Genomic DNA, 51,480 nt, shown 5'->3' with positions numbered 1-51,480 from the left:
GGTTCTCTTTCCTCCATATCTTCTCCAACACTTGTTGTTTGTGGATTTATTGGTGATAGCCATTCTGAAAGGTGTGATGTGATATCTCGTTGTGGTTTTAATTTGCATTTCTCTAATGATTAGTGACATTGAGCATCTTTTCATATTTCTGTTGGCCATCTGCATGTACTCTTTGGAAAAGTGTCTATTTAGATCCTCTTGCTCATTTTTCAATTGGATTGTTTTTTGGTGCTACGTTGTATGAGTTTTTTATAAATTTTGGATACTAACTCCTTATTGGATGCATCATTGGTGAATATCTTCTTCCATTCAATACACTGTCTTTTCGTTTTGTTGATGGTTTTCTTTGTTGTAAAAAAAACTTTGTTTGATGTAGTCCCATTTGTTTATTTTTTCTTCAGTTTCCCTTGCCCAGAGGAGATATATCAGAAAAAATACTACTAAGAGCAATGTTTTCTTCTAGGAATTTTATAGTTTTGGGTATTACATTTAGGTCTACTGGTATAATCCATTTTGAGGTGTGTTTTTTTTTTTTAACATGGTGTAAGAAGGTGGTCTAATTTCATTTGTTGCATGTATGTTCAATTTTCTCATTTATTGAATATACTGTCTTTACCCTATTGTATGTTCTTACCTCCTTTGTCATATATTAATTGGCCATATAGGCAGGGGTTTATTTCTGAGATCTCTGTTGTTTCATTTATTTATGTGTCTGTGTTTTATGCCAGTACCATGCTGTTTTGATTACTATAGTTTGTAGTATAGTTTCAAATCAGGTAGCATGATACCTCCAACTTTGTTCTTCTTTCTCAAGATTGCTGTGGCTATTTGGGATCTTTTGTGGTTTCATATAAATTACTGGATTATTTGTTCTAGTTCTGTGAAAAATGCCATTGGTATTTTGATGGGGATTGCGTTGGATTTATAGATTTGGAGAGATGTAAAGGACTTGGTAGAGCTTTGTGGGTAAAGGGAATAATGTGGCAGTGAGGACAGCAGATTCATGAGGCAGCTGGCCTGATGAAGTAAGTAAAGGAGAGTGATGTGAAGAAAGTGGTGTTTGGGCCCTGGCCATAGATTCAGAAAAAAAATCAAACTCAATTGATTAGCTTTGAAACCTATCCATATATTAGCCAAAACCCACTTACAAAGTTTTATTCCAATATTCCCCACTTTCAATCCTTAACTTACTTCCTCAGGCCAGCTGCCTCATCACTACCTCATAAATCTGCTGTCCTCACTCCCACATTATTCCCTTTTCCTGGGAAGCTCTACCAAGTCCTTTCCATCTCTCTAAATCCTTTCCATCATTTAAGGTGTGGATCACAAACCACTTTTCTCAAAAAGCTTCTCTTATATTTCAGTTAATCAATTGAATGAATACAAAACACATTGCTGTCTGGTCATCTAGTCTTTCCTTGACCTAAATACTTTCTGTTTGTGCTGATTACTAAGATGCTCTATGAAGCATACTTTGGTATTTATACATTACATATGTACATTTCCCACTGCCTCTTCAATCAAATTGTAAGTTCTTTGAAGGGGACATCATTCTTTGTAAGACATAGACCTATACTTCTTTTTTTAAAAATATATTTTATTGATTTTTCACAGAGAGGAAGGGAGAGGGACAGAGAGCCAGAAACATCAGTCAGCTGCCTCCTGCACATCCCCCACGGGGGATGTGCCCGCAACCAAGGTACTGCCCTTGACTGGAATCAAACCTGGGACCTTTCAGTCCACAGGCCGACGCTCTATCCACTGAGCCAAACCGGTTTCGGCAGACCTACACTTCTTATCCTTCCACAGGTTTCTGTTTCATTTGTGTGTGTGAGGGGGGGTGGGGGAGAGAGGGGGGGTTTGCTCTTAGTAGGAACCCAAAAAATATTTGTTGAATGAAGTATTTTAGTTCTTAAAATTGTGCAATAAGATCTTTCTCTGGATTCAAATGTGAAGAGGCTAAGTCGTTAATAGATCCCTGAAAGAATATACTTAAATATTGAACCGAGAATAAAATATTGCTTGACCAGGTTGTGAAGAAAACATGTAACAAAATCCAGAATATAAATGTAGATTGATATAATAAATGTGAATTAGCAAGTTTTCCATTTTGGACTAATTATAAAATCTTATGTGGCAAATAGTAGTTTAATTGTCAATATTTTTTACTAGTTGTTTAGATATATAAAAAGACAAACTAATATTTTACTAAGTGATGTCTTCCATAAATGGGAGTTTCTAAGAATTTCTGTGTTGGGAAATATCTATGTTAGTATTTTGTTTCCATATGAACCGTCATCACACAGACATCATCAGTCTGTATGGCATAAACAAGTAGGATAGATTTAGCTTTGGGCCTGGAATATATTTATAAACCTTTATAAAGCATATCAAAACATCTGTCTACAACAGAACTATCACACTGTCTACCTAAAAAAGAAACCCAACAAAGTACACAAGATGACAGTATTAGGTAAAACAATTTAGTCAATTCCCTACAACTGGTCTCATCTGAAGATGTGCTGTGGGGTTATTAGGTCAGTAAAGGACTCCTCCTCTCATATCTGATAATAGGAAGAGTGAAGTGGCTATAAATTCCAGTCCCGCTCACACTATTAATAGAGCTACTCTATCCTGTATGGTGCCTGCCTGCAGTTGCCCCATTGCTATATCAGCCATCTCTTGAAGCTATTTATGAGACCATAAAGGAAAATTTACTCTAACACGCCTTTATAGCTAGTATAAACCAGGAGCTAAAAAATTCAAATGTTGTAAAAGTAAATAAGGGCTGAAACCGGTTTGGCTCAGTGGATAGAGCATCAGCCTACGGACTGAAAGGTCCCAGGTTCAATTCTGGTCAAGGGCATGTGCATTGGTTGCAGGCACATCCCTGGTGGGGGGTGTGCGGGAGGCGGCTGGTGGATGTTTCTCTCTCGTCGATGTTTCTAGCTCTCTATCCCTCTCCCTTCCTCTCTGTAAAAGGACAATAAAATATATTTTAAAAAATAAATAAAAGTAAATAAGGATGTGGGCATATCAGATAACATTTTTAAAAAGTAGAATAAAGATATAATTATAACTTGTACTACAAAAGATTGTACTTCCACTACTACAAAAGCAGATTTAATCTAAAGGATGTGTGCCACAATCATATAACACCTGGGTGGAAAAGAAGCCTAATATGTATCTAACATAGGAAGGATGTGATTAAGTTAGGCATCAAAAATATTAAACAATAAGATGGTGATTGCTGTACTGTGACAAGGCTGTGGACTTGGTGATAAGGAATTTTTTTAAATATATTTTATTGATTTTTTACAGAGAGGAAGGGAGAGGGATACAGAGTTAGAAACATCCATGAGAGAGAAACATCGATCAGCTGCCTCCTGCACACCCCCCACTGGGGGATGTGCCCGCAACCAAGGTACATGCCCTTGACCGGAATCGAACCTGGGACCTCTCAGTCCGCAGGCCAACGCTCTATCCACTGAGCCAAACCAGATAGGGCAGGAATTTTTTATATGGGGAAAAATATTTTGGATCTATGGCTTTAAGAGTAGCAGTATTTAGTATGTACAATTGCTATATCTTCATTGTCCCACATTTTCACTGTGCTCTGGGCCTTACAAATTATGTAATCAGCCCTGTCTCAGCTGCTCAGCTCTGGACCATCACTGGCAGATGCTTGTGGGCTATCCTCTATCTCTCAGGAAGTTTGCTTTATTTCTTTAAATTTGTTTTTCTTCTTAAACAAGTACAGTCATATCATAAAAATTAGAAAATAGGTTAGCAAAAAAATTAAATCATCCTCAAAACTCTGTAAGGCAGAGACATTTTATCTAGCATCTCTTCATACATCATGTTTGGTGTCTAGTCAGAGAATAAAAAATGATTCATTACTTTATAGTATAGTATAAATTGTCAAGCATCTATCTATCTATCTATCTATCTATCTATCTATCTATATCTATCTATCTATAAAGCCAGCGACCAGAACGCCATAATAACCCAACCAGAACAACCAGTGGCTATGACAACCACTGCGACCAGCGAACAGGCTGATCAGGGGGTGGGGCCAGCCAGCCAACTTCCCGAAGCCTTTCCCCCTGGCTGGCCCCACCCACAATGGGCCCCCACCACCCCGAGTGGCCCACGGCTCCTTCCCCCTGACAGCTCCACCCCTGATTGGCCCACAGACACACCAATTGGGGGCGAGGCTAATCGCCCTTGGTCCCTCCCCCAACTGGCCCAGCCCTCATTGGTCCCAATAGGGGCAGGCTGGCCGGCCAACCTCCCTCGGGATCCTCCTCCCGACAGGCCCAGCCCTGATCAGCTCCAATTGGGGCCGGGCCAGCCGGACCCCACCTGTTTTTGAATTCGTGCACTGGGCCTCTAGTGTAAGTTATAAAAAAGATGTGCATGTGAAAAGTAGACTATTCCCTGAGAGATGGTATTAGCTATTGTATTAACTTTCCATTGCTATATAACAAATTACCACAAATATAGCAGTTTAAAACAACACAAATATATTATCTCACAGTTTCTGCAGGTCAGAAATCTGAACATAGTGTGACTGGGTTCTCTGCTCAGGGTCTCACAGGCTGGAATCAAGCTGTCAGCCTGAGCTGTGTTTTTCATCTTAGGTCCTCTTTCAAGCTCACATGGCTATTGGTAGAATTCATTTCCTTGAAGAATTATAGGATTCAAGTCCCTGTTTCTTTGCTGGCTGTCAAGCCGGGGCTGTTTTTGGCTCCTCGAGGCTGTCCACATTACTTTACTTACTACATGCCTCCCTCCATCTTTAAACCCACAATGGCATGTAGAGTCTTCATGTGCTGTGAATCACTGACTTCCTCTTCTGCTACCAGGTAGAACAACTCTCTGCTTTTAAAGGGCTCATGTGCTTAGGTCAGGTCTACCCCCATAATCTCCCTGCTATAAAACAACCTAATCACAGTAGTAAAATACATCAAGTTCACAGTACTGGGGATTACCCATGGCATGTATACCAGGGAGTGGGAAATCTCTGGGGCCATTTTAAATTCTGCCCACCAAGATAGGAGGTTCCTCCTCCTCTATCCAATCCTCTTATGACTTTAATATTTAAGTCTTCTTCAATTCACAATTAACTCTAATATACCTATTTTATAAGCTCACATTTCAGTATAGTAAAAAATATCCATAAGGAAGTTGCTTGTCATTGGGGGAAACGTTAGGATTCTTTTGTTTATAAAGGACATATTTTAGAGAACAAGAATCTTACATTTTAATAAGCCTAGTTAGTGTGTATCAATATATTTGTTTCATAAAACCTAATGAATAATAACCCACATGTTCAATTTAGATTTTTATATTTAAAAATAAAGATTAAGCCCGGCTGGTGTAGCTCTGTGATTGAGCTCATGAACCAGGAGGTCGTGGTTCAATTCTGCGGGGCGGGGGGGAAGGGGAGGACATGCAGGAGGCTGCCAATCAATGATTCTCTCTCATCACTGATGTTTCTCTCTCTTTCTCTCCCTTCCTCTCTGAAATAAAAATAAATATATAAATAAATAAATAAATAAATAAATAAATAAAATAAAGATTAAGACCAGATTATCTAGAAATAATCAAAATAAGATTTAGGCCCTAGCTGGTTTGGCTCAGTGGATAGAGCGTAGGCCTGCGGATGGAAGGATCCTGGGTTTAATTCCGGTCAGGGGCACATGCCTGGGTTTCGGCCTTGATCCCTAGTAGGGGGCATGCAGGAGGCAGCCGATCAATGATTCCCTCTCATCATTGATGTTTCTATCTCTCTATTTTTCTCCCTTCCTCTCTGAAGTCAATAAAAATGTATTTAAAAAATAAGATTTAGCAAATATTAACACAATGATGCAAACAATATTTTTACAAATATGACAATATCAATATCCTCCATATATGAAGTACTCAGAAAAAGAGGTAAGAAGATAAGATCCTACAGATAAATGAGACAAGGACATACCAAACATTAAAAAAACAACAACAAGGAAATAGAAGTGACTTAGTTTATTGATTTTTAGAGAGGGAGAAGAAACATCCCACTCGCACCCCACCAGGGATTGAGCCCACAACCCGGGGGAGTGCCCTGACCAGGAATCGAAGCAGCAAACTTTTGGTGGATGGGACGATGCCCAACCAACTGAGCAACACCAGCCAGGGTTTATTATATCTACACATCCGCTGACTCCCTCTTCAAAAAGGAAGTCTAATTTCCCTCTCTTTGAGCATGGGCTTGACTTAGTGCTCTCTTTTAACAAATAGAACATGGCAGAAGTAATGGTATGCGACTTCTACGAGGAGGTCACAAAAGGCATAGTAGTTTTCTCTTTGCACTCTCTCTTGGATAGCAGCTCACTTGGCAGGAGACCATGGCTTTAGGACACTCGAGCAGCTCTTTGGAGAGGCCCACGTGGCTGGAAATTGAGGCCTCCTGCCAACAACCAACAATAAAATGAGACTTTGTGATAACAACCAATGAGTAGCTGAGGCCTCCTGCCAAAAGGCAGGCGAGTGAGCCATTTTGCAAGCAGAGCCTAAGCCCTAGTCAAGCTTTCATATGAATACTGCCTAGCACATATCTTGACTCATTTCAGATCCTGAGCCAGAACCCAGTTAAGTGCTCTGAAATTCCTGACCCATAGAACCTGTGAGATAATTAACACTTAGTTTTAAGCTGTTAAATTTTTTTAAGCTGTTAAATTTTGAGGTGATTTACTCTGCATCAAAGTAATAGTCAACTACCAAAGCTTACTCAAGAAAAACTACACAACCTGAATAGCCCTATATCTATGAAAGATATTGAATTAGTAGTTAAAACCCTTCCAAGAAAAAATCCAGGCCTAGATGGCTTTATTATTGAATTCTTCCCAATATTTAAGAAATAGTACCAGCAATTAGTTTAATGGTTGCTCCTTTCAATGTCTTTTTGGGGTTTTTTTCTGGCAGCTTTAGGCTTTTTCCATCTTTGGTTAGCAGCAGTTTTACAATGATGTGATTTCATGTGGTTTTCTTTTGATCCTGTTTAGGGTTCATAACGAATCTTGAATCTGTGGTTTAATGTTTTTCATTGATTTTGTGAAATTTTCAGTCATTATCTCTTAATATGCTGCTTTTTTCCTTTGTCCTTTCTTTCTGGATACTGATTTACTATGTTAGATCTCACTGTATATTCTATGTCACAGATATTTTGGTAACTTCTGTATTTTCATTATTTTGTCTCTCTCTGCATCATTCTGGATATTTTCTTCTAACTTATGTTCATTCACTAATTCTCTCTTCTACTATGCCTGTTCTGTTGTCAAATCCATCCATCGATTCTAATTTCAGCCACGGTAATTTTCAGCTCTAGTATTTCCATATATTTTTTTTAAATATAGCTTTCAATTCTTTGCCCAAGCTCTCCTCAGTTTGTGTCTGAAAACTGCAATATCTGGATATCCCACAGATCTGTTTTTTTGTTTTGTTTTGTTTTTTTTATTGATTTTTTACAGAGAGGAAGAGAGAGGGATAGAGAGTTAGAAACCTTGATCAGCTGCCTCTTGCACACCCCCTACTGGGGATATGCCCGCAACCAAGGTACTTGCCCTTGACCGGAATCGAACCTGGGACCTTTCAGTCCGCAGGCCGACGCTCTATCCACTGAGCCAAACCGGTTTCGGCCCCGCAGATCTGTTTAAATGGAAGCTTCTGTTGGTATTCATTGTTTCGTGGTGTGGCTTTTTATTGTGTCCTACTGTGTACTTGCAAAACTTTATAGACTTATTTTGAGGCTTACTGCATCAATTTTCTATTGCTGCCTAACAGTATCACCACAAACTAAGTGTCTTAAAACAATACATTTATTAGCTTAGGTCCTATGGGTGAGGAGTCCAAGCACAGCTCAGCTGGGGACTCCGTTTCAGGGTTTCACATATCTGCAAAGTGTCAGCTGTGGTCTCTGCTGAGGTTCCACTGGGAAAGGATCCACTTTCAAGCTCACATGGTGGCAGCATATAGTTCCTTGCAGACTGCTGGACCAAGGACCTACTTCTTGCTAACTGTTGGCCAGAGGCCATCCTCAGTTGTTTTTCATGTGGCCCCCTCCAAAGGCCAGTTCATCACATGGCAGCTTGCTTCAAAGTCAACAAGGGAGAGTTCAATAAGATGGGCATTTGAATATGATATAATCACATATACATAATCACATAGACCTCATTATCTTTGTGGTATCCTATTGATTAGAAGGAGGTCAAAAAAAAAAAAAGAAGGAGGTCATATTTCCCCCCTCTCCACACACAAACAAGGCATACCAGTTACAGGGATTGTGGGGGTCCACTTTGGAGTCTGTCCACATACCTAGGATGTTAACATCCTTTTGAGAGAATTTAAATTTGTTTCTGCCAAGCACCTGGGAGCTCTAAAAAAAAAAAATCTTAGATAATCTCAATCCAATTTCAGGGACTAAGAATATTCAAAGCTAAGCTGCCATCCCTGGGTAGGTATGCTTATTTCTAGATCATTCTTACTCCAAATGGGCAATTCTTACTTGTTTTGGAATTGTTACTCAAAGGGGAAAGGTTTATCACTGCAAGCCTCTTCCCCCTGGTAGCATAATATTGTCAAAATAACCACTCAGCATCTCAGACAATAATTACAGAATTAGCCAAACACTTCTAGGAAAAAGCAGCTCACCTACTTGGGTTTCTGTGCTTTGGTAGCAATTGTTCATTGTTATCAGCTCTCTCAAAGCTTTAAGCAGATGTTTTAAAATTTTTGTTTAGCTATCAGCTTTTCTAGATGTGTTCTTTAGAAAATCTGGTCCAAATTACTTGATCTACCATTATAATAAATAAAAGTCTTTCTTTTTTTAAATACCATAATTTATAATTTGTTACTGGCCTAGACGTATCCTATATAATAAAGAGGCAATATGCAAATTGACCCTCATGCCATCACACAAGATGGCCACCACAAGATGGCCAGCAGGGGAGGGTAGTTGTGGGTGATCAGGCCAGTAGGGGAGGGCAGTTGGAGGGACCAGGCCTGCAGGGAGGGCAGTTAGGGGCAACCAGGCTGGCAGGGGAGGGCAGTTAGGGGCAACCAGGTCAGCAAGAGAGGGCAGTTAGGGGCGACCAGGCCGGCAGGGGAAGGCTGTTGAGGAGGACCAGGCCTGCAGGGCAGGGCAGTTGGGGGGGACTGGGTTGGCAGGGGAGGGCAGTTGTGGGGGACCGAGTTGGCAGGGGAGGGCAGTTGGAAGCAACCGGGCCTGCTGGGGAGGGCAGTTGGGGGTGACTGGGCCTGCTGGGGAGGGCAGTTGGGGGTGACCGGGCCTACAGGGGAGGGCAGTTAGGGGCAACCAGGCCAGCAGGGGAGGGCAGTTAGGCGTTGATCAGGCTGGCAGGGGAGTGGTTAGGGGGTGACCAGGCTGGCAGGCAGAAGCAGTTAGGGGCAATCAGGCAGGCAGGCAGGCAGGCGAGCAGTTGGGAGCCAGCAGTCCTGGATGTCTGACTGCCGGTTTAGGCCTGATCCCTGTGGGCCGGCAGTCGGACATCTCCCGAGGGGTCCCAGATTGGAGAGGGTGCAGGCTGGGCTGAGGGACACCCTCCCCTCCCCCAGTGCATGTATTTCGTGCACCAGGCCTCTAGTAGAGAAATAATAATCTGTAAGAGTAAATGTGTTTAAATGTAATCTAAACTGTTAAAGATCTATTTTTTCAAACTGAAAGAATGAATTACAACCTACCCATTTACCCCCATTAAATTATATTGAGCTTTTCTATCTCTGGAGCTTTCCATGGTGGAAAAGCAAAATTCCCTAATATTTTACACAATGGATATATATGCCTAAAACACAAGAGCCTGGAAATTAGCATGAAATTGTAAACCTTTTTACATTACTTGCTATTTTGCTAACATTCTACATGAATCAGTATCTTAAATATTGAGTATTTCTACAAATTACATATTATATCACTCAAGACTAGACAGTAGAAATAATACATTGATTAAACCAGTATACTGGAGTTACAGTTGTGATACTGATATGTTTAAAATATTTGAGAAACATTCATTTGTATTTAATTTTAAAAGGAAAGTCTGGAATTGATGAAAACTTGGGTAATAGATACTGCATCCCTACCTTTAAAATACACTAATTTGGGTGCTAGCTAGTTTGGCTCAGTGGAGAGAGTATCAGCCTGCAGACTGAAGGGTCCGGGGTTTGATTCCCACCAAGGGTACATGTCCAGGTTGCAGGCACATGTCCAGGTTGCAGACACATTCCAGGTTGCAGGCTCGACCCCCAGTAGGGGGTGTGCAGGAGGCAGCCAATCAATGATTTCCTCTGATCATTGATGTTTCTATCTTTCTCTTCCTCTCCCTTCCTCTCTAAAATCAATAAAAATATATTTAAAAAAAATAAAATACACTGATTTGGGAATAGAACACTATATATATTTGGGCTATGTGAATAAAACAACAGGTTTAAATATCTAAGAAAGTAAAATATATGACTATTCTCTCTGAAGAGAATAATCTATCAACCACCTTTGGTAGTGACCACTAGTTGCACTTACCTTAATTCTATACTCCTCTTTTTTCCACTGTTTTCCAGGAATATGGCCATCTGGAATAAAAGCTATATTTTTCATCCTTCCTTGCAATTAGGTGGGGGCATTGTGACTGAGTTTTGGCCAATGCAATTTAAATGAGTATGCAACTCACTGCCTTCCTTCTTGCTGGCCATAGAATGTTGATATGAGGGTTGGAGCTTGAATAACAATCTTGTATCATGAGTTGGTAGCCACGTGCTGAAATTGGTAGAGCAAAATAGCAGCCTTAAGAGATACTTACCTCTGTAATTCTTTAAGTGAGAGGGAAAAAATCTGTTTTTTTTAAACCACTGGCATTTGGGATTTTAGTTTTATGCTGCTGTACCCCATCTTAACTGGTACACATTTCAATTGTTGGCATATTACTCCTTTATTAGAACTTGCAAATGAGAAATTATTTCAACACCCGAAGACCAAACTACAACACAAGATTCCATAGGCTCAAGATTTTGAGACATTCTGGAAAGAGTTTTCTGTAAAGTATATCCTTTCCGTGGCATGGCAACATCATTTTTCTTTAAAAAGGTTATTGGGCAAAGATCATTTCCACCATCACCTATATAAACAATCTGTGTATAATTCACTCCTTGTTGTAACTGTTTATCTACAAATTCTACCAAAACTACATTTTTGCAAAGGTTTTTGGGGCACCTATTGCAAGAATGAGCGTGATAATTTTCCACAGTGAGATGACCACTGCCATCAAAAGCTGCTGGATTTGTAAACACTTTATCAAACACATCATGAAAGTTGGTAGCTTCTAAGACCCAATCAATGAAGACAGAATTTGAATCTGAAATAATGATGCAATCAAATTTGTCCTTGTTCTTTCTTATGAAGTTTAAAAGCTCCACCATTCCTGGAGTGAAAGGCATTGATGTCATTGTTCTTTTCATTTCATCTTCTCTTACACCTTCCTCTCCCAAATACTTAAAGACTCTGCCCATAAATTCTGTCCAAAATCCTTTTTTATAAGAATCCTGTAGTTCATTAGGAAGCTTTTTCTCTGGGGCACATTGCACAATCCAGGTGTCACTATTGTCATCTATGATTGTATTGTCAAAGTCAAAAACCAGCAAAATTTTCATGGTTCCAAAACAGATTTAGGTTACCCTGAAAAAGAAGAAATATTATTCCCTAAATACTCTGTTTTACATATATAGCTATTATTTAACAAACATTACTGAGCATTAAACATAGGGTGAAAATAAACAAATTAAAATAATTAAGCATTTTAGGACCACCATTTAAGCATATTTGCCTAAGAAGCAAAGATCATATTTGAGTATTTTAAGTGAATGGAAAACAGAATATCTAAAAAGGATATCCACGGTATTATTATGATCCTGTGGGGATTATTTCTTGAGCATTTAGAATTAAGCTTTTGAGAGAAGTAATGAAACAATTATTCTCTTACAGTCTTATTTAGAAATGTTTAAAAATAATACAGAAAAATGTATGCTAATTAGTCATTTTTACCATCACAGCCAAACTTATTAGTTTAAAATATCTCTATATATAAAAGGCTAATATGCAAACTGTCCCCTAGGGAGTTCGAGCGGGAGTTCAATCACTCGCTATGATGGGCGCTGACCACCAGGGGGCAGCACGGAATGAAGGAGAGCCCTGGGGCCGGCAGCTGGGGAAGGCCCTGGCCGGCAGCCTGAAGGCCTGGATTGGCCCTGATTGCTGGTCAGGCCTAGGGACCCTACCCATGCGTGAATTACATGCACCGGGCCTCTAATTTACAATAATCTTCATATTAAACAATAGGTCTCTGTGTACTAACCAAAATTCAGACAAAACTTATCATAACATTAAATCTTTCAAACTTTAAATACTTTTTAAAAAAAGTGTTTAGAGTGACTGTACATTCTACCCCACATGGACATGAAGTGTTTTTGCTTTGAGCTCTGGTCACAGTTGTACAAAACAAATGACTAGTTTTAGATTTTCCAATAAGACATTACTTAGTGCCTATCATGTTTAGCATAAAAAGCATTAACAGTCCTGGCTGGTGTGGCTTGGTTGGTTGGGCACTGTCCCCTGCACCGAAAGGTTGCTGGTTCAATTCCCGATTAGGGCATATGCTTGGGTTGCTGGCTCGATCCCTCATAGGGGACGTGCAGGAGGCAGCCAATCTATGTTTCACTCACATTAATGTTTCTTTAAAAAAAAAAAAAAGCATTAACAAAGAAATATGACACATGGTCCTAGCCTCAGAGTCTACAATCTAGTTGAGAATACACAGCACATCTAAAACAATTAGAGATTAGCACAAAACAGTATATCATTAAGTATTAAATTGCACAGCACAGAAATATTTCTACCGTACGGGAAAGAGAGCAAGATCATTGAGTTTGTAATGGGTAGAGATAAGAGAGAAAGATAAAGGGTTGCATAGTGAGCAAACCAGTAGGACAGGAGAAAAGGGTTCACATCACTAATTGGTAGGAAATTTGCTTAAAAATAGTTCTTATTTCTGATTAATAGCTTCTAGTTGGCGGTGAGTTCTCTTGTAATGTTGGGGAATGATAAAAGCACACTGCTTTCATTGAAGTTGTCTGGCCTATAATCTTGTAGCATTTTCAATGCACAGTCTACTTTCATTCACTTCAACTTGATATAAGAAGATTGGATTTCCAAGGGCCAATCAGCTATTTCTCCTACTCGATGAAGTATACCTCAAGTTGGTTATTGTATGTTGGCCTGTGTAATGGTGATTAATAGCGAACAAAAAGAAAAGTGTTTAGCTTGAAATCAATTTCTAATATCAATGCCAATGTTAAAACTAAATGGTTACAGGATGCTGTACTTGAAATTCTAACCAAATTACTTGGAGTGGAGGTTAGTTTAGTTCTTCTGAACTAGTAGTAACTTTTGTTAACAATTTTTACGTTTATTTATTTACTTATTTATTTCAGAGAGAAGGGAAAGGGGTAAAGAGAGAGAGACAGTGAAAGCCAGGGAGAGGAAGAGAGACATCAATGTGAGAGAGAAACATCAATTGGTTGCCTCCTGTATGCGCCCTGACCAGGGATCAAACCCACAACCTAGGTATATGCCCTGACCAGAGTGCCAAATAATCTGGACACACTTGAGTAATCACATTACTTATGATATGACAATTACTTAAATCTTTTACTTTAAAAGATAATATAGGTCAACTCTACATCTCAAGAGAAAAGAATAAATTGGTTAACAGATGGTATGAATGTATATTATCATGTAAAAATAATAATTATACAGATTACCCAAGTAAAAACTATAATTAGTATGTACAGACCATTTAAAAAAAAGAGTAATATTTTTAGTGAGATCACCATACACCACTTAACTAAGAACTTTATAATTATCTCATTTAACTATCATAACCCTATTAAATAGGAATTATCCTCACCTTAAAGATATGTAAACTAGTGCTTAAGTATTAGATAGGTTGGTTAAGTATTAGTTAAATGGCAGAGCTAGAATTTTTACTCAGGTCTGCTTGACTTCAAAGTTCATGCTTTTAAGAACCACACTAGTGTCTAAGAAATAGAATACAGTATTTAAAGATTATTGATCAGTTTAAAAATAAAATACTAAGGTAATTTTAACAAAAAGAGGTTTAATTACATGAAAACACTCGTTAAAGTACACACTACCTATAATAATACCTCTGTGATCTACTTCATAACCATTCTGAGGTTTTAGCAAGAAATTCTACAAAGAAAAGTGAAGAACCCCACAAATAAAAAAGAGACAAATAAAAATGGAAAACATGTTATTAACCAATGTTATCCCAATAAATTTAATTTAAAAAAAAAGGAAAACATGGCATTTAACCACATGTATTCTCTGGTTTATTACAATAGATAGCCAGCAGCCCAGGCTGGCGTGGCTCAGTGGTTCAGCATCAACCTATGAACCAGGAGGTCCTGGTTCAATTCCTTGTCTGGGCACATGCCCAGGTTGGGGGCTCGAGTCCCCAGTAGGGGGCATGCAGGAGTGCAGGAAGCAGCCAATCAATTATTCTCTCTCATCATTGATGCTTCTCTCTCTCTCCCACTTTCTCTCTGAAATCAATAAAAAATATATATATTAAAAAAAAAAATAGATAGCCAGCAGGTGAAACAGAGTAGAGGTCATTAGAGTAAGTATTCAATATCTCTCAATTTTGAATATCTGGAGAATAATTAATCTTGATGGTATCTCCTGTTGTGTGAATTTAGATATATACAGGGTGAGGCAAAAGTAGGTTTACAGTTGTTTGTATGAAAAATAACACAATAATTAATCAATAATACTACAAGAATGAACACTGTGTAGACCTACTTCTGCCCTACCCTGTGATATCCTGAGACTCTGTATCCTTGAATCTCCAAATGCCTAATTTAGCTGCCTCTGACTGGCTCCCAGAGATTTAAGTGCAGAATTAACTTTCGAAGAGAAACAATGTAATAAATAGCATTAAGGCATAGTTGACAATTACATTAGGACTGTACCTAGGCATATTTTAAATTAAATATGATTTTTAAGCATTCTAAATTTAATTAAAATTTTTTTCAAGTATAACTCATTGTTGGTTAAACATTTCCTCAAGCCTAGATTTAATTAGCTACAAGTTTCTAAAATTCCTGAACTATTGACCTAAAAATACTAAGATATGTCATGAGCCTGAAGTTAATATAGTGCCACCACTATTAATTTCTATCTAAAAGTGAGCTTTTCTTAATTTCATATATTTTTGTATTCATTTTTTTCACCACTCAACATAAACCTTTATTAAAAATACTTACCCAACTAAGTATTTCTAAGACAATTAATCTTATTTCAGCATAGAGTCATAGTCATGACAATCTTCAGTTTCCAACACCAGCCCGTTTCTAACCAACATTACTCTACTCTATATGCAGGTAACAAAGTCTTCTGGTTTGGAGCAAAGGAACAAAGACTTCTTAACTCCTAAAAGTAAAAAATGCTTATTTAAGATATTTTAAAATTTGTTTTCTAATGATGCTATTTTTTCTTACATCAGAAAAGCACCTATTGGCAACAGGAAAAACAAAATCTTGTTTAAACACAAACCTTAAATGCAAAACGAAATGTTATGTAAATATAAGTTTTTACCTGGTGGATACAATCACAAGTATTACTCTGATTATGTTGAGAATTACAAATTCCACTTTTTCTTTTTATTTGTTAAATAACAGACAAATACTACATTCTGTTGTCAATAAACATTCAAAGATTCAGCATATTTGAAATAATAGTCTCAAAAATTAAGGATATGCACAAAGATTCAATTTTAAGAATGTGAATCTATGCCCTAACTGGTTTGGCTCAGTGGGTAGAGTATCGGCCTGCGGACTGAAAGGTCCCAGGTTCGATTCTGGTCAAGGGCATGTACCTTGGTTGCAGGCACATCCCCAGTAGGGGGTGTGCAGGAGGCAGCTCATCTATGTTTCTCTCTCATCGATGTTTCTAACTCTCTATCCCTCTCCCATCCTCTCTGTAAAAAATCAATAAAATATATATTTTTTAAAAAAGAATGTGAATCTATTTTGAAACCAATTTGTTAAAATTCCCAACATAGTTATTAACTATTCTCCCCCAAAGCTGGAGCAGTATACATATTTTGTATATCTGCAATGTTTCCATAGTCTAACAATAACCTATGTGCTTTTAACTAATGGAAACTAGAAACCACATAGACATCCAAGAATTGAGGACTGGTTAAATAAGACATGTAGCCTGGAACTGCTTATTGTTCATTATAATAAAGATTTGGGTTCCTCCGCCTAACTCCATGTGCAGGTGACTTCTGACCCTGGGACTGGGGTAAAATTGTTGATATTCTGACTACGGCTCCTGCTGTAATTCATGACTGACCTAGGGTCCCGCAGCTTCTACAAAACTGTGGCAGGCTAAGTTGTTAGCGTGCAAGTAGGGTAGAATCTCTTTCCCCGTTCTTGACATTTTAAAAACTGTGCTTCAAAAAAACCAACAAACAACAAAACCAAGTATTTTATTAATCCCTTTCATCCTTACCAGCATTCTTATGGTGGGACATCTGATAGAAAACCTGAAGAAAAACAGTACAACTATGTCAGAACTTTAGTGATTAAATACGTTACTCCTTCCACTTTGAACAACTCCGACTTGGTGCCTAAAAAGCACGCGTTGTCGCCAACAAGCTTGTCAGGAAATCGTTCGTTCCTCGACGTGTTAGAAAAGTATCTTTTGAAACCAAGCCCGCATCCACTCTTAACAGATTCTGGTGTCCTTCGAGGTCTGGTTGATCCTCCAAATACATTCAATTAACTGTCTTCACCAAGCAACTTAAATACACTAAAGGTCCTAATATGGATGTTCTGAGACAACATCCAAGTTTTAAGATTATTTTTTAAAAATATATTTTATTGATTTTTTTACAGAGAGGAAGAGAGAGGGATATAGAGAGAAACATCGATGAGAGAGAAACATGGATCAGCTGCCTCCTGCACACCCCCTACTGGGGATGTGCCCGCAACCAAGCTACATGCCCTTGACCGGAATCGAACCTGGGACCCTGGAGTCCGCAGGCCGATGCTCTATCCACTGAGCCAAACCGGTTTCGGCCCAAGTTTTAAGATTCTTATGTTTAAAAAACTAAGCCCCATCTGGCCCGAATTACGCCTTAGAAACCAAAGTATTTAAACATCGATTTTCTGTCACTGAGCCCCGGGGTTTCTATAGCTCCGGGAGAGCTCTGCCCTTCCCCGCCCGCGCGCGAGGAGCCCCGCGGGCCGCACACCCCCAGCCTGGGCCCCGCTCCCCACCCACCTGCCGGGGCCGCCGGGAAGGCAGGGCAGGGACCTAGGAGGGGTCGTCCCGCGGAGGCACGTGATGGATGAGGATGCGGCAGCAGCCGGGGCCCCCAGAATCTCCTCGCGGGCCCAGCACAGGAGTCGGCAGCTGTGCTGGCCTCCGCCCTGCTCCCGCGGAGCGTCCCCGCGCCTGTCCGTGGGGACGCCCCACTCGAGCACCGGCCTTTGCTTCACGCGCAGGCGCAGCCTGTGCTCTCCGGCCCCACAGCCGCAGGCGGCAGGTTCCCGGCTCTTCAGCGGCAGCTGCCGTCACTTCCGGCGGCGTTGCTAAGCAACTGCGCGGCATTTCCAAACACTAGAGACTGCAGCGCCCCGCCGCGCAGTCGCCTTTCCGAGTCTGAGAGCACCATGGGCACCTCGGCGGAGATGCTGGTGCGGTTCGGAAGGCGCTCTGGACAGGCGAAGGGGTGCACGGGTGAGCTAAACTGGCCCACGCTGGCACGGGGATTGTTTCCGACCCCCCAGACACGGGGGGAGAGGCGAGGGTGACCGGCGAGGGGGCCTAGTCCAGGTGAAGTGGACTCCCAAGTCAAAAGCAGCGTGGGGTTCTATGTAAATTAGACAGTTTTGCCCTCAGATGAACTGGTAGGTGGGAAATTTTACATAAATAGCCCGACCGGTGTGGCTCAGTGGTTGAGCGTGGACCCATGTACCAGGACGTCCAGGTCAGGGCACATGCCGGTTTCCGCCTGGATCCCCAGTAGGGGGCGTGCAGGAGGCAGCAGATCAATGATTCTCATCCTTGATGTTTCTATCCCTCTTCCTCTCCCTGCATCTCTCTGAAATCAATGAAAACATTTGAAAAGAAAAAGTTTACATAAATAGAGGTGGAGAAAAAAGAAGTAGGCTGACCCCATTGATCTGTGTGGTTGCAGTTCCAAGAGTCTGGAGTTTACCTTACTCAGAGCTCACCAGGTATGTTTGCTAAAGAAATCAGTGCCACCCTAGCCGGTTTGGCTCAATGGATAGAGCATTGGACTGCGGACTAAAGGACCCGGTTGATTCCAGTCATTGGCACATGCCCAGATTGCAGGCTCAATCCCCATAAGGGGGGGGTGGGGTGCAGGAGGCAGCTGATCAATGATTCTTCTCATCATTGATGTTTCTGTCTCTCCCTCTCCCTTCCTTTCTGAAATATATATATATTTATATTTATTTATTTTTTATTTTTTTTTAAATCAGTGCCATTTTTTAAACTTCACAGCTGGCTGAGATAGTGATGATAGTTGAGTACAAATAAGATGACCAAGAAACTTATGCTCTGGAATTAGTGGTGATGTTTGCACAGCTTTGTGAATAGACTAAAAATCACTGAATGTTACCCTTTACAATGGTGAGTTTTATGATATGTGAAGTATATCTCAATTAAAAAAGATTTTGTAAACCACGGAAAGTGTGTCAACGATGACAGGCTCATGGACTGATTTTAGATACCCGTAGGTCACTTGCCACTGCTTTTGTCCCCTCTCTACTCCATGAGTCTGTCTATTCATATTCTTCCTATGTCCATCTCTTTTGTCTTGTTCCTTCTTTCAACTGTGGCCTGTTTAATTTCTGGAACAGCCACTACTAGCATTGTGTGAGAGCCACTGTGAGGAAGGAATCTTGGAAATAAGAGTGCCCTTAGAGGAGTGAACTGTACATCAATCCAGTGAATTAGAGCATGGATGTGTGAGATCATCTGTAGCTCTGATATCAATCAGAGCTCCTTATCCTCAGAGAGATGGGGGAACTGTCCCAACCTCAGTGGCCTGAAAGTCAAAAAACTTTCCCAGATTTTCTGTGGGTTCTCTTATTGCTTTATGCTTGCCCATTTCTACTGCTTTTGTTCTCTTGGTTCTCTTCTTGAGTCAGAGTCCATGAAAAGATCTTGAATAAGCCCTAGCTGGTTGTTCAGTGGTTAGAGTGTTGGACCGCCGACTGAAGAAGGGTCGTGGGTTTGACATTCCGGTCAAGGGCACGTACCTTGGTTGTGGATTCAATCCCTGGCCACCAATTGATGTGTCTCTTTCACTCGATGTTTCTCTCTCTGTGTCTCTCCCCCTCTCTTCTCTCTCTCTAAAATCAATGGGGAAAAAATATCCTTAGGTGAGGATTAACAACAACAACAACAAAAGATCTTGAATAAAACATCTCATGAGTGCGGTTACTCTACTGAAGATTTGGGATGTCACAGAGGAGGGATCACATTGTGCACCACACAGCTTCTGACATGCAGCTCTCCTTCCAGTGCTTCCAGAGCCTGTTCACCACTGACTCCAGGAACTCCAGGCTTCAGGTCTGATTGATCTGATTGATCTAGAGGCATAATGAGATCCTCATTGTCCCAGGTGCTTCCTTTGTCTCCACTTTGTGGTTCACAGTAACAGCTTCCTATAAGGCTGCTTCCCTGTGTGGTCCTCGGATGGGTGCCTATCTGGCCTTCATGCTTCCTCATTCATATCTAGCTTGAGAGTCACTCTCAGATGTCTTTACCAGAAGAACAAGAACGAACTTTACTAAAAGTCTCAAATAAACCTCTTCTTCTATTTTTTTATTTATTATAGAAATAATTATTGGCAAGTGAGATGCAAGTATTCTTAAACTAATGAGGCCCATCCTGGGGACTGTAGCCAGTTCTCCAAATTACATTGCTGGTACTCAATTAGGAAGGGGTTGGATAGAGTCAATTATAATGTCTACAACTCCAATAGTGAACATTCCCAAAGTTATCCATTTATAAACTCCTACATGGTTAAATTGAAAAATGCTTTTATAACAACCTGTTGGGTAGGTATTATTGATCTCAACTTTAAAGATGGTGATACCAAGACTCCAAGAAGTTAAATGACTTGCCCAGGTTTACACACCAAGGAAATGACTAAACAAGGACTCAAATCTGTGTCGTTTGATTTCAAGGTGTTGTATCTTTCCATTTAATCCCAATTGCTCTTAAGATAACAAGAATACAATTATTATTTCAAACAATTTCTAGATATACCAATATAGAAATGTCTGAGAGAAAAATACCACACTCTTCTTGAAAGTTTTTAATATTCATTTTTAACACTTTACTAGAAATAAAGAACTCTAACGAAGATCAAGTTCTCTATCCGCCTCTTCTACCTAGCAAAGTAGATCTCCGGCAGGTCACCATAATTCCACACAATGATTGGGAAAGGATTCGAGATAGCATTGACGGTTTAACAAGAAAAGCAGCATGCCTTCGAGCAGAAAGAAAGGCAAAGAAAGAAATGCATCTCCGATCCCAAGAAGTGGTAAAACATTGGGCTCGTACATATGCAGTAAGTATTAACCACCCAGGAGTACACAAGCACTGAAGGCTTACATTTTTTTCTTAGCATTCTTATAAATATTTTTACATATAGCCCTAGCCAGTTTTGCTCAGTGGATAGAGTGTTGGCCTGTGGACTGAAGGGTCCTGGGTTTGATTCTGGTCAAGGGCACATGCCCGGGGTTGTGGGCTGGATCCCCAGTAGGGGTTGTGCAGGAGGCAGCCAATCAATGATTCTCTGTCATCATTGATGATTCTCTCTCTCTCTCCCTCTCCCTTCCTCTCTGAAATCAATAAACATATATTTAAAAAATATATATTTTTACCTATAAAATATAAAAATGCATTGAGACACATTTTCAACACCTTTATTAGGTGTAAGTGACATACAATAAATTGGACATATTTAAAGTTTACAATTTGGTAAGTTTTGGCATATAGACCCCTGACACCATCATTATAATTAAGACAATGAACATATTCATCACCCCAGAAAAGTTTATTCATAGCCCATTTTACTCCCTCTCACTCTTTCCCCCCACTTTGTCTCCTGTCTCTAGGCAACTACTGACCTGCTTTCTATTATAAATTTCACTCAACATGAAATATTTTCATGTTGTGTGTATCAATTATTCATTCACTGTTATTGCTAAGTGGTGTTCCCATGTATGGATATATACCACAGTTTGTTTATCTGTTCAATTGTTGATATTTGAGTTGTTTCCAGGCTCCTATAAATAATGCTGCTGCCCTAGCTGGTTTGGCTCAGTGGGTAGAGCTTCGGCCTGCAGACTGAAGGGTCCCTGGTTCAATTCCAGTCAAGGGCACATGCCTGGGTTACGGGCTAGATCCCCAGTAGGGGGCGTGCAGCAGGCAGCCGATCAATGATTCTCTCTCATCATTGATGTTTCTCCTCTCCCTTCTTCTCTGAAATCAATAAAAATATATTTTAAAAAGTAAAGCTGCTTATGAACATTCATGTGTAAGTGTATGGATATATGCTTTCATTTCTCTTGGGTAAATATCTTGGTGTAGAATAGCTGAATCATATGATAGATGTATGCTTATATATTATTATGTAAATATATGAAGGAACTTTGAAGTAAACACAAAATACTAATATTAGTGGTTGTCTTAGAGATTGCAGATGTAAATTAGGATTGGAGGGAGAGTTTCACTGTATACAATTATATTATTTTGGGGTTTTCAACCATATAACTGTGTTACCTACCTAAAAAATTTCAATTAAAAATTAGCTCATGAGTGTAACTTCATGTTTTATTTATTAATGATAAATGCAAATACAATAAAGACTAATAATGAAAGTTCAAATGATCACATTACAATGTTCAATTTTGTAAAATTTAATTGAAAAATGAAAACAGATGACTGCTTTGATCTTTTTTGAAGGGGATAAAAGAACAAAAACTTAAAGCCAAAAAGAAGCGTGAGGAAGAACTAGAGGCAGAAAGACAAATTCTTGATCTGGAAGAAGCAATATACAAACAAGGAGAAAGAAAAAAAGCCATTGAACATGCAAAGCAATATCAATTTTACCAGACAGAAAGAGTGAAAAACTTTCATGTACTACTTGGATTTTCTTGTATTTTTGTAATACATACTTAACATATTTATACACAATTAGACTTTATTTTCTTAAAATACTGTAATTTTTTTTTGTAGTCAGGACTTCTTCTTAGTAGAGCGATGAAAGAACGTGATGCCCAGATTGAATCCCAAAAGAGTAGAATAAAATCTGATAAAAAATGGGAGGAACAACTGAAACTCAACATTGAAAAAGCTGTTAAGGAAGAACAAGAAAAAGCACAAAAACAACGCAGAGATAGAATAGCTCTTGCCAATGATCATTTAAAACAGTATGTATATATAAATTATCTTGTTTGTACCTTCCTCTTTTTCTTATGATGGATATAGCTTTTTTTCCTGATTATAAAAGTAATACATGCTAAAATACCTACTAGGTAGAAAAAAAATACAGGGAAAGAGGGTAAAAATCATTACTACTCCCTTACCCAGAGATAATATATCGTCACTATAATGCTGCAGAACAAACAACCACACCGTCTAGTAGCATTCACCAATAAACATTTATTTCTCATGTATCTGGGGGTTGGTTGGGCATGGCTGGAAGCTTTTGTTCAAACTGCAGGACTGGCTGGGTTTACTTGTTGTGGGCAAGGCTCTGATCTGCTCCATGTGTATTCATTCTGAAGTCCTCGATGAAGGGCCAGCAGTCACCTGCGGGAAGCTTTTCTTACCGCATTGACAGAGATGCAAAAGAATGAGCACAAGCTTGCCAGAACATGGCTAAACCCAAAGTCAAAGGTCAAGGAAACACATGGCCTAACAACATTGGAAGAGAGAAATAGACTCCATGGGAGTGGGGAGTGAGAGAGAGAGGCCTTTTTGAATAATCTAACCCACCACAATAAGCTGGTTTTGTTTGGGTATATAGCCATAGAGACCTTTTTTGATGGTGGTGGTGGAGGTGGGTGGATTCATTGAGGTGTAATTTACATTTAATAATAATTGACTTTTTAAAAGCATACCAGAGCTGTATACCTCACCCAAATCTGGACACAGAATACTTCCATCTCTTCAAATGGCTTTCTTCATGCCCCTTTGCACTGAATTCTATCCCCCACCCTCCACCCCTGGAAGTCATTGATCTAGTGATGCAACCATTTTTTCTGATCATATATATCCACATTTTATAAAATAAAATTGGATCAACTACCATTTTATTAAATGTGGTGTGTTTTTTTCATTTACCAATATGTAATGAGCTCTTGCTATGTCAGTAAATTGAAATCAAACCTGATCTCTTTTTTGAAAGTATATATATGGGCAGGGGTGCAATTTGTATATAGTTTTACTTACTTTTCTAAATAGCTGATACACATAAATAGGAAAAGGCACAAAGGGGATTCAGAAAAAATCTCTCTGTGTCCACCAGCCACTTTGTTTCTCCAATGTGAGACTTACCAGTTTCTTTATACTGTAGTTTAAATGTGTATAAATTGTATAAATACATAAAAAACTTTAAACAATACTGTATTGGTAGACTTTATAGAATTATAAAACACAGTTAAACAAAATTAAAAATAAAAATCACTAGAAACTTGATGATCCAGAGTAGGCACTATTAACATTTGGGTGTATGTTTGTCTATTCTTAAAAATTATTTTTGCAAATAATAAATGCATATATGCTTATTTAAATGCAAGCTATACAGCGAAATTTGGAGTAAAATTTGAAAGCTCATCTTCATATCCATCCTATTGAATGTCTGTCTCTTTAAGTCTCATTTTCCTCTTCCTAAATAGCCATTATAAAAAGTTTTATACCTATCCCTTCAGAATGTTTTATTGAAGTTACTAATACTTATTATATATAGCACATATTTAAGTGTGAATATATTTTTTAACTTGGATGTTATACAATATATTTTTCTGTGACTTCATTTTTTCACTCAACAATATACCTTGAATAGCTTTATGCAAGAATATATGGATCATCTTTTAAAATAATCATATTATATACTAAGCATGTACCATTATTTATCCTATATAATAAAAGCCCAGCAACCAAATGGCGAAACAACCAGACCAACCAATTGACCAGTCGCTATGACACACACTGACCACCAGGGGGCAGATGCTCAAACACAGAGGGCAGGTCCACAGCCGCTCAGCTGACTGAGATGAGCAGAGCTCCCACAGTGGGCCCATCCCCGCAGGCCACACCCCCCACCAGTGCACGAATCCCGTGCACTGGGCCTCTAGTTTAACTATAATTATTATTGAGGGAAATTTGGGTGTCCCCTATTTCTAACAATGTTACAGATCATCCTTAGCATACATCTTTTATAACTTTTGTGCAAAGATATATTTATGTAGGGTAGATATCTTGAAATGGACTTGGATTTTACATCTGGAGAGTGACTGCCAAATTGCCCTTTGAGAGGCTTTCAGTGCATTCATCAATGATGTCTGACACCCTTTATACTATAATCAATATGGGTACTGTTTTTGGCAAAAAGTTGTATCTTTTAATTTACATTTCTAGTAATTTTAGTGAGACAGAACATTTTTTCATGTGTAAATGTCCATTTGTTTGGGTTTTTATTATCATGAATTGGTTATCCCATTGTTCTCTTGTGTAGGTTGTTTCATATTGGTATGTATGTTTGTCATTGATTAAAAACTGATTAATAAGGAGTTTTATATATATTGATATTCTAATTTATTAGTCATTGCAGATTTTGTCATCTTTCTGAATGGTTTTTAGTAGTTAGATATTTATTTTTATGTGTTCAAATCTCTCTTTTTGTTATTATGATTTTATTTTTGTATATATATTTATTGCTTAGAATCACAAATGTCTAAGTGACATAGACATCAATTCTCAGGATGTATGTGTTGCCAGATTGTATTCTTCAGTTATTTTAACCCTTAGTAAAAAGAGAAGAGTAACTTTTGGATTTATTTTTTTCCCTTTGTCAATGTAGAGATCCAAGGGTTTGTGCAAGTTATGGACAGAGCCATTGGCAAAGGGAGGCAAATATTTGGCCAGTGAATCACCTTTGAGACATTTCTCTTTTTATGTCGGCTGTTGCAGCTCAGAGATAATTATCGGTAGCAGATTAATCTCCAGCAAGCTACCTGGCAAGTGCTAACACCTTCACAGGCCATCTGCCCCGAGTAGCCTTTGCAGGTAGGCTGTGTTTGGCCACAGGATCACCTTTCCAAGTGATCTTGGGCAACAGGTTAGAGGTTCAAGCAGGTTTAGGATTTGCTTTAGTTGTTTCTTTGGCTTATTTTCATGTAGTCTAGGTGTTTGTCAGGCTCCGAGGTAAGCACAAATTCCTTCACAGTGGTGGACTCTGTCTTTGTGGATGGTGGCCAAGTATTACCTTCCTCACTTTACTCTTTTTTTTTTTTTCCTCACTTTACTCTTTTTTTTTTTTTTTTTTTTTTTTTTTTTTTTTTTAAATATATTTTATTGATTTTTTACAGAGAGGAAGAGAGAGGGATAGAGAGCCAGAAACATCGATGATAGAGAGACCTCAATCAGCTGCCTCTTGCACAACCCCCACTGGGGATGTGCCCGCAACCAAGGTACATGCCCCTGACCAGAATCGAACCTGGGACCCCTGAGTCCGCAGGCCGACGCTCTTTCCACTGAGCCAAACCGGTTTCGGCCCTCACTTTACTCTTTACTGACATATTTTTCCCCCAGAAATCTCTTGGAAATTCAGGTATCTGAGTAAGACCTTGTTGTAGCTTCTAGTAGTGATGTAGAATTTCCTTCATTCCATTGCTTGCATTGAGGGGAATTAGGAGGAAAACGTTTTGTTTTTCTTAATTTAATAAATCTTTATTGTTCAGATTATTATAATTGTTCCTTTTTTTTACCCCATAGCTCCCCTCCACCCAGTTCTCACCCTACCCTCTGCCCTTACCCACCCCCCACCCCCACCAACTGTCCTCATCCATAGTTGTACGATTTTTGTCCAGGTTCTTCCCTCACCCCCCACACCTCTTTTCCCCCGAGAATTGTCAGTCCACTCCCTTTCTATGCCCCTGATTCTATTATATTCACCAGTTTATTCTGTTCATCAGATTTTTTTATTCACTTGATTTTTAGATTCACTTGTTCATAGATATGCATTTGTTGTTCATAATTTTTATCTTTACCTTTTTCTTCTTCCTCTTCTTAAAGAATACCTTTCAGCATTTCATATAATACTGATTTGGTGGTGATGAACTCCTTTAGCTTTTTCTTATCTGTGAAGCTCTTTATCTGCCCTTCAATTCTGAATGATAGCTTTGCTAGGTAGAGTAATCTTTGTAGGTTCTTGTTATTCGTCACTTTGAATATTTCTTGCCACTCCCATCTGGCCTGCATAGTTTCTGTTGAGAAATCAGCTGACAGTCGTATGGTGTTCCCTTGTAGGTAACTAACTGTTTTTCTCTTGCTGCTTTTAATATTCTCTCTTTGTCTTTTGCTCTTGTCATTTTAATTATGATGTGTCTTGGTGTGGTCCTCTTTGGATTCCTTTTGTTTGGAGTTCTCTGCACTTCCTGGACTTGTAAGTCTATTTCTTTCACCAGGCAGGGGAAGTTTTCTGTCATTATTTCTTCAAATAGGTTTTCAGTATCTTTCTCTCTCTCTTCTTCTGGCACCCCCATAATTCTGATGTTGGTACGCTTGAAGTTGTCCCAGAGGCTCCTTACACTATCTTCATATTTTTGGATTCTTTTTCTTTTTTCTTTTCCCATTGAGTGTTTTTTGCTTCTTTCTATTTCAAATCTTTGACTTGATTCTTGTGATCCTCTAGTCTGCTGTTAGATCTCTGTATAATATTTTTTTTTATTTCCGTCAGTGTATGCTTAATTTCTAGTTGGTCCTTTTTCATATCCTCGAGGGTCTCACTAAATTTATCAGCCTTTTCTAGAAAATTCTTGAAAAATCTTATAACTGTGGGTTTGAACTCTATATCCAGTCATTTGCTTTCCTCCATTTCTTCATTTGTGACCTGTTTCTCTGCATTTTGATTGCTTCCCTGAGTTGATAGAGTAGCTTTGTGTGCTAGGTGTCCTATAGGGCCCAGTGGCTCAGCCTCCCCAGTTACCTGAGGTGGACACTCTTGGTGCACCCATTTGTGGGCTGTGTGCACAGCCTTGTTGTAGTTAAAGCCTTGATTGTTGTTGGTATCACTGGAGGAATTGACCTCCAGGCCAATTGGCTGTGAGTATCAGCTGTGTCTACGATGGGAGAACTTCTATGCTGGAGACACCCTTATGAGACAAGACCTGCAAAAGCCTCTGTGCTCAGCTTGGATGGGGCGGAGTCTCAGGGCGGAGCAGACAGCATTGGTTTCCCATCAGCCCTGCACTAATAGGCCCCTGTGTCTCAGTGTCCCATGGTAATCGCTGCAAGCACCTCTGAGAGAAAGCCGCCCTTGAGTTCTGCCCACTGCCAGATAGTCCAGTTTCTCCCCGAATGAGTCTGGGTCCCCAGAGTCTTGCCCGGAACTGGAGTTCAGTGCAGTCGGGAGCTTTTGTCTCCCTTCCGGTTGAGAAAGCCAGCCACGTACTCAGTTGCCCACCCTCTCCGCATGCACAAGCCTCGGTACCTCTGCCTTCTGCAGTTCCTCTGAGTCTCAGTGTGCTTTTCTCTTTCCTGACAGTCCAGTTTCACCCCGTATGAGTCTGGGTCCCCAGAGTCTCTCCCGGAACTGGAATTCAGCGCAGTCAGGAGCTTTTGTCTCCCTTCCGCTTGAGAAAGCCAGCCGCGCACTCAGTTGCCAGTCCTCTCCGCGCGCGTCTCAGTACCTCTCCCTCCTGCAGCTTCTCTGAGTCTCAGTGTGCTTTTCTCTTTCCTTCTAGTTGTAGAATTTCCATTCAGCCAGCCTTCCTGTGGTTCTGGATGATGTCCGTTTGTCTTTTAGTTGTAGTTTTGAAATTGTTGTGCAAGGCAGCAGTTTAGGTGTTTACCTATGCCGCCATCTTGGTTTCTCCACAGGAGGAAAACGTTTGACACGTGAGTTTGGGTTGCCAGTTTGGTTCCAGAGACTTACATCTTAAATTTATTAAGAAAATTCAATTCTGCCCTAACCGATTTGGCTCAGTGGATAGAGCGTCGACCTGCAGACTGAAAGGTCCCAGGTTCGATTCTGGTCAAGGGCATGTACCTTGGTTGTGGGCACATCCCCAGTAGGGGGTGTGCAGGAGGCAGCTGATCGATGTTTCTCTCTCATCGATGTTTCTAACTCTCTATCCCTCTCCCTTCCTCTCTGTAAAATATCAATAAAATATATTTTAAAAAAGGAAATTCAATTCTATAATTGAATAGAACAGAGGAAAATGTAAATCTATTATTATAGATGTTTTTTTAAATAAATGAATTTACCAATTATCACTAAGTTGTGATTATTACATCACTAGCATAGGCAACTGAAAAGAAGGTGGTACTGTTCACCAAGATAAGAACAAGAGACCAAAAGGATCAGTTTAGAAGAGGAGGAGGATGAATTTGTCTTAGACATAGTGAATATATAGTCAGGTGGTGATGCCTAGGGGATTGTTTCTATAAAAATCACATGTGTGAATTGTATTAGAATCAGACCTCATATTTGATGTTTGACTGCTGATTTCTTTGTAGGCCTCACCCTCCCTTCCCCTGTGGGCCCTACATTTGAAAAGGCTGGTAAGAAGGCCCCTGGACTTCTCTTTCCTTTGGCACCAGCAGAGAATTTATATCTCCTGTGCATAGGAACTTTTCCCCAGTCCCACCCATTAATCTGGGGGAAGACCCAAATCTACTCCCTTCGCTATGCCCAAGTCATTCCAGGCCTACTTGTGCCTGGACAGCTCTTCCAATAGTTTCTTGTGTGAGTAATACCTTCTCTCAACTTCTCTTGGTGCGTGGAATGTCATCTGAACCGAATTTTGGGTAGGAGCCCCTAATGCTTTTATAGGAGGACAACACAACAAATAGATTTGGGGCCTTCAGGATGTGAATCAGAGATTTCATGACAAATTGCACTCTGATTATTAGGTAGAGGCTGCCCAGTGGATTGGGTTGGGAAGGTCCAAGGCTCATCAGTAAAGAGTTTAGCATTGATTACTGGTGTCTGCTATGGACATGGGTGTTGGAAGTAAAGATCTGAATGTTATGTCTTTCTTCCCTGAACTAGAGGATCTCGGATTTCATTCAATGCCTTTGCATTAAGTTAAATTAATGTCAGGTAGTTGAGTAGCCTACCCAAACTAAGATAAAAGTCTTTATTGACAGGTAATTCAATATTATTTAATAGTTACATATTATTTATATAATTCACTGACAATATTACCTCTTCACTTACCCTAGATATATTTTTGTTCTTACTCAAATTTCTATGTGAAAACAATGTATTATTCAATACAAGCATAGGTATAATGTTGGTGATTCCCAGATTGGCTAATGAATGTTAAAATTGCAAAATTTTTTATATCATGTTGTTTTTCCTTAAAGTAGCAATTTTAAAACTTCATTTCTCAAAATTGGGTACATCTATTTTTATAATGTCCTTTAAATCTTTATTGTTAGCCAAAACCGGTTTGGCTCAGTGGATAGAGCGTCGACCTTCGGACTGAAAGGTCCCAGGTTCGATTCCGGTCAAGGGCATGTACATTGGTTGCGGGCACATCCCTGGTAGGGGGTGTGCAGGAGGCAGCTGGTCGATGTTTCCTCTCTCATCAATGTTTCTGGCTCTCTATCCCTCTTCCTTACTCTCTGTAAAAAATCAATAAAATATTAAAAAAAATTTTTTTTAAATCTTTATTGTTAACTTGTGAGTTTGCTTCTAAGAGACTGAGAAAATATTTAGTAGTTCTAACAACCTAAACAAACAAGTGAATAAAAATTTGAAAACTTAGTTTTTTTTAGGGCAATCATAGACCTGGTTTAACTGTGGCCAGCAGGGACTTTTTTCTTAGCTCCTTCTAAAGAGGAGCTATGACTCCAAAGTATTTACTCTGTGCGGATGAATCAACTAGGCATCTCCTGTCCTAAATTGGCTTAATAATACCACAGGGAACTTACTGCTCTTTAACTGGATAGTCCTCCATGGCACAGGGGAAGGGAATTCCCCCCCCCCCCCCCCCGGGAGCTAAGGGAGGAGACTCCAAGAAAAAAAAAAAGTTTTTGATTAGGCACATGTGACAGAAAGGTTTATTCCTCAGTCTTTTGGTCCACGTAAGTAGGTTGTGACTCTATCCTGTGCCGACCTGTTCAGGAATTAAAAAACAAAACTAAACTAGAGACAGCAGGTAGTGGCCGTGGAGCAGCCTGCGCATTGCTGATTGGCTGACAGGCAGACCTTTCGGGCCTCAGCTGTCTTGCCGGCGGCGTGTGGAGGAATGATGACCAGAGGAGGGCACTTCAGAGCCTGCGATAAACTGATGAGGGAATCTCCTGTAGTGATAGTGGTGGGTCTTGGGAGCCAATCGTCCTGACCCGGTCTCTACAGTGAGGAGGCTCTTAGGGATCTCTAAGAACTCAGACATTAAGCCCTTTGACAGAACCAGCATTCGGTAGCTTCCCACTCAGAAGGTAAGCTGGTCAGTGCTGGCTACGGGAGGGATGACAACCACCGTGGGCAGTTGGATGAGGAAACCTTCGTTTCTCTCCTTCCATCAAACCCCATCCCCTGGTGGCTACACCCATACGTAGGTAGCATGTCTAGTGCTGAAACTGAGAAGCGCTAGGGATTAGGGACTTTTCTGAAAAATAATGTCACACTCCACCATACAGTCCTTCAGTGAACTGGTTCTTCCTAAAGGAAAGGCATATTTGAAATCCTAGTGTGGGAATTAATTTGGATGAAGAATGAAACAAATTTCAAAGGAAGGGAAATATTGGTAATTCTGAGCTAACCATTTTGGATTTGGTTTTAACCACCGCTCTTTATATATGTCTTGTCCCCCTCCTCCCTAAAAAAATCCACAGTTCCTTACAGTCTCAAATCATCCCAGATTATAATATAATTAATTTATTTAAAATATAACATTTTTTGTGTTGTTTTTTTTTTTTTAGAATAAAGGAACATGAAGAGGAAGAAGAAAGGAGGAGAAAATCTGAAGAAAATGACGCTGAGGAAATAAAGCGACAGAATATATTATATGAAATAGAAATGAAAAAAAAACTAGAAAAGAAAAATAAAGAGATAAATGAAAGGAGGAAACTGTTTTTTGTAAGTTGAAAATACAGCATCTTTTCTAAATATGTACAAAGTCCAATGACTACATTTTAATATATTTTTTGTAAATAATAGTGGATTAAAAACAAGTTGCTATTAAATTGGGTTTCTAAGTGTATTGGGGAGAGCTATACTTGCTATGGTTTTTATGTGGATGTGCTCTCATGCAAGAACAAGAAGTAAGAGAATGAAGTTTTTTTTTCATAGGTAGGTATCTTTACATATATATACTGTATATAGACTGTATATACATAAATATATATATTAATTTCAGAGAGGAAGGGAAAGGGAGAAAGATAGAAACATCAATGATGCGAGAGAATCATTGATTGGCTGCCTTCTGCACGCCCCCTACTGGGGATCAAGCCTGCAACCCGGGCATGTGCCCTTGGCAAGAATTGAACCCGGGACTCTTCAGTCCGCAGGCTGACGCTCTATCCTCTGAGCCAAACCAGCTAGGGCGTGATAGGTATCTTTTAAATATTTTTAATGTGTGTACTATGTGGCTATATTAGCTATTTTTTAAAATATATTTTTCTTGACTTCAGAGAGAAAAGAAGAGGGAGAAAGAGATAGAAACATCAATGATGAGAGAGAATCATTGATCGGCTGCCTCCTGCACACCCCTACTAGGGATCAAGCCCACAACCCGGGTATGTGCCTTTGACCAGAATTGAACCCGGAACCCTTCAATCTGCAGGCTGACACTCTATCCACTGAGCCAAACCAGCTAGGGCGGATGTGTTTTTTTTCTGACTATTGAATTATTTTAGTTACATATTTTTAAAGAAATGAACTACTTAAAATGAAATGCAGAGCAGCATAAAGAAGATGTGAAAGTCACCTATAATCTCATAACCCAAAGATAACTAACATTTGATACATTTCTTTCAGTTATATATACATTATAAACTTTGTATTTATATATTTGCTAAATATGCTACTTAGTGTTTATATTCTGTTTTCCCCTTACTCATCAATTGTATTATTTGTATTCTTCCTGTGTCACTGAAAGTATAATTTATTTAACCATTTTTCTTTTTTTTTTCATTCATGTATTTATTCCACAATCAAAATAAATCATAACTTAAAAATCATAACGTTTTTAAAAGGTAAAGGAGACTTTGTGTCACAGTTTCATTAATAAAACAGACAATGGTCTAAAATGCAACACTAAACAAGTGTTCTATTCCCATGGTGGAATAAACACATAATAATTACACATAAAATTTCACTAAAGATCTGGGATGAGGCAAATAACCCTTTGAAACAAACTGCCCCATGAATAGAGGCATGCTGCAAATAATTTCTATTAACATTTTACTGCAAGATGGAAATTCCCCAAGGTAACTACAGACACAATACTTCATTTCATGCACCTGGCCTTGGCTTTTGTCTTCCTTCCTCAGACATATCCAAATCCAGAAAGGTTTCTGCACCCCATGCTCAAAAAGGCCACCATGACTCCCCAAGGACCTGAGCCCAGACCGCAGTTAATGAGTCTGTATGCAACCTTCATCCAGAACCTCCAGGGAAATCCAGAGCCCAAACTCTTAGAGCAGCAGCATTTCTCTGAGCAATAGTTTTAACTGTCAAATGAGCTCTGACAGGCAATGTGCATTTCATAAACAAACCAAAATATTGTCTTACTATCTTCTTTTTTTTTCTCTTGCAAAATGTTAAGTAGACCATTCAAATAAAAAAAAATTTTTTTTTACAGAAACAAAAATTCAAAGGGTTTATGCCGAAAAGCAAACCAGTCTTTTGCAGGCGAATTCATTTATTTCTGGGCTGTGAAGCCATGTAGAGGGCGATGAGGCAGTAGGTGGCCCCTCCCAACGTCAGTGCCATGGTGGTCCGGTAAAGCGTTTGGTCAGGCAGGCCTCGTTTCAGGTGGATGGGCACACCATCAGATTTCTGGAAAAGCTTCTGTAGCTCTGGAGCTTTGTTTTCCCAGCATAACCACATGTAGGATAATCGGAAGTCAGTTTAGCTGGTGTGGCAAACACGATAGGCGGTGCCTCTGTGGAAACCACAGGCTTAATCCCTGCGGGTTACAGGCATGGGAAGCCCGTGCTCCCACCAAATTCCGCGTGAAACCGCGAAACTTGTGGTACCTGACGCCCAGTGTCCCGCTACTCGCAGCCGCCGCCCGCGCGACCGCCACAAGGAAGGCCACCCATTTTTCCATTATTGGATGGTATTTGAGGTTGTTTCCAACTTGTCACCGTTATAAATAACTTGGAGATAAAATGCATGGTACATAAAACTTAGTGCATATTTCTGATGTTCTTTTTGGGATAAATTTCCAAGAAAGAAATAACTGGATCAGAAGCTGTGACCATTTTATAGGTTCTTGTTAGATATTTATATGTTGAAAGGTATTTTGCTTGATAGGCTAACACAGAACTTTTTCTCTAAGGAACATATGAATGATAAAAATATCATCAAAGCCGTAGAACAGCAGCAGCAAGAGGAAGAAGATGAAAAGATTAGAAAATTTATCAAAACAAAAAAGCGTCTTACCCAAATGAGGAAAGAAAAAGAAGCTGAAACACACAGGTAAGCTTTTAAAATAACTCACATAATTAATAAAGTACTACCTGAAATTATTTTGTTATTATAAATGAGAAGTTGTGATATGAGAGTAGCCTTTAGGAATAAAGGCCTCATTATTTTATGGATGACTCAAGCATTTGTGTCACAATGACTTCAGTCTGGGGCATGTGAGTTGGGGTTTCTCTGGAATATTAAGGAGGCTGGGAATACTGGAAATCTCTGCTCTGGAGGGGTATGAGCTGGAGATGGCTGTGTGAGGCATTGCTGTATATGCGGTTGTTAGAACTGTAGACACAGGTGGCCTCACCTAAGGTGAATAGGTAAGAAATGAAGGTGGCATAGTCCTTAGGACAAATGCAGAAAGAAGGTAAGGTGAAGACCACAGAATAGTTTCTAGAGATTGGAGGAAAACCAGAGAAACAGCAAAGGAGGAGAGTTTCAGTTAAAAAAAAAAAAAAAAAGGCAATCTTTAGTGTTAGATCAATAAAGGTATTAAATGAGATTTTTAAAATTGTCTCTTAGATTTAGAGGTCAGTTTAGTGAGGAGTTTGGGATGAGGCGAGAGGAGAGTGGGAAGCCAGCTACAGTACGTCGTGTTTCTGTCTAGATCGTGCTTTTCTCTGATGGCTTTACATCACACTTAGAGTCTTTACTATGGCCGCTAGGGCTCCACACCTGTCCTAATTCCCAACTGCCTCCAGCCTCACCTCAGACCTGGTCTCTCACAGTTCTCTCCTTCCTTTCCTCTTCCTCGCTCACAGGGGACCTCTCCTGTACCCTCTCTGGAGAATGCTCACCTCTCTTAACTCTTCAGATCATTACTCAAATATTGCCTTCTCATTGAGGCTTTCTCTGTCGACCTTAAAATTACAACACCCCCCCCCCCATTGCTATTCCTTTAATTGCTCTTGTTTTCCTGGTTGCATGATCTAGCACTATTTTAATTATTTATTGTCTGCTGTCCCTCTTCCCCAGCTATAACAAAAGCTCCATGAGGGCAGAGACTTTTAATGTTTTTGTTTATTGTTAGTCTCCAGCACTTGGAATAGTGCCTGGCATATAGTAGGCAATCAATAAAAGTGTTTAAAATATTGTTTTGAGCCTAGATGAAATGTCACCTTTTCCATGAAGCCTTTATTTTTTCTTTTATTTTCGTTTTCATTTGCTCATATCATTTTCTAGCTTTCTCATGGCATTTGTATAGTCGCCCTTTGTATAGTTACTCATGCAAATGTCTTTTCTCCACTTTAAATTGTAACTACCTTGGGATAGGCACTGTGTTCTTTCTCATAATTTCTCCCACATTGCTTTGCAAATTCACTTACTAATTTAGTGAATTTGTCATATCTAAATTTAAAAGTATTTTTGGCCCAATATCCTAAATAAAAATGCCCCAATCCTTTATTTTTTATATATTTTTAAATATATATCTATATCTATATCTATATATATTTCAGAGGGAATAGGAGAGGGAGAGAGAGAGATAGAAACATCAGTGATGAGAAAGAATCATTGATCGGCTGTCTCCTGCATGACCCACACTGGGGATCGAGCCTGCAACCCAGGCACATGCCCTGATCAGGAATCGAACCGTGATCTTCTGGTTCATAGGTTGACGCTCAACCACTGCACCACGCTGGCTGGGCCCCAATCCTTTATTTTATTTATTTATTTATTTATTTATTTATTTATTTATTTATTTATTTATTTATTTTTGTGGGGGGGGGGGTTGTATTTTGGAGGGGAGGACCCAAATCCTTTAAAAAATAAGGCATAGTTTTGCAGATAATAAGAGGAAGGATTTATTCAGAATTTGATAACTTTTACTAGATATTTTTGGTATTTTATTTGAAGAAAGGCCTTTGATTTATTTTATAACCTAAGCCTCCAATGTTAGAGTAAACAGAGTAATATAGTATTTAAAAATATTTTTCATTCTGGAGAATTTTAACACTTTGTTTCCTATATACACGTACACATATACAAGATCATATTATATGCATTACTCCCTTTGGATTTTTAGAATACAACAGTATTCTAATATGATAGTATTTGATCTGGTAACTGAGATAGCCTCTAAGCGACTAACAGAAGGTAGTGTATACAGCATGGGTATCCTGGACAAAGGGATGGTTCATGTCCCAGGTGAGATGGCGTGAGATTTCATCACACTACTCAGAATGGTGTGAAATTTAAAACATAAAAATTGTTTATTTCTGGAATTTTTCATTGAATATTTTTGGACTGAGGTTTACCACAGGAAACTGAAACCACAGAAAGCAGAACCACAGATAAGGGGGGACTACTGCATACTTGATTCTAAAAATGAAGTATTAAAATAATTTCCATTTAAAACAATCAATGTATATGCAAGCGGTAAAGGGGCTCCTTTTTGCCTTATAAAAGACTATAAAATATATGACTCTCCAAATTATACTGACTCCATAGCAGATCTATTCATGAAGATTTGACATGATGGTTGCTTTGTTATAGGCTAATGGAGGAACGTAGAAAAAGAATAAATAACTTCCTGAGTGAAATAATAAAACAGAAACTTGACAATGAAGATATGATTCTTGCTAGAAATAGTGAAGAAGTTGAGGCTGAATGGGAAAAAAGAGAAAGAGAGAAAATTGAAAAAAATAAAGCAGAATTAAAAGCGATTGAAGAATATAGAGTCTTTGCGGTAAGCAATTCAATTTTGACAAATAAAAATTACACCAAAAAAAAAGTAAGCCATTCCCACTGTCCTGTCTACTCCCTCTGTATCCCAGAAAAAAAAAAAAAAAAATCAGAAATTTGAAAAATAATGTATGAATTATCTTCCTGTATTCCTGAAATCAGACCATGTTTACTTTCTAACAGAAGATAACATGACAATCAATTACAAATATATATTTATAGATGCAAAGTAATAATCTCTTCTGTCCGAGTTTGGTGAAATATGCCATTCGCATTTTAATAGGAATTGCACTGGGTAGTATGGACATTTTAGTTACGTTAATTTTTCCAGTCCATGAACACGGTATATACTTCCTCTGTGTCTTTCTTCAGTGTCCTATATTTTTCTCAGAACAGGTCTTTTATCTCCTTGGTTAAGTTTATTCCTAGGTACCTTATTTTTTGTTGTTGTTGCATTAGTATGAAATACAAAACATTTTATTCATTTGTATACTTTGAATTTGAATGTTTTTAAGACAAATCAAGTAAAAATTACCCTGTTGCATTTCTGTATTCCTTAATTCTTCAGAATTTATTTCCTATATGACTGTCATAATATTTAAATTGGATAATTTATAAACATTGTAGCAACTAATTTTTTTACCTACAAAGATTTTCCTACCTTGAGAAGATCTAGCTTTTTTTCTATTCCTGTATTTTTTTAAACAAATATCATTCTATTTAAATTTTCATTGTGTGTCCTGATATTTGGGAGATAAAATAAAACCAAAGTAAAATGTCCACATGGGAATGAGCCCAGGTGCATACAATTTTCTGCCCTTGCATTGCTCTGGGCTGACTTTCTGCTTGGAGCTTTCTGAATCCATGCCTTCTTTAGAGAGCAACGGTTGCTGAACATGGTTTCAGTGTTTTCCTTTACCTTTTAACATCTAGATGAAAAACAAAGAGGAAGAAGAAAGACAAAGAAAAATCGAGGATAAAGAACATTTGCTGGCTGTCATGAAAGCAGACCAGATTTTCTGGGAGCATGAAAAGGAGAAAAAACGCAAAAGTGATAAAGAACGTCTTGAAGTTCAAGATGCCCATATTCAGCAAATGGTAATTATTCCTAACTGTTTATACTTATTTTAGTAATAACTATGTAATATAGAGTTCATGCAAGTTTTCTTTCCCAAGCAGATTTCTTTGACAAGAGAGATCAGCAGGTCATTATGACACAATAAAATATATAAGAAATGTGAAGAGTTAGGTTCTGTTTTTATCTGTATTGAAGTTCCCAAACTAGATTTATGTGTTTTGCACAAATATTTACCCTTCTTTAGTGTCCATAGGGCTTTAGTAATATTAAAGAAAACATAGCTTATCAACTTTATTTTACTTTCCCCTCTTTATAACTCTATATATATCCTCCTATATAATAAGAGGGTAATATGCAAATTGACCCTAATGGTGGAACAACCAGGAACAACTGGTCGCTATGACGCACACTAACCACCAGAGGGCAGACACTCAATGCAGGAGCTGCCCCCTGGAGGTCAGTGCCGTTCAGCCAGAAGCCAGCTCATGGCTGGCCAGCACAGCGGCAGTGTGGGAGTCTCTCCCGCCTCCGCAGTAGCTCTAAGAATGTCAACTGACAGCTTAGGCCCACTCCTCACAGGGAGCAGGCCCTAGCCATTAGTCAGACATCCCCCGAGGGCTCCCGGGATGCCAGAGGGATGTCTGACTGCCAGCTTGGACATGATCCCCTGGGGAGTGGGCCTAAGCTGACAGGTGGACATCCCCCAAGGGGTTCTGGACTGCGAGAGGATGCAGGCCAGGCTGAGGGACACGCCCAAGTGCATGAATTTTCATGCACTGGGCCTCTAGTCTATACTAATAATAGAGGAATATGCAAATTGTCCAGGACGTTTTCACAGTAACGACTAAACAGCAGGCTGTGTAGGGCAACCAGGCCGGCATGGGGGTTAATGAGGGACGACCAAACGACTGAACAGCAGGCTGCATGGGGTGACCAGGCCGGCAGGGGAATTAGTGAGAGATGACCAAATGACTGAACAGCAGGCTGTGTGGGGTGACCAGGCCTGCAGGGAGGGCAGTAGGGAGCAACCAGGCTGGTGGGAGGGGGGGGACAGTTGGGGGCGACCAGGCCGGCAGGGGGGAAGTTGGGGCAACCAGGCTGGCAGGAGGGGGGGAGTTGGGGGCGACCAGGCTGGCGGGGGGGCAGTTAGGCAGAGGGGTTAGGGGCAATCAGGCAGGCAGGCAGAGGCAGTTAGGGGCGATCAGGCAGGCAGGCAGGTGAGCAGTTAGGAGCCAGCAGTCCCAGATTGCGAGATGGATGTCTGACTGCTGGTTTAGGCCGGATCCCGCTGCGGTATCGGGCCTAAACCGGTGGTCAGACATCCCCCAAGGGGTCCTGGATTGTGAGAGGGCGCAGGCCAGGCTGAGGGATCCCCACCCAGTGCATGAATTTCATGCACCGGGCCACTAGTATATATATATATAAAAGACTTAAGCAACCGGCCAACCGGCCAACCAGCTGGTAGGTATTATGCGCACTAACCACCAGGGGGCATATGCTCAACACAGGAGCTGCTGAGTGACAGCAACTTTACAGAGTGCCCTCTTGCACTCTGGGACTCCTTGGGGGATGTCGGACTGCCGATTTCGGCCCAGTCCCCACAGGCCAGGCCGAGGAACCCCACCGCCGAAGGGACCCGGCTTACTCTGTAGACACCCTTTGAGCCCCGGCACCATCCCAGGTGCAGTCGGCCAGGGAGGGATGGTGGGAAGGTGGCTCCAGGGCATGTTTGGCCCGTCTAGCCCAGTCCCGCCCCACTGGCCACCTTCTAATTAATTTCCTTTCAATGTGCACAAATTCGTGCACTGGGCCTCTAGTTACTCAGAAACTATATTGATTGGCATCTTACAGGTTTCACATCTGAAGTGAGTACCAGAAATTTTAGAACATGTATGAAGGAATCTAATTGTTAAATAAATAATAAAACTGTCATTCAATCATTTGTAACTAAAAACTGTCTTACAAAATGGCTATACCAGTGGTCGGCAAACTCATTAGTCAACAGAGCCAAATATCAACAGTACAACGATTGAAATTTCTTTTGAGAGCCGAAAACTGACTTCTGCGCATGGGCCATGAAGTTTCAATCACACTGTACATGTGCACCCACACATGGTATTTTGTGGAAGAGCCACACTCAAGGGGCCAAAGAGCCACATGTGGCTTGAGAGCCGTGGTTTGCCGATCACTGGGCTATACTATTTTCCATTTCTACCAGCAACATATATGAAGACAAGTTGCTCCATATCCTCACTAACACTTAGTACTATTCTTTGATTTTGACTATTATAGTGTAGTGATGTTTCATGGTGTTATTATGCATTTCCTTAATACTAAAAATATTGAACATTTTTTAATATTCTTAATTATATGAAGTGTCTATCTTTTGTTAATTATTTGATTGAATTGTTTGATTTCTTATTGTTGAGTTTTAACTTGTTTTTTAATGTGGTAAAATATCCTATCTAATAAAAGAGTAATATGCAAATTGACCGTCACTCCAACTCACAAGATGGCCACCACAAGATGGCCTGCAAGGGAGGGCAGTTGTGGGTGATCAGGCTGGCAGGGGAGGACAGTTGGGAGGGACCAGGCCTGCAAGGGAGGGCAGTTGGGGGTGATTAGGCCTGCAGGGGAGGGCAGTTAGGGGTGTCCGGGCCAGCAGGGGAGGGCAATTTGGGGAGACCAGGCCTGCAGGGGAGGGCAGTAGGGGGCAACCAGGCCTGCAGGGGAGGGTTGTTGGGGGGGACCAGGCCAGCAGGGGAGGGCAGTTGCGGGGAACCAGGCCGGAAGGGGAGGGCAGTTGGGGGCAACCAGGCCTGAAGGGGAGGGCAGTTAGGGGCAATTGGGCCAGCAGGGGAGCAGTTAATTGTCGATCAGGAGGTGATTAGGTTGGCAGGCAGAAGCAATTAGGGGCAATCAGGCAGGCAGGCAGGCAGGCGTGTAGTTGGGAGCCAGCCATCCTGGATTGTGAGAGGGATGTCCCAGATTGGAGAGGGTGCAGGCTGGGCTGAGGAACACATCCCCCGCCCCCTGCATGAATTTCGTGCACCAGGCCTCTAGTATATAATATAAAATTTACCATTATATCCATTAAACAGAACTCTCTATTCTCCCTTCCTCCCAGCCTCTGGTAACCACTGTTCTATTTTCTGTTTCTATGAATATGATTATTCCAGGTACCTTATATTAGTGCAATCATACAATATTTGTCCTTTTGGTATCTTATCTCACTTAGCATAATATCTTTAAGGTTCATCCATGTTGCCACGTGTCAATTTCATTCTTTTGTTTTGTTTTGGTTAATCCTCACCAGAGGATATTTTTCCATTGATTTTTTAGGGAAAGTGGAAGAGGGAGGGAAAGACAGAAACATCGATGTGAGAGAAACACATCGATTGTTTGCCTCCTAGGCCTGGGCCAGGGAGGAGCCTGCAACCAAGACATGTGCCCTTGATCGGAATCAAACCCAGGACCTTTTGGTCCATAGGCCAATGCTCTATCCACTGAGCTAAACCGGCTAGGGCTCAGTTTCATTCTTATTAATGCTGAATAATATTCCATTGTACATGTATACTGCATTTTGTTTATCCATACATCCATCAATAGATTTGGGTTGTTTCCATCTTTTGGCTATTGCAAAGAATGCTTCTGTGCACATTGGTATATAAATATCTGTTTGAGTTGCTCCTTTCAGTTCTTTTGTTTATATACCCAGAAGTGGAATTGCTGGGTTACATGGTAATTCTATATTTAGTTATTTATTTAACAATTAGATTTCAAAGCAGCTATTATAAACATATCAAAAGCATTAAAGCAAATATAGGGAATCTAAATAGAAAAAGAGAAACTATTAAAAAGAACCAAATAAAAAGTGTAGAGTTAGAAGTTCAATAATTGAAATAAAAATTTCATTAGATGAGTTCAATATCAGAATCAGTGAAGTTGAAGGTAGACCAATAGAAATTGTCCCATCTGAAGAACAGAAAGAAAAAGATAGATGAAAAATGAACAGAACATCAGAGATCTCTGGTATAATATCAAATGTCTCTTTATATGTGCAAATTGGACCCCTGAGGGGAAAAGGATAAAGAGAGAGACAGAAAAAATATTCGAAGAAATAATGGCCAAAAACTTCCCACATTTGGTAATATAACAGGTGGGGTCCCTTGGCCTGGCCTGCACCCTCTCGCAATCCGGGACCCCTCAGGGGATATTCAAGAGCCAGTTTGGGCCTAATTCTCGAAGGCTGGAATGTTGGTAAATTGGCTTATAAAATTATGAAATGTTGGTAAATTGGCTTTTGGTAGATAGCTTAGCATACTTATTCCACATAGCACCTGATCAACCTACATTGATAAATGTCACTTGTTCCAACTTCAAATTATTGGGAAACAGAGCATGTAGTTGGTTTAACTTAACTCAGATATTCACTGCCAATTTAATCTTACATGAGTTCCTGTGGCACATGGTATATTGGGATGACTTAGGAGAGTGGGTTTGAGTGAGTTCCTTCAAAATAGTGGATGGGTAGGGACAGTGATTGGTATGCCTTCTACACCTACCTGCCAGAGTACACATTATTAAATGGTAGAAACCGGATTCTAAACTTGGTTATTAGATTTTATCTAAATTTCATGCCTTTAACTATTTTGCTATATTGTTTGAAGATGTATCATCACATATGGCTATTAAGGTAAGTTTCATTTAGTCACGACTTCTGAGCATGATAATATTGTGAGATACATGGGAAAGTTTCTGAAATAAATTATAGTATACAGTTGTTAAGTCAGAACTTGTCAAATATCAATGAGTTTATAAAAGTATATCTACAACTTCTAATGCTATGTATATTTAGAGAGTTGGTCTCATTTACCAATATGGAATTGTACTTTCTTTCCTTAATAGGCCAAAAATAAGTTTAATGCAAAACAAGCTAAAGAAGACCATCTAGAGTATTGCAGACTTACTGAAGAACTTATGGCTGGAAAGGAGAAACAATTTCAGGATTATGCCAGAGAAGTAATTAAATTTGAGTCTGAATCAACAAATAAACATATTTATCCTCTTGTAAAATCTGTACAGAGAGGACCTGGAGGTGGCCATGGACCAGTTCTTACGGACAGAGGTGGATTAAGACCTAGCTATCAGACAAATGATTTCACTGGAATCCAGCTCCCTTCTTATGGTTCGCAGGGATCAAAATATAATAATTTTCAAAAGTCTAAGAAAAGGCTAGGTTTTACATGGTAGGAAAAAGTTTAAGATTGAGACTAAATTGTAGCCAATACTATAAGCTCCAAATGTAAGTGAATTACTTGCTTATAATTTAATAAAGGTGCTCTTCATCTAAGTACAATTATGTTGGATCTTCACCATTGAAGGATAATTCATTTTTGATAAAAGTATATACACAAAATAAAATGTATAATTTTAGTCACTTAAAAATGTGTTCAGTGACATTTATATTCATAATATTGTATAACCATTACAATTATCGAGTTCCAGACCTTTTCATTGCTCAAATGGAAACCCTGTACCTACTAAGCAGTCACTCCCCATCCCCCTCTCCATAGTCCCTGGCAAACACTAATCTGCTTTGTCTCTGTGGTTTTGCCTGTTTATATAAATGGAATCATACTTTGGCCTTGTCTCAGACTTATTTAGCATATTTTCAAGGTCTATCTAATGTCCTACCTTCATCAGCACTTCATTCCTTCTTATAGCTGCATGGAAGTACTACTTTTCTCTTCAGAAAATTGTGTACCACTCAGTACTTAAATTTTAGTTTCAAATAACACTAATATGATTACCGAATGTAATTTATGGCTTCTTTGTGGTTTATTTTATAGTGTATCTCACTAGACGTGCAAATTGCCATGTTTTAAGGTCAGTTGAAATAATTCTTCTACATGTAGTTAGGCAGCCAACTTGATACAAGTTCAGTGTCTTTTTATGAATTGCATTCCCCTGCTCCTTTAGGTTTCTGACTGTGGTATAAAATGCAGAATACAAATTTTACCATCTTAAACATTTTTAAGAGTACAGTTCAGTAGTATACTAGTATATTCACACTGTTGTGTAACCAATCTCCGGATCTTATCATCTTGCAAAACTGAAGCTATATACCCATTAAACAACTCTCCATTTCCCCTCCCCTCAGCTCTTAGGACCTACCATTCATGTTTCTATGAATTTGACCACTTTAGATACCTCATTAAGTAGAATTTATTTTCATTAGCATAATGTTCTCAAGGTCATCTAATGTTGAAGCATGTGCCAGAATTCCTTTCTTAAAACAATATGAAATTAAATATATACACTAGAGGCCCAGTGCACGAATTTGTGCATGGGTGGGGGCCAATAGGGCTGGGTTGGCTGGGGGGATTGGACATGGGAGGTTGGCTGGCTGACCCTGCCCCTGATTGGGGTGGGGGTCCTATCAGGGGTGGGACCGGCCAGGGGGAGGGGCCACAGGCAGTTAGCAGGCTGGCCCTACCCCCAATCAGGGTGGGAGTGGGCTGTTTGGGGGTGGGGCCAGCTGGGGGGAGGAGCTGCAAGTAGTTGGCCCTGGTTGAACTCCAGGTCGAGGAGACAATCTGCACATTAGCCTTTTATTCTATAAGATATCCTAAACTTACTTTATCTATTCCTTCATTAATGGACACTTCGGTTATTTTCATCTCTTGGCTGTGGTGAATAATGCGGTTATAAACACTGGTGTGCAAATCTCTGAGATAATCTTTATTTATTTATTTATTTATTTAGAGAGGAAGAGAGAGGGAGAGAGGGATAGAGAGAGAAACATGGATGAGAGAGAAACACCCATCAGTTGCCTCTTGCATGCCCCCCACTGGGGATGTGCCCGCAACCAAGGTACATGCCCTTGACCGGGAATCGAACTCGGGACCCTTCAGTCCGCAGGCCGACGCTCTATCCACTGGGCCACACCGGTCAGGGCTGAGATAATCTTTAAATTCTTTTGGATATATGCTCAAAAGTTGAATTGCTTTATGACAATTGTTTAAATTTTTCTGAAGAACCATCATACTGTTTGGACCATAAGCTGCACTTTACATTCCCACAACATTGCACCAGGGCGCACATCTTCACTAACATCCTACATAATAAAAGGGTAATATGTAAATTACCATCACTCCGCTACGCCCACGATTGGGCCAGCGGGAGGCGCAGGGGGCGGGACTCAGGGTGGCTGATTGGGCCGGCGGGACGCAGAGCTCACACTCAGCCTCTGTGCCATGGCTGTGCTGCGGCACAGAAGGGGCCTCTGGGGCAGCGAGTCCACGTCCTGCTGCAGACCATCAAAAGCGGGGAGTGAAAGCAGGGGAGCTGGCTGGCTGTCTGTTCCGGCACCAGCGGACAGCCAGCCAGCTCCCCCGCGATCGAAAGCGGAAAGCTGTGTGTCCAGCACCAGCGGACCCCCTGCCATCAAAAGCGGGGAGCAGGCTGCTAGCAGTGTTCGCGGAGCATGCTAGGCTTTGCGGGGCAGTGGATATGGCCTGGATGGCAGGTTAGGCCTAGGGGACCCTACACGTGCATGATTTAATCATGCACTGGGCCTCCAGTATTTTGATAATAGCCATCCTAATGGACATGAAGTGCTGTATCATTGTGGTTTTGATTTACAGTTCCAATTTATCAGTTGTGAATTTACCAACATTAGAGAAATGTTATTTGAGTCTTTTTGAGTTTTTTCATCCATTGCTTTTTTGGTTGAGTTGTAGTTCTTTACATACTGTGGATATTAACCCCTTATCAGGTATGATTTGAAAAATTTTCTCCTCCATTTCCCAGACAAGTAGGTTACCTTTTCACTGTTGTCCTTTGCTTACTGTTTTTTAAAATAAGCAAATATGCATATTTTCATTTAACTCTTGCATAAAACAATTTTTCTTTTTTCATTTATTATATCCTAGAGATCACAGTCCAGTATATAAAGACCCTCATTTCCCCCCACATGGCACAGTATTCTGTTGCATGTTTGTACCAGTTTACTCAACCAATGGCATACCAATAGATATGTATGATCTCGTCTTTGCTACTATAAATTCCTGCAAATAACAGCTTTGTTTCATATTTTCATCAGTGTATTTTTTAAATAGATTTCTACAAACGGAAATGCTGAGTATAGGTGTAAATTACACAGATCATCATTCTCACAGGTACCAAGTCTTACAGCAAAAATATTTGATGTCATGATCCTCTCTGGGAATCTGATGAAACTTATAGCTCCTTGAGCAGTAAGGTGTACTATTCCCCCTACCCCACCCCACACATTTTGCACGTAATTTCAGGACTTCCACACCATCCTCAGAGGCTACACAGGGCAGTGACTCTTGCCCATACCCCAGATTGTGATTAAATATATCTGGGACAAGAATGGCCACCTATACTTTAAAAAAAAAAAAACCAAAACGGTATAGATGATTCTGTAAGCAAAGCCATCATTCCAAATCATAACATCAGGGCTTATGGATCCCATGTTAAACAAATCCTGCTAAAGGACTAATGTAGCTGAATATTAAAAAGAACACTGTATACAATGATTCCAAAATTGTGTGCCAAGGGGATCTAAGGGACTATAGTGAACTCACAATGGCACAACTGGTAGGATATTTTAAAAACTTAAAGGTAAACAGTATTTGACATCTGTAAGACTCTACAGGTATTAATCGTTTAAGAAAGTTCAGTTTCAATATATTAGATATGCCATCCCTTTCGATGACATCCTATCTTTATAAACCTGGATGTTCAGCAGTTGCTGAGATAAAATGCAAGTAGCCATAATACTGCACAAGGGTGATGGCGTTCTATCTGATTCCAAGCTTTGAATACTGCAATGACTAAGTTGCACACCTCCCATTAGTAACCAATTGTTTTTAAATATGAGTGATATAATTTTTTTTCATAGCTATAGTTGTTAGGGCACACTTTACCTATCTGAACTTACCTATTTAATAGAACTACTGGATATATATATATATTTGGCCTAGGGTTGCCATGCAAAGGCACAATGAACTAATAAAATCTGGGAACCTCTGTCATATATTCTTTCCTTTTAAGTGTTTTAGGGAGTATATTATATAGGGGTGAGGACTAGTTTTGGATAAAGTTATCTTCACATTATAAAACAGGAAACAATGATTATTTAAATGTTTTATAACCAACTTAACTGAGTGAGGGATAAGACACTGAAAACATAGTTTTCTCCCTAACATATATAATTCGATTCTATTGGGCTGGGCTTTCTACTAGAGTTAAGCACATTAAAAAAAAAAAAAAAAAAAAAAAGGCTGTGCAGCTTTTAAATTAATCACAAACAATTCAGTGTAAAGAATAGAATGGCAAAACACAGAACAGTGGATACATACTAGTAACTGCTCTAATCTGCTACTTTGAATAAAGAAACCCAAAGCTAAAATTTGTGCAAAGATGTAAACTAAAACCAAGACATTTTGGGTATTGAGGACTATGAGGGGTGGGGGTAAAAAATTATGAACCAGCATTTAAAAATAAAAAGGAAATACAATATTAGATTAAGAAATGTTTAGTAAAGAAACCTAGAAAGCAATGAAAATAGAAAAAGCAAATTGATACTAAAAGTATTTTAATACACAATTTGCACAGTCCATATGATGAAGCACTTACATTTTACATATTCTCCTGGTTAAATAAAGCATTTTAAAAAACACTCCAGAACCTGAAAGTTTAATAATATTCACCGGTTAATACACACAAATCACTGGATGGTCAGAACGTTTTTACCTAAGCATATATATTTTCTGTGACTAAATCTCAAGTTAGGTAGGTAAATTTTGCCTATATACATCTCATTTAAATAACAACCAAACAAGAAGCCAAAAACTAGAGTCAATTTTTCTTACAATTAACATTTATATGGTTTTAGAACACTTAAACTGGAGGGCCAAGGATATAATAGTGTTCCTAATGCTGGGAAATTAAAAAGCAAATGGGCTTTTCTACTAGATAGTGATGCAAATTCCAAGTGTAACCTTAAAAGCTTGCTGAGGCAAAAGACACAACGCAATTGGAAGCATCATGATTAAACATCTACACTAGGATTTATTCCTAAACCTTCTGGAAATCGTCACTACTGGCTAAATTCTTAAAGAAGTTCAGTATTGTTAAACACTACTCAGTTTTTCCCCCCTAATACATATTCTATATCTCCATGGGTAAAATAAAATTGTATTTTAGTTGATTTATTTTCATTATTTAGCTTTTAATAAAAATAAAGGTTAAATAATAAACAATTTTAAAAATAGAAAAACAAACTATTTATTATAGTATAGTTTATTTAATACAAACTATAAAAATTGATATAGTTTCAGAGTTTAAATTCCACAAAATGCAGTTTGCAGAAAACAATTTAAGTTACTAGACTAACGATAAGAGAAGCAGCATTTTGAAACATTTTACAATTGTAACAAGAGCTTTATTCCTAAATTTCATTAAAAAAATATACATCACAGTGACTTTGAACTTGGAAAAGAAGTGCTTTAACTTGGTTTTTCCCTTCCACAATGAGAGCAGCCACAACTTTTAACATCCCCACATACTAATACCCAATTCACTTATTGATCCTTCAAAACACTATAAACATTCAAAGGGGAAGAAAACTCACATCGGTAAACAGGAATTTGCTTTAAGAAGAAAAGAAAGGGGGGTTGTGGGGGGAAACACAAATCAGCCCCACCACTCCCTCCCGGGCCTCAACAAATCCCTTCTCCTACCTTGCTGATGGAATTTTAAAAATTTATGTGATTTTTCTTTTCCTTTAATATTGACTTCTTGTGTCACAGCCCAGCCCAGAGTTTGCCTTTGCCTGAACCCTTTAAAGGCAGCTGGAAAGCCCACTACAGGCAGGAGTCAGCCAGTGCTGTATTTCCTGGAGTTTACTTTTAAAGAAGTATTTATAACAAAACACATCTTTTCATGATAAACCGGTTATAAAACTATAATCCTTGGAGACTCCAATCAATTCTAAATGTATGAATAATAAACTGAATAATTATAGTAAACATGACCAAAAGGTGACAGAAAAATGACTTTTGTTTCTCTATAACAATCATCTATATGGTATATATTTAAAGTGCCTTCTGGTAAAGGTAAACAGAAACAAGTTTCTATAGAAATTTATTAAAGGTTCAAAGTCTGATTTTAAAAAATTGCCACCTAGGGTGAAGCACAACGAACTACTTATTAAAAAACATACTAACATGAAAACAAACTAGAACTGTCAGTTAATATCATACTCAAAATACCAGAAACCCAATGTGTTCCTATCCTTAACATTAAGAAATCCTTACTTTTCAGTTTCCTATCTATCACTGGGTACAAGAATCAAAAGCAATTCAACAAAGCCAATATGAATCAATATCACACTTGTGCAGAGATAGATTTATCAGTCAAATTCTTTAAAAATTCTGTGAAGGCTTTGATTTAAGGAGCTTAAGAACTACAATGGTCTATGTATGAGTTCTCTAACAGTATAATTTCAAATATTTTAATTAAAGCGATCAAACAGCTCCTCTCTCTACTGGTCATTTAGTATAAATCACTCTGTTGTGTCAATTTCTGTGGAAGAAAAAGTGTTCACTTGAAATAGTAATCATGAAAAATTTCTCAGGCAATAAAGACAAACTTATTTAAATCTTTAAGAGGATATTAATTCAAAGATACTTAGATGCTCTAGCTGGTTTGGCTCAGTGGATAGAGCGTCGGCCTTCGGACTGAAGGGTCCCAGGTTCGATTCCAGTGAAGGACATGTACCTTGGTTGCGGGCACATCCCCAGTAGGGGGTGTGCAGGAGGCAGCTGATCAATGTTTCTCTCATCGATGTTTCTAACTTTCTATCCCTCTCCCTTCCTGTCTGTAAAAATCAATAAAATAAAAAAAATAAAAAACACTGAAAAACCTTAAAAAAAAAAAAAAGATACTTCAAGAGGTTCCCAGCCGGTGTGCCTCAGTGGTTGAGCATTGACCTATGAATCAGGAGGTCACTGTTGGATTCCTGGTCAGGGCACATGCCCGAGTTGAGGGCTCAATCCCTAGTAGGGGGCGTGTAGGAGGCAGCTGATCAATGATTCTCTCTCATCATTGATGTTTCTATCTCTCTCCCTCTCCCTTCCTTTCTGAAATTAATTATATATATTTAAAAAGATTCTTAGAGGTAAACTGTAAGCTCAGACATACCTATAAAATTACAAGAAGGTATTAAATAGCTGACTTTTAGGAAAACCGAGTGTGTTCAAAGTAATAACTAAAGGTGGTACAACTATTAAAAATGTAGTGGGAGGAAAGGACCATTTGAGCTGTGTGCTATTCAGATGCAAAGGAAGACTTGAGGTACAGTAAATGCTATTTAATCATTTTCTAAATGTCTTTATATTCTGAATATAAAACCTACCTGACACCTATCATCTCCTTTGCCAAAATCTGTTCTGTTGTTAAAACAGCTAATAAAAGGCTTAGCATGGAGTTGGTCTTCTGATAACCAAAATAAAATACTTATAGAAATTACTAAATTTTCCCCCTATTGTTACTTGCCTACAATTCTTAGTAGATAAAGCTCTGGGATCAGACAATACAGAATTATGTTTACTTATTGTGGCTTTTTAAAAAAAATAGAACTTGATTAGAAATCCTTTCTTAAATAGCATCTTTCTTGATGTGCAAAAAGTATAGAACAAAGATTTTAAAAATGCAATGTACTGAATTTAAAATAAACAATAATTAATTTAAAATATGTAAGAGATTATACACTCAAGACTCAATTACCCTAATGTGGGTGTGTGTTCGAAGTTTCAAAGGAACCAACCACCCTGAATTATCATAAACATCTATTATTTTTATAATCAAAGAAAAAACTAGAAAGACTTCACTGTGGATATTTGTTTCAAGGAATTCCAAACAATCATATAATTACCCTATTATTCATTATGCAAACAGCTACTACCATAATGCCAAATGTATCATTAATGTATTAATCACATTATGTTAAGCACTGCTTCATTTAGTACTAACAGCATTGACTAGCTACTGGGTTTACCAAGAAACTGACACTATATTGACAAATATTAAAGTACAAAACACTCTAGAAGTTACTATTAATTGGAATTCTAAAATTTCTTTTCAAATGAGGCAGGTTTTGTGTTTGCTGGATGTTCAGTATTTTATTTAGAAATTACAGAATAAAAGGCCACACATCACAAAAATAGCAATGTACAACACATAAAATTCTAAATGGACTTTAGATATCTTTAGTGTTTAACTCTGTTAGCTATCAAATTTTGCAATTTTCTACTCTAAGTGGCAATGTTATACATGCCCAGTTAAAATAATGTTAACAGTAATGGTATAAACCACCTGAATAGAAAGAAACCAGTCATAAACATGCTACAGCCTACTGTGATACATATATTAAAAAGAGTACAGCCTACTGTGATACATATATTAAAAAGAGATATTTTCTTGCCATTTGAAACAGCTATGAGAATTAGTGCAGTTTAAGTTAAACACACACACACACACACACACACACACACACACACACACACAAGAACACAAAACATGCAGAATTAACACTCAACTCTTATAGGTCAGTGGCCAAAAAAG

At 39.2% G+C, this 51,480-nt stretch overlaps 2 protein-coding genes across 4 annotated transcripts; one reads left to right on the top strand and one right to left on the bottom strand.

Annotated features, from left to right (window-relative positions):
• Positions 1-10,926: 10,926 nt before the first annotated feature.
• On the bottom strand, positions 10,927-17,665 carry PHOSPHO2 (phosphatase, orphan 2). Of its 3 annotated transcripts, XM_008138594.3 has the most exons (4): positions 17,417-17,665; positions 16,643-16,676; positions 15,391-15,556; positions 10,927-11,722 (listed from the first exon to the last, which is right to left on the bottom strand). In XM_008138594.3, exon 4 carries the CDS (start codon positions 11,695-11,697, stop codon positions 10,972-10,974), a length of 726 nt encoding a protein of 241 aa, XP_008136816.2. In that variant the 5' UTR covers positions 11,698-11,722; positions 15,391-15,556; positions 16,643-16,676; positions 17,417-17,665; the 3' UTR covers positions 10,927-10,971. The 3 variants fall into 3 exon arrangements, with proteins under 3 accessions (XP_008136816.2, XP_054579421.1, XP_054579420.1); XM_054723445.1 differs by lacking the exon at positions 16,643-16,676 and having other exon boundaries at positions 10,931-11,722; XM_054723446.1 differs by lacking the exons at positions 15,391-15,556; positions 16,643-16,676 and having other exon boundaries at positions 10,930-11,722.
• An 85-nt stretch (positions 17,666-17,750) lies between these two features.
• Positions 17,751-43,180, top strand: CFAP210 (cilia and flagella associated protein 210). The gene is made up of 9 exons (XM_008138595.3): positions 17,751-17,875; positions 20,518-20,744; positions 22,145-22,318; positions 22,418-22,611; positions 31,340-31,496; positions 33,925-34,064; positions 36,555-36,747; positions 37,677-37,841; positions 42,730-43,180. Exons 1-9 carry the CDS (start codon positions 17,809-17,811, stop codon positions 43,072-43,074), a joined length of 1,662 nt encoding a protein of 553 aa, XP_008136817.2. The 5' UTR covers positions 17,751-17,808; the 3' UTR covers positions 43,075-43,180.
• The last annotated feature ends 8,300 nt before the right edge of the window (positions 43,181-51,480 follow it).

Source organism: Eptesicus fuscus, chromosome 11, assembly GCF_027574615.1.
Source record: "Eptesicus fuscus isolate TK198812 chromosome 11, DD_ASM_mEF_20220401, whole genome shotgun sequence".
NCBI lineage: Eukaryota > Metazoa > Chordata > Mammalia > Chiroptera > Vespertilionidae > Eptesicus > Eptesicus fuscus.
The sequence above is the reverse complement of the archived record's forward strand: the minus strand, read 5'-3'. Positions and strand labels throughout refer to the sequence as shown.

Bases quoted from the DNA above. Each gene is read 5' to 3' on its own strand.
- PHOSPHO2 (XM_008138594.3), bottom strand. From the start codon at position 11,697: ATGAAAATTTTGCTGGTTTTTGACTTTGACAATACAATCATAGATGAC.
- CFAP210 (XM_008138595.3), top strand. From the start codon at position 17,809: ATGGGCACCTCGGCGGAGATGCTGGTGCGGTTCGGAAGGCGCTCTGGA. The intron at 20,745-22,144 runs GTAAGTATTAAC...TCTTTTTTGAAG, and splicing joins ATTGGGCTCGTACATATGCA to GGGATAAAAGAACAAAAACT. The intron at 37,842-42,729 runs GTAATTATTCCT...TTTCCTTAATAG, and splicing joins ATGCCCATATTCAGCAAATG to GCCAAAAATAAGTTTAATGC.